The 72,089-nt window shown below is 38.0% G+C and overlaps 3 protein-coding genes across 3 annotated transcripts; all 3 read left to right on the plus strand.

Moving 5' to 3' along the window:
• Window positions 1-33,519: 33,519 nt before the first annotated feature.
• On the plus strand, window positions 33,520-35,800 carry LOC142166041 (uncharacterized). The gene is made up of 4 exons (XM_075224452.1): window positions 33,520-33,589; window positions 33,704-34,378; window positions 34,855-35,331; window positions 35,619-35,800. Exons 1-4 carry the CDS (start codon window positions 33,520-33,522, stop codon window positions 35,798-35,800), a joined length of 1,404 nt encoding a protein of 467 aa, XP_075080553.1.
• Window positions 35,801-36,445: 645 nt separating this feature from the next.
• Window positions 36,446-43,040, plus strand: LOC142166042 (uncharacterized). The gene is made up of 5 exons (XM_075224453.1): window positions 36,446-36,710; window positions 37,838-37,889; window positions 38,009-38,069; window positions 38,527-38,589; window positions 41,712-43,040. Exons 1-5 carry the CDS (start codon window positions 36,446-36,448, stop codon window positions 43,038-43,040), a joined length of 1,770 nt encoding a protein of 589 aa, XP_075080554.1.
• Window positions 43,041-43,312: 272 nt separating this feature from the next.
• On the plus strand, window positions 43,313-43,726 carry LOC107781543 (uncharacterized). Its single transcript, XM_016602264.2, has one exon. The coding sequence runs from the start codon at window positions 43,313-43,315 to the stop codon at window positions 43,724-43,726; it is 414 nt and encodes a 137-aa protein (XP_016457750.2).
• The last annotated feature ends 28,363 nt before the right edge of the window (window positions 43,727-72,089 follow it).

A 72,089-nucleotide genomic window follows, 5' to 3' on the forward strand; every position in this document is an offset into this window, starting at 1 on the left:
CGGGAAATCAATTATTTGGGGGCAAAATGGGAAATCTGAGAGGATTCACTCAACTTACATAAAGTAAAGCTCCATTATTGAGAAGAAAATCAGATTTGGAGGGGGAAAAGGCCATAGAAGAAGGAGGAGCTTCATCTTGGAGCTAAGAAAGGAGAAGAAGAACAACATCTTGGAGCAAAGATTCAAAGAGTTCTTCTAAAGTTTCTTCTATTTGCTTGTTAATATTATGTTTAAAACTTTTATTATTGATTTTTGTATGATTATGAGTAGTTAAAACTCTAGTATTCTTGGGTCATGGATGTTAGATAATTATGTTATTTAAGCTTAGATTGAAGATATTGAATTTATTGTTATGGGTTGTTTATTTGATTCTGCTTCTAATTATTTTACTGCGTAGCTAACAGTGAAATATTATTTACGAATCTTGAGTTAAACTTGAAAAAGGAAATTCTTGGTTGCATATAGAATCAAATAGAACAAGTTTTGAATCTCGGGCATCGGGTGAAGAATTCGCAATTAAGATAGACATATACTTAATTACCTTGTTTGGTTGAAAAATAGGAGTTGTAAATGCATTCTTGCTAATATTAATACCATAGACATATAGGTATTAGTTTAACTTGAATAGATGCATAAGAACTCGAAAGATTCTTATGAATATTATTAACCCTATAATCAATAACCCGGATAATTCAATAAATCAATCTTAAGCTAAAATAGTAGCATGATCTCTAGCAAGTCCATGACCCTGGAATATCTTTACCCAAATTGTTATCAAAATATTGTGTAATTGGTGTAGTAATTTTGTATTGAATTATTGTTTAATTACTAAGTAAATTGTAAATTGGTTCTTTATATATTTTGTGATAATTTAGCTCGAATTGATAATTGTTTGAGTCTACATCAGTCGATAAGTTGATCATAATTCCTCGTGGAACGATACTTTACTTACTACTATATTACTGGTCGATCGCGTACACTTGCGTGAGTATTTTGGTCGCAACAGTTGGCACCAAATTGTATTGTTGAGGGATGTGTTGATTCGATTGTTATTGAGCTTATTAGCAATCTGTGGAGGTCTATGAGTTACCTTTTTGTGTTGCGAGATGTATTATTTATTGGTTATGGGCACATATGGTGCGGTTCTATTGGGATTTCATAGTGGAAGTCGAGCAGGAAGAGTATTGGGTGTTGCTCGGTAAATAGCGTATCGGTTATGTCCTTTCAGGTTTGTGTGGTGTAGGTTATTTGCTTTACCGTGGGTATGTGATTTTCTTTAGCTCCAGACATCAAATTGTGCTTAGTTGTCGATTTCGAGCATAGTGACTTGAGATGGTTCATATGGAACAGTGATAGGATCGCGCATCACGGCGAAGTGATGTGAATGTATGACCTTGCGGGTTAGATTTGTGTGTTCTGTTCTTATGATGTGAGACCGGTTCTCACCCTTGTGTTGTGGTGGTACTGGTGAACTTTAGGTACAACTCTTTCATTTGAGTCAGTTTCATGATGTGAGTATGTTTGGATTGTTGCTTATTGGTGCGCAGACTACGCAAGTTGTGGCTTTAGTCTGTATTGATGTGTCATGTCACCAGAGTAATTGTGTTGGATTTGATGAGATCGTTGGGGTCTTTCATGAATACAAACGGATTCGATTTCAGTATGTTTGAAGGATAATATCAAGGTTCCGCTCAGAAATGTGCTATGGTCCTTGCCAAAGGAGAAGTGGCTTCATGAACGATTGATCTGAGAAACAGTTATGGTTATTGTGTGTTTCATTTATCATTGGCAGTATATGAAAGTGTTGGAATGAAAATTTAGTGATAAGAGTTTTTTTTATCGGTATTCGGGTGTTGTGTACAGCTGCTGTGAATAGAAGTTATTACTACGAGCATTTGAGTTATATAGTTTATCATGTAATTGCACCTGAGGTTGCAGGTATGAGTTACTACAGCAGGTTCGGGCTTATTCAGAATATAGATGTGAGATTTTGATCTTATGGATGATTTCGGTAGTGGAAATGCGGTTCTAAGGTTTATGGGCTAGGATGGGTTGTGAAATTTCAGTCATATTGTGTTATCGGACCTTGTGAGATAGGGTGATATGGGATCACCCCGGGTATATGCATGGTAAGGTTATTCAGCAATTGGTTGGCTTTTAGAACAACTCTGGGCACGTTCGAGGACAAACTTATGTTTAAGTGGGGGGGGATGTAATGACCCGACCGGTCATTTTGAGCTTTTGCACTTTGATCGTCAGCTTTCGGGCAGGACTAGCCCCGTGTGATGTATTATGACTTGTGTAAATTGTTGGTTTGTGTTTTCAGGAAAATCGAAACGAATTTGGAAGAACAATTCTTAGTTTGTAGCTTGAAATTTGAAAGGTTTGACCAAGATTTGACTTGTTTGTATATGATCTCAGATCGAAAATTTTATGATTTGGTTAGCTCTGTTGGGTGATTTGGGACTTAAGAGCATGATCGGAATGCATTTTGGAAGTTCGTGGAAGGTTTAGGCTTGAATTGGCAAAATTGAGATTTCGGCATTTTCCGGTTGATAGGCGAGATTTTGATATAGAGGTCGGAATGGAATTCCGAGAGCTGCAGTAGCTTCGCTGTGTTATTTGGGATGTGTGTGTAAAATTTCAGGTTATTCGGATGTGGTTTGGTTGAGTTTTTTTTATCAAAATCGTATTTCGAAAGATTTTAGAACTTAGGCCTGAATTCGAGGTATTTTTGTTGATTTGATGTTGTTTGAAGTGTTTTGATGATTGGAACTAGATCGAATAAGGTATTAGGATATATTTGTTCTTTTGGTTGAGGTCCTGGGTGCCTCAAAGTGGTTTTGGGTGCTTAACGGAGAAGTTAGATGTTGGTTGTAGCTTCAGATTTGCTGCTTCTGGTATTTTCGCATCTGCGGTTTGGGGACCGCAGATGCGCCGCTGCAGATGTGGGTGATTTATCGCAAAAGCGAAAAGGGGTTAGATGGGCAGAGACCGCAGAAGCGGTATGGTGACCGCATCTGCGATGTCGCAGATGCGAGAGATTAGTCGCAAAAGTGGCTTTGGTCCCTTAAGTGATTCCGTAGAAGCAGAGGTTTAGACCGCAAATGCGGTACCGCAGAAGCGGATCTTTGACCGCAGATGCGGATCTTTGACCGCAGATGCGGAAAAAGCTGGACAGAGCATATATGTTATTTCATTCGCAAGTTTGGGTTATTCCACCATTTTTGACTTCGACCTTGGAGCTTTTGGGGCGATTCTGAAGAGAGAATCAAGAGACTTCATTAAGATAAGGAATTTCGGACCTAAAACACATTTCTATGGTGGTATTTCATGAATTTAGACTGAAATTAAAGGAATATAAGGGCTAAAAATTGAGGATTAAGGCTTGAGTTTAAGAGGCCTTAGATTGAGGATCTAAGGGGTCATTTGAACTTCGATTTTGGTATTCTTGATAGGCATAGACTCGTGGGGAGATAAGGAATCTAATGATGTGAAATTTTCTGAGTTTCTAGAAGGGGCTCGGGTTTTGCTAATTTCGGATTTTTTGGTATTTTTCGATTGTTTTCGCTTGGGCTTTGTTCCCTTGGCATGTTGTGATGTATTCGTTCTGATTTTGGATAGATTCGACGCGCGTGGAGGCCAATTTGAGGGGCAAAGGCATCGCGAGCTAGAGATTTAACCGGTTCGAGGCGAGTAATGATTGTAAATGATGCTCTGAGGGTTTGAAACCCCGGATTGCACATCGTAGTGCTATATTGAGGTGAGACACATGCTTGATGGCGAGCGTGGGGTCGTGCACTATTGGGGATTATGACTTGGTCCATCCTGATTGATGATTTTACCGCATATTTGACTGAAACTTATTTGCTATCTTCATTATTTGGGCTGATTGTCATATTTGGGTTTCGTGCCAACTATTTGAACCCTTCGGGGATTTTAATTACTATTTCCTCATTGTTTTGACTTATTACTTGAACTCAGTCATTTTATTTTCCACTGTTTTACTACTCAGCCATATTTACTCAGTTTTAAGACTTAAATAATATTTTAAATGATGTTTTGGGCTGAGAAATACTATTTTACTAATGCCCAAGGGGCTTGTGAGTATGTTTGACTGAGTAAGGCCGATGGCCTAATTGTGAGGAAACACTGATACTGATTTGAGGCCGAGGGACTGAGATATGTACGCCACGAGGTGGCTTGTTCATATCGTTTATGAGGCCGAGGGCCTGAGATATATATGCCACGAGGTGGCTTGGCTGATATGAGGCCGAGGGCCTAGATTTGATGCCACGAGTTGGCTTGATATTGCGCTTGGACCGTAAGGGACGCCTCCCGGAGTCTGTACACCCCCAGTGAGCGCGAGTACCCATTGTGATGTTAGATATAGCCTGTAGGGCTGATATTGTTCTATGTGATAGCCCGAGGGGCTGGTATTGTTCTATGTGATTACCCGAGGGGCTGGTACCGTTCTATGTGATTGCCCGAGGGGCTATTATTGTTCTGAGATATTGCCCAAGGGGCGGAGTTGTTTATATTGTGCCCGAGGGGCGAACCTTTATGTGTTTACCTTTCATATTTACTTGTCATTTTACCTGTTAAACTATGGTATTTGTGCCCGAGGGGCGGATTTTCTGTGCTTATATGCACAAACAGTTTTGTATTCATTTGCGTAATTGTTGAAAAAGTCATTTTCAAAGAAGTTTAAACTAAGCTAAGATATTTTAAGAGATTTTTTACTGCCTCACTATTTTCCTTACTGATTTTGGACTGCTTCTATGCAACATCTTGATATGCTTTACGTGATTTTTTGCCTTCAGTCTTTATTAATATTTGTTACTCACTGAGTTAGAGTACTCACTTTACTCCCTGCACCTTGCGTGCAGATTCAGGTATTTATACACCTGGTAGCGGGTTTTGGTTTATCGGAGGCAGGGTCATCGGAGTTTAGCAAGGTAGCTGCCGGCGTTCGCAACATTGCTCTTCTCTCTCTTCATTTCATTAGTCCGTATTTGTACACTTTAGGTCTTCAGTTGTATTTATACCCTAGTAGATGCTCGTGACTTATGACACCCCGGTTAGCGCTGTGTCGGGTTGTATTTCCGCTACTTATTATCACTAAATCATGTTTAGATTGCTTTTATATTGTTTAACTGGTTTAAAAGGCGAATTGGGTTTGATTGGCTGGCCTTGTCTTCACGAGAGGCGTCATCACGACCGAGATCGGGGTTAGGGTCGTGACATCATTGTCTCTAGATTTCAACACTAATCACTCTTTAATTCTACGCTCGTGCCACTAGGTATATTTATTAAGATGGTGGGGGCCGTGATGGGGGGCTATTTGTCCGTCTTTGCTTGTATAATAGATGATTTAGTGAATAGAGCTTTAGCTTATACTCAAAAAATTAAATCATCACTTCTTATAAGTCATAAAGTATTTATGTTCACTGTCTAATGACGGAATTGGACAAGCCATCATAATGGCTGTAGCATAAGATCATAAAATATAATTTATCTTGATTATGAGAATGGTATAGTTTTGATTTCTTGTGCTAGTACATTTTATGGTTATGGAACGGACCAAGTAAAGATAAATATTTTATAATGACTAAATAAAATAATTCTCTAGTCCATTGAATGTACTTATACTCTTAATCTTGATATAATAATTCTTAGTTATGTATAGGCAGAATAGCCTAAATGGCACCTATACTTGTGCCACTTTGTCATGCCGGTCCCCAAACTTGACAATTTGCCAATTGAACACTTATAGCCCGTTTGGCCAAGCTGCAAAAATCAGCTTATTTTGAGAAGTGTTTTTTTCAAAAGTGCTTTTCTCAAAAGTACTTTTGGTGAGAAGCAGTTTGTGTTTGGCTAATTAGTTTGAAAAACACTTCTGAGCATCAATTATTGTTTGGCCAAGCTTTAAAAACTGCTTCTAAGCGTATTTTTCTCAAAAGTGCTTCTCAAAAAAGTGCTTTCGGAGAGAAACTACTTTTTTCTGCTTCTGGTTCTCCTGAAAAGCACTTTTTTCCTTCCAAAAGCTTGGCCAAACACCTCAATTTTTGGCCAAAAGTACTTTTGGCAAAAAAAAAGAAGCACTTTTGGCCAAAAAGAAGCTTGGCCAGACATGCTATTACACTCCTTCAAACCGTATATAATAAACGCTTATGATAGGAGGATGTCAGTGCGTGTAATACAATCTCTTCTACATTGGCTGTCACGTCAAAAAATAACAATGTGTAGATGCCATGTCATATAGTAGGTTAAAAATAATTAAAATCAAAAAATAAAAAATAAAAATAAAAACAAAAACAAAATTCAAACATTAATTCCCTAATCCCCTCCCTCATTGATTTCTCTCTCTCTCTCCCCTCACGTTCTTTCTCTTGCCCATCTCGCTTCTCTCTCTCTCTCTCTCTCTTCATGCTCTCTCTCTCTCTTCATGTTCTTACTCCTTTTCCCTTCCAATTCTTCCCTTTTTATATTGTAGAAATAAAATTAAAATGATTAAAGAAAGAAAGCGAGGTAAAATTAATTTTTTTTCCAGATCGAAAAGTGAGAGAAGAAGTTCAGTGGTCCATTTTCATGGCTGATGGCGTTAGGTGGCGTAGAAGAAGTTCGATGGTCCATTATTCGTCCAACTCGAAAATTAATACCCGTTGCCCCTTTAGTATATTTTTGACTTGTTCAGGATTCAAGAGTGGTAAAAAAATGATACCATAGGTATACAGAGATGTTTAAAGGAACTTCTGGGATTGAATTTTTTTTTGAAGGGTGGAGTGGGGAAGAAGAAGAAGAAGAAGAGACGACAATATCTCTTTTGTTTTTTTTCCTTTTTGACTTATTTTATCTTTATCTTTTTAATTTATTTCTCATTTTTATTTTAATAATTTTTTTTCTTCTTATTTTAATTATTTCTTGTTCAAAATCTTCATATGCACGCTCGTCCGCGTGAATTACATCCACTTTGTCTAGCTCAACTATTTTGTTACCACATGTGATTGGTCAACGGTCAGAGGGGTTTAAAATATAAGCTTTAATCAAGTTAAAGTATGTGGATGAAAACAAGTGAAGTAGGAGGACCGACATGACAAAGTGGGACAAGTATAGGTGCAATTTAGGCCATTCTACCTTATGTATATTATATATTATTATAATTTATTAAAAGACGAGCTTCTTTTGTAGGTCAATTTACCTAGTAAATAATATAATTTGGTGAAACAATAATTAGTTAATGAAATTCATGCATCAATTTAGAGATTGATGATACACTTTTAGGAAAGTTTATAAGTTTTCGTATGTAAATCCGGCTGATAATTTTGTTTTTCTTAGGGAGTACCTTGTCCTCCAATATCGGACTTTTCAGCGCAATTTTAAATCTAATCAGGTCTCAATACGAATATTGAATACCGAGAAATTGTAATACCTCATATTAAAGTTAGGGTATATTGGTATTTTAGTCCTAACTTAAACATTTTATTTATATAAAAAAAAGAATAAGAAAAGAAAGAAAAAAGAAAGGGAAAAACCTAATTGATTAAAAGAATGGGCAAAAGCCCTGGAAGAGATGAACGACAAGAAAAGAGGAATTTAGGGGAAGGAGAAAGAGGCGAAGAGCTTCTCGTAGAAATAGAAGCAATTACAAAGTCATACATAAAGTCTCAAATACACCAACTGAAATATTGACATTGAAGAGAAAGAGGAAGTAACGTTTGGGTCTGCAATTTCGGTGTGATATAGAGAAGCAGGGAAAAGCTTTAAAGTTTTAACAAGTTTCTTTCAGCTCGAGCAGTATCAGTTCTTCTCTACAGGTTTGCTTGCCCTCATTCTCTGGTTTATAGAAAAAATTATTGGGTAGTGAATGTTGTATAATAATAATAATAATAATAATAATAATAATAATAATAATAAAAACTATTATTGGCAGTGATTCTATTTAGTTTAGACTTGGATATCATGTAGTGTTAAAAATTGAATGAAAATATTTTATGAAAGGTTGAAATCGACAGAGTATGGATCAGTTTAAGTGAAAAACTCTTGACAAAAGCTACTTCTATAAGGGCACGATATAGTTATTAACTTAAACGAGCTTTAGAAGTTTTAAAAGCAGTCTGGTATTTCCTTCTACAGAAACTTTACTTTAGGCTAAGAAATTTATATATGACATAAGGAACGTGATTAAGGCATAGAAGTACTCTCGGGTAGAGTGGGAAAATCCAATTTGGCAAATCAAGAGTCAAACAAGAAATCGTAAGGGCTGGTTATTTTGATTTGGTATGTTGATGGTTCACGAATGATACATAGATTGATTTTAACACAATTTAGGTGATTGAAGAAGTCGAACGGATTGCTTGTGGTGACACATTCGGTAATTTGGCACAAGTCTTGTAAGTAGTAATCTTACCACAATTTGTGTTTTCATAACCTGCATGATTTATGTATAATTTTGAAAATAAATATATTACCGATGCTTGAAATTTCATGTGGGACAAGTTCTTTACTTGATATGATACCGAACAGTTTACTTGAGATGTTTACTGATTAATCTAATTGTTTTCACTGTTACTAGATATGTTTTACTGTTACTTGAGACATGATTACTGTTCCCGAAATAAAATTTTCAGATTTAATAACAAATGATATGCCCTTTATTATTTTGAAAATGCTTTTGTACAAATATTTACTATTTACAAGAAAGAGTATAAATGGGAGGAGACTTTGAAAGATCCCGTAGCTAAGGCGGGTTCGTTAGACCTGGTGCACCTTGTATTTACAGATTACTGATTACCGATTAGAGTTATAGCCCTCGCTAGTGGGAAGATAGAACTAACATACGGTTACAGTTTTCCCTCGAGTAGGGACCTACAGTTATATTTGACTCCTTTTACGAAAGGGTCCACACAGTGATACTGATTACATGATCATTTCTTGAAAACCTCTCAAAAATAAAGATTTGCTATGATAACGGGTTACCGAGTTTATTACCGATTTGTTAAATTGATTTATGTTATAGGGAACACATGAATAGACTGATTATATTTACCGTTTTAGAAAGGGCATTCTTATGATATTTTCTGGTTAATATACTAGCATGCTTTCTGACTTGTCCCCATTAAAAATGGCTGTGGTTAAGTGTTATTACTCACTGAGCTAGCAATTCACTCCCCGCTATATTTTTTTTTTACAAAGACTTCAGTTGACGCGAGTGAGGATTTCATTAATTAGAGTATACGATTTGACAAATTTTTGATGAGCCCCTCACTTGTTCGCGTGGGCAAAGTGTTTATCCATTTGTTATGTTCTTTTCTTTAAAACTCTTAGAGTCACTCCATTGTCATTTTGTTAGTGTCATGAGTATTCGTTCATAATTTTAGAACTATGACTAGTATTAGATTCTCTTATAGTATTTTGGAGATGAATTTAAGATTATTGTGTTACAAGTAATTGATTAATAGTGGTGAGTAACTGTTTGATTAGTTGATGAAGAATATGGGATATTTTGGTTAATATAGGTTGGTTTTGTTGTTGATTTTTGAGACAGGGTAATTTTTTGGATAGTACTAAAACAAGGGAAACTCTGCCCGATTTTCTGTAAATTTTCGTTAACGCTTGCTTTGGGATCTTACCCCTTTGCCCCGGTCAAGGCCCTAAATTGGATCGTAACAGAAATCCAAAGAAATACAAGGTAGTAGACTAATATGCTTTCCCCCCCTCGTTTGGACCCAAAAAAAAAGTATATTAGCATGTCGTTTTCGTGGAAGCCGCATCTTCTTGAAAAGGAATAATCAAAACCTGTTCCAACTTTATTGAGACTTGGACTTCCGTTGTTTATGCTCTATGTCCCTATTTTACTTGCACTGAGAAACACGCGGACGAAATGGTTAAAACACAAAAGTTACTCCCAAATGTGGACTCTAACAAATAAATTTTAAAATCAAGTTTTTTTTGTTATGAACAATAAAAGAAGAAGAAGAATATTGTAGAGAAAAGTAGGGAGAGAAAATTCTTATTGATTTGGAATGAATTATAATGGAATAAAATCTCTTTATTTATAGGAAAAGAGTAACCTAGTCACCAAGTAAAATCCCTAAAATCTCTCTAAAATATAGACATTCACCATAAATATAATAATATTTATAACACTCCCCCTTGAATGTCTATTCAACCGATAATGTACCTCGTTAAAACCTTAACTAAAATAAAACCCAATGGGAAAAAATTCTAGAAAAGGAAAAAGAGTATACATATCTAACAATTCGCCTTTTGGTTGCCTCATTAAAAACCTTGCAAGGAAAACCCAGTGAGACAAAACCTTGTAAGAAAAAAAAGAGTACAACACGTATTAACTCCCCCTAATAAGAGCATGAATTCACATCTTTAAGCCTTCGCATTCCAATCTTGTGCACTAGCTTCTTGAAGGTTGACGTCGGCAAATATTTGATGAATAAATCACCCATATTAACTCCAATGAATATGTTAACCTTGAAAATTCTCGCTATTATATTATCATGCTTATAATTATAGCAAGATACAAATTTGCGCAAATTGTACTTAGGATGTGACACTTCAGGACCAAGAATTGTATATACTTTAAGAGATTTAAATCCGTCAAGAATTGTCATATAAGTTAAGTCATATATAAGCCATTTAAATAGATTTCAGATGCATATCAACTTTTCATGTCATGCTAGACATATAAGATAAATAAAAGTGATTGCACACACTATTGACTTTATACTTTCAAGTATTTGAACTACATGTCCAAAACAACATGTCTTTCATATGAAACCAATTCTATTCGAATTGTTTCTTAGACTTAAGCTCCTCATATATATTTGAAATTATCATAGATGTCGTCTACGAACATTTTATATCAGTTCCAATCTCCTTATTTTTCATAAAGACATAACATAGAGATCTCTTCATTCATATTTTAGGTACCTGAATCTCTCATGAGATTTTATGAAGTGTCATGTCATGTGATCTTCTAGATCACTTGCCTCCTTTATTATGATCATTTGCTCATCTTCTTTATCAAGAATTTTATTTGAAACCGATTTGTCTATACGCTTTAAGAGTACCATAGACTTTGTCTTTCTAGGACTTAATAGGATCATTTGCAATGAGAATATAGTTACTTTCTTTGGGTTAGCAAATGCGTCTGGTATGCTTTGCAATATATTGCAAATGAGTTAACTTTTTATGAGCTTCAAGTTCATATTATCTTATTCGATGATCTACATGTACAGATGATAATTCATTCCAAGTAACTTTTTTTCAAATGTTTATCACGTCTCCCCCTCATGTTAGAAAAACTAACTTGTTTCCTCAACTTTGAGAACCCATCTTTGTGTTTTACGGTGTTAATCAAAATATACACCGCATATCAATAATAATAAGATAAAACTATTTGGTTCCTGACCCTGAACCACTTGTGAGGAAAGAATGTAATATACTTTCGAATATAACATACATCAAACTGATATAGGTAACTTTGTTCTCATAAGCAACAATTTAGCTATTAAGTGGAGGCACTCAATAAATTATTTTGCTAAATCACTTGTGATGTAAACCAACTTATCAAGATGAAGTGTCTTGAATAGAAATCTGAAATTATGCTTTAAATTAAATTATTGAGCAAATTACCTCACAAACATCTGCGGGTTAATAATAGTCGCACATGTAACCATTTCATAGATACATGTTATGTCGTATACATGGCAAGTAAATGAGCCCATATTCACCTTTGAAAATTTTCAGAATTTATGGGATTCAATCCCAATTTTAGTTGGTATATTAATTAATAAGAACAAGCAACATAAGAGAATTCGTAAAGAACTTTCTAGTTCTTTAATATTTACCCATGTGAATTCTCTTTTATTTTTTGCACATCATACTTAAATTAACATGGCTAAATCAATTATGCCAACTGAATAGATTATCAATATTGATAAAGTTCAGATTTATACCATGACCTTTGCAATTATCAATAAACTCCAAGTTTATTATGATATGGGTTTTTATTATGATATGAGTTTTTATATCAATAAACTTCTACTTTATTATGAAATTCTTTTATTTGTGTAGTACAAATTGGAGAATAAAGCGGGTAGCTTTTCACATACATGTTACCCCGCTATAAGTTGTAGTAATAGAAGATATTAAATTTTTTCTTTATTTATAGTCTCAATATAACCAATCGCTTTCGTGAATACTTTAGAAACTTAATAAGTTTCTTTGAGACTTGCTACAACAAAATACCTTATTGATAATCAATTTTATTTCTCCAAAATGGTATAATTGGCTCTTTTATTGCTTTCAATTAATTTTGTACTACCACATATTCATCAATATCCATATGGTGAATATCTCTTTCAAGGAGAAAGTTATACCATTATGGTCATGGTCAAATTTGTTGCTTCTATTACTTTTGCCATGTAATAATCGCATTGCATAATATTTTGGCTAGTCACAATAGGTATGTGATCAATGACCATTTATGCCATAATAATGAAATATTTTTTATTTCATCTCAAACTTCCTTTTAGAGGTGAGTGTGGTATATTCACTACCACTAGCACGTTCATATTCTTCCAAGAATAAATATGCATTCATAAATCAGATGTTGTCACATTCACATCATGAATGGACCATAATCATCTATATGTACTTTATAAAATCTCATGTCAAATCGATGACAAATATTACTTTCACAGAGTGAAGGACTATTTTAAGAATCCTTATTATTCTCATTACACAATGATGATGATTATAATTTCATCTATTACCACATCCACATCCATTGATACCTTTACGGTAATAATTTTGTCTTCTTTCAGACTTATCATATACTGCTATCATATTCTCTTAAAGGAATAAGAATGAAGCAAATTCAATTGGACGAGTTTCACTTTTTCTGCCTATAATCATATATGAGTTTGATTATGGCAAGACATAGAAATTTTACCACTTCGAGTGGTTATAATTTCTTGCAAACTCTATTAGAGTTATAATCAAAGTTTATTGTCTTTGCTTCTATTTAAAATCAAATACAGAATTTCAAGAATTTAAAAGAGAAAAATAAAGTAAAACACTTACCTTAAATCCATAATCTAATCATGAAGGAAGTTCATAGAACAATTAAAAATCATTATGCTCAATCCAAAGCTTCTACTCAATTGGTTGGAGTCTTGTGCTGATAACTTATTGTGAATAATAAAAGTAGTTTGTTGGTGCTTTATGGTGCACCTTGGTTGGTCTCATTGTGTAGTATTAACTATTGAAGTTTCATAATTATATAGATCTTCAGTGGTTATGATTTGAGGTATGAATGTTGTGGATGGTTTAAGCTAAACTATGAAATACTTGTTCTTATTTTGTTATTGGTACTTATATGTTGGGATCGGGTTGCACATCGCAATAGGAGGAATAAGGGTGAACGGTGATTGTCTGGTAGGAGTGGGTTGCACGCCGCAACAAGGAGTAATAAGGGTGTACAAGTGGGATCGTGTTGCGCGCCGCAACATGAGGAATAAGGGTGATATATTGAGGAGCAATAAGGGTGGACAGGTGGGATCGGGTTGCACGCCGCACAAGGAGTAATAAGGGTGAATGTTCATATTGTTATTGATTATATGGTGGGATCGGGATGCGCACTGCATCATTTGTGGTTATATATTCTTCTTTTGCTGAGATTCATTATTATGTTTTTGAAACTCTCTTAAGGATTAGTTATAGCTGAGTATTGGTAGGACGACTATCCGTATTGATTTTATGCAAGTTACTGATCTATTTCATTTAGTATTTTTTTTTTGCCTTATTATAAACTATTGCAGGATATATATTGTTTATGCCTTATTGTAGCCTCATTACTACTTCATCAAGGTTATTGTACTGATACTGCATACTGCATTTTCTGTGTAGATTTTGGAGCTAATTGTGGGTGATCGTGAGGTCGGTTGAAGATTCTATCTTCAGAAGACAAAAGGTAGACCTGTTGGCGTCCGCAGGCCCCGATGTCCCATTCTATATACCTTTTTATTCTATTTTATTTCGTTTCGAACAGATATAATTTCTTTCAAACCAGTATTTGTAGTTATTCGTATAATGTTCGTGAGCTGTGACACCAGTTCTAGGTAGTAACTGTTTCGGTTTTGTTTATAGTATAAAGGCAATCAGTTAATATTCTACTTCCGCTTTTATGTTTTCGTTGATTTAGTTTTGTTAAATTTTAACTATAAAATGTAAAGGGAAAAGGTGATTTTAACTCTAACATTGGCTTGCCTAGTGAGTACGATGTTAGGCACCATCACGGTCCTGACGGTGGGAATTTTGGGTCGTGACAATTTGGTATCAGAGCACTAGGTTGCTTAGGTAAATTCATGAACAGGCTTCGTAGAGGATGGGGGATCGGTACGGAGATATCTGTATTTATCTCCCAGAAGCTACAGAGTTTAGGAAGCATTTCATTTCTATTCTTCTCTATCGTGCGATGTTGTTCTCTTATTTCTAATTGAACTCTCTACTCTGTACTCTCACAGATTGCGAGAACACATACCTCTCCATCAGCTGATCAGCAGCCCGAGCCCCCAGTGATAGCTCCTATGGGGGTCAGAGGTCGAGGCTGTGCCAAAGACTGAGGCAAGGGCAAGGCTCAGCCCAGAGCTCGAGTAGCAGCACCAGCAACGGGACCTCAGGTGGAGTTTAACGATGAGGTTCCAACCTAGACCATTCCAACAGGACAAGCTCAAGTCCCCGAGGGGTTCATCGCCACCCCAGTGCTTCAGGATGCTTTGGTCCATCTTATGTGCCTTATGGAGAGTGTTGCTCAGACTGGCACATTTCTTGTAGCACCAGCCATCTCTCAGGCTGGGGGAGGAACTCAGACTCCCGCTACTCACACTCCGGAGCAGATGGCTCCCTAGTTTCAGATTCCAGTAGCTCAACCAGTTGGGGTAGTTCCGCCGGGTGTTGTAGTACATACCGGTGATGGATCAGCTATGTCTTCTAAGGCTCTGTGGAGATTAGATAGGTTTACCAAGCTTTTCACCACTACCTATAGCAGTACATCTTCAGAGGATCCCCAGGATTATTTAGACAATTGCCACAAGGTTCTACAGACACATGGGGATAGTGGAGACCAATAGGGTTGACTTTGTTGCTTTTCGTCTATCAGGTTCCACCAAGAAATGGTGGAGGGATTATTGTTTAGCCAAACCAGCTGGGTCACCAACTCTCACTTGGGATCAGTTCTCTTAGCTATTTTTGGAGAAGTATTTTCCTATCACTCAGAGGGAGCACTACCGGAGGTAGTTCGAGCATCTGCAACAGGGTTATATGACTATCACTCAGTATGAGACTCGATTTGTTGATTTGGATCGTCATGCTCTTCTTATACTTCCTACCGAGAGAAGGAGGGTCCGGAGGTTTATTGAGGGACTCACTCAGCCTATCAGATTGCAGATGGCTAAGGAGACAGGGAGCAAGATTTCTTTTCAGGATGCAACCAATGTAGCTAGGTAGGTTGAGATGGTTTTAGCTCAAGGGAGTGGTCAGGGGTCTGACAAGAGGCCTCGTCACTCCAATGGATTCAGTGGGGCCTCATCTTGAGGGTGGGGTACTTTTGGAAGAGGCCATCTTCCCAGGACGTTTCATTTAGCACATCAGGTATCTCATGGAGCTTCAGGGAATCGTGGTCCTTATGTACCTCCTTCAGGACAACCAGCTTATAGTGCAACGCCAGCTCTTATCAAAGCACCTCCTCTTCAGAGTTTTTATCGTGGTCATCCAGCCCGTCAAGGTCTGTCTCAGTTTTCTCAACCGCAATATTTGGATGGATGTTTCGAGTGTGGTGAGTATGGGCATATCCGGAGGACCTGTCCGAGATTACTAGGTTTTCAGCCACAGCATCAGGGTTCGCGTGCCATGGTTCTAGCACCAGTTGCTGCACCGCCTGCTCAGCCAACCAAAGGCAAATGTCAGGTAGCCAGAGGTAAGGGTTAGACTATTAGAGGTGGAGGTCGAGCCATTAGAGGTGGAGCCCCTCCAGCTAGAGGCCGTCCTAGAGATACAGTTCAGAGTGTTGGGGCCTAGCCCCAATGTTATGCTATTCCAGCCAGATCTGAGGCTTAGTCATCAAATGCAGTTATTACAAGTACAGTTTCAGTTTGCAGTAGAGATACCTCAGTTCTATTTAATTCAGGTTCTACTTATTCGTATGTGTCATCCTATTTTGCTCCCTATTTAGTTGTGTCTCATGATTCTCTGAGTGCTCCGGTGTATGTGTCTACACTTGTGGGAGATTCTACCATCGTAGATCGTGTCTATCATTCATGTGTGGTTGTCACTGGAGGTCTTGAAACTAGTGTAGACCTTTTGCTTCTCGATATGGTTGATTTTGATGTCATTTTGGGGATCGATTGGATGTCACCTTACCATGCTATATTGGACTGTCACACCAAGACAGTGACCTTAGCCTTACCGAGGTTGACTCTATTGGAGTGGAGAGGGACTCCTGGTCATTCTACAAGCAGGGTTGTTTCTTATATGAAGGTTCGACGTATGGTCGAAAAAGGGTATTTGGCTTATGTTCGTGATTCTAGTACCGAGGTTCCTTCCATGGATTCTGTACTAGTTGTTCGTGAGTTTCCAGAGGTATTTCCTGCACACCTGCCAAAAATGCCACCCGATAGGGACATTGACTTTTGCATTGATTTGGCTCCGGGCACTCAACCCATTTCTATTTCGCCATACCGTATGGAACCGCCAGAGTTGAAAGAATTCAAGGAGCAGTTAAAAGACTTGCTGGATAAGGGCTTTATTAGACCTAGTGTCTCGCCCTGGGGTGCGCCGGTGTTGTTTGTAAAGAAGAAGGATGGGTCGATGAGGATGTGCATAGATTATCGGTAGTTGAACAAGGTATCCATCAAGAACAAGTATCTGTTACCGAGGATTGATGATTTGTTTGATCAACTTTAGGGTGCCAAAGTATTTTTGAAGATTGATTTGAGATCTGGTTACCATCAGTTGAGTATTGGGGCATCCGATGTTCCTACAACAGCTTTTCGGACTCGGTATGGTCATTATGAATTCTTAGCGATGTCATTTGGGTTGACAAATGCCCCAGAACCGTTCATGGATTTGATGAACTGAGTGTTCAGGCCCTATTTGGTTTCCTTTGTGATTCTCTACATTAACGACATCTTGATATACTCTCGCAGCCGAGAGGAGCATGAGCAGCATCTTCGAACCGTTCTTCAGACTTTGAGAGATAACCAGTTATATGCTAAGTTTTCGAAGTGCGAGTTTTGGTTGAGTTTAGTTGCTTTCTTGGGTCACGTTATATCAGAGAGGGTATTCAGGTAGATCCGAAGAAGATTAAGGCAGTTAAGAACTGGGCCAGACCCATAATAGCTACAGAGATCCGCAGTTTCTTAGGATTGGCAGGCTATTACCGCTAGTTCGTGGAGGGGTTTTCATCTATAGTAGCCCCGATGACTGTCACACCTCCTTTTTGCGCGCCCGCCCCGAAGGGTAAGATGCGCGAGGGGAGTTTTTCCAATTTAAGTGACAATATTCGAAATGGGATTATTTATTTAATTCAGAGTCGCCACTCGGGAAAGGTTTGGCTTTTGGTGTCCCAAGTCACCGGTTTATCTTGAATCCCAAATCGAGGAAATTTTCGACTTTTCCAAATGAAGTCTGCGAACCAGAAATTCTAAGTAAGGAATTCTGTTGAGCCGAGGGAAGGTGTTAGGCACCCTCGAATCCCGTGGTTCTAGCACGGTCGCTTAAATTGTTATAATGGCTAAATATCTTATTTAAATACATGTTATGACTTACGTGCTTTTATTAAGTTTAAACCGCTTTTATTATTATCATTTATTTTTATAGAATTGCAACGTCGTGAAAATGCGTCTCGAACCGCGTCACAATCAATGTGCCCGTAGTTGTTAACACATTTTGACTCCGTTGAGACTTGGATTTGGGTCACATCAATGTGCACCCGATCTTAAGAATATAATTTACTTAAAGTCGCGCCTAAAGAATCTAAATGCGTTATTATCTTTGGGACGACAGTGGAATTCACTAAACAGTCCGTCCCAAATTCTAAGTATTTATCATGATCAATTATTGAGGGCCCCGCAATTTGCATTTTTATTCTGCGAGGCTCGTCTCATTATTTTAGAAAGGGTACCCTACAGTGGCTGCATTTCTACTACGTTTATCTTTAAAGAGAAGGATGATGCCGAACTTTGCTTGTTTGAACAAATACAGACTGAATCCTTATTATGTTTGCCGAACTTAAACTTGTTTGATTACTTGATTGATTGTTTATGAGGTGAGGGTTACCTCATGCTTTGTCTTCATCGAGGGAATACGCTTATTAATTGGCTAAGTGAGATTGCAAACAAACTGACAACATATATTGAGTTATGTTTAACGACCTCCCAGTTCTACTTTAACACTCTAAACTATTTGAAATTGATAAACGAAATCGGCTGTTTATTAGGAAAATTACTACTAATTGAACTCAAAATGACTATTAGTTTCTCTCAACAATCATCACATTGTTTTGAAACAAAGAATCTGTACCGAAACCTGATATCGAACCGGCATTGGAACAAATAAACTGACAAGCGAACTGGCATTCATAGCCAGACTTTTAATATGACTGCATGAGAGTTTGTTTGGGATACATCTATCCCAGACCTAATACCACAGATTTGTCAATTCAGTGGTCTAGGCAAAAATACATACAAGTGCTTGCCATGACTCTATGTTATACAGTCGTAACTAAACCAAACAGCATTATACTGAACTGAACGTATACCAAATCAAACATGCTGTCTATATCATATTGTTATTACTATTGAACAGTGCTATCTAACAGTCCATCTCAACAGAATGTATGCTAGTTTTATACAAAGTATTTGCGGTTTGCAGTAAAATACAATCCCAACTAACATTCGACCTATTTTTAACACCAATGTTATAACATGAACAGCTGTTCGTTTTCTTTATTTCTGCTTCAACTCCAAACTTTCAACAATACAAGGTTTCAGAGGTCGTGTACCTGGAAATATTGGACAGTTGAGGCAAAGAGGCAGTCAGCAGAGTACAATGACAACAAAATATGCAGCAGCAATCACAGCATTATCAGTAGCAGCAGGGCAGAATAGCAGCAGGCAAAACAATACAGCAAGGAACAGGCTTGAGTGCAGAGATGCAGCTATGGCCAATAGAAAGCAATAGCCAAATAACAGCAACACCCAATGGAGTAGAATCAAAACTCTAGACAGACCAAACCAGTGGTAAACCAATGGAAACACTCGACTAACAGACACAACTGGAATTTCAAAGAATCAGAATTGATTTGAAACACGTTCAGCAGCTGAAAACCAATACTAATAGGAGGAAAAAGTTTCTGATTGTTGGTTGTATAGCTTCTATCCCTTAACCTCTCTCTATCTGTGTTTTTGTTTTTCCTTTTCAGCTCTTAAGGTTCCCAATCCCCTCACTGTATGTGTATATTTTCTTTTTCAGGTCTGATCCTCTCTCTCTTCTGATTCTATCCCCCCCTCTATCTCCCAGGTCCTCCTCTTTTATAAGCCCTCCTTACCCCCTTTTAACAGCCTGTTTTCGAAATGTCACAGTACTCCTCCCATGTGTCTTTTACCTTTTTTCAATTCCAACTTTAGCTAATTAAGTATTAAACCCCATCAACATTCCCTGGCAGATTTCACTTTTAAAAGATTTAAATACTTCTTTAAACTAAAGCCAAGTATGGGCAGTGGAATGTATCTGACAGCATATGCTGTCAAATTGTTTAAAACTTAACAAAGGCCTTTATGCAGGCCACAGGCTGTGCACAAAGCACATGAGGTGCATTAATGCACATGCTGTGCACGAGTGCACATGCCTTCCAATTCAGAATTTAAACCAAACAAATCTTTTTACATTACTGATAAATTCAAACAACTATAAGTAAACAAAAACTGGTTCTTAAGTGACTCAACGAATGCTTAGCAGAAGTAAATCGATTTGTTATTGTTCGGACAGTTGAAATTAATTGACGACACATGTCGACTCGACTATATTAGCATTAACATACACAATCGTAACCAAAAATCCGACATTTAACAGTATCGACCCATAATTCGAATTATACTGACTGAACAAAGTGGTACTCGAGGAACCAATTGCTCAGTCAACATTTGAAGCTCAATTATTGTACAACAAATACATATGTCTTATCAGAATAGGAGGGGGGGATTTTAGACAAACAAACAGAAATTCAGGCAAAGCGGTTGAAGCACAGTTGATAGAAGTCAAGGACAGAAGACGAACATACCCTTACAACAATCAAACGAACCAAAACAAATAAAGAAAAGAATGAACTCACCTTAAACCTTGAAAATCAAGACCTTAAACTCGGACTTGGCCAGGCCTTTCTTAAGGCTGAACGGACTTTAAACGAAGTGTTTCTCAGATGAGAAACACTTTGATTAAAGTCCATTAGACCTTAATCTCTTTGGTTGAACCAATGACGGAGGAACACAAAATTTTCAAAACTTAGATCTGGGATTCAGGCTTCCCTGGTCAGATTCGGACCAAACCAAGTATGGTTTGGTCACGAGGGGGGTCTGGGGAGTATCTGGTGTGAAGCTGGGGTTAAACCGTGTAGATCGAGTTTCGACTCGAATCTTCAAACGAAGATTCGAGAAGGTGGGGAGGGATTCGAACTACAGGGTTAATGGATTCATGTTCAGGAAGGCAAGGGGGTTCTAGGGTGTTAAGGGGAAGGTCACCGGCGTCCATGCCGCCGGCTTTCATGGTGGAGGATACAGGGGCGGCTCTAGGGTTTGATGGGGATGAGGTTGAAGACGGGAGCTGGGGTATCTGATGGGGGGGCAGGGTAAGGTTATAGGCTTATATATGGAATAGGCGGGCTGATCTCAGCCATCGGATTAACTGGAATCAATGGCTTGGATCTAAAGGCCTCGGGGAAACGATGTCGTTTCAACTAAAGGGAGTTTGGGTTGGTCCGGATGGAAACGGGTCGGGTTCTGTTCGTGGGTATAGGAAAGTGATCTTGGCCGTTGATCAATCTGAGATCAACGGCCTAGATCAGGCACGACTCAAAACGACGTCGTTTGGACGTCTTGGGCATCAGGTGGCCTGGACCGGGTAGGCCTGGGTCTTGGGCTGTTTGTTTGGGCCAATTTTAATAAATTGGCCCAAGTCCGGAAAGGCAGGGTCCTTTTCTTTATTTTTATTTTATTTTATTTTATTTTATTTATTTCCTTTTCCTTATTTATTTTAAAAACAAAACTAAGCCAAAAAATTAAATTAAAATTAAATACACACTCAATACAATTATTTGCACACACACTAAAATATTTCAAAACAGGTAAAGTCAAACCAAATAAAATCACGGACGAAGATGCCTATTCATGATTTTCTATTTAACGACCGGATTACGGTTCGAATTATGCAGGACACATATATATTTTTTTTGAATTTTATTTTAAAAAGTAAATAAATAAAAAATGGGCCGAAGTCACAAATAAATCAACAAGGTGCCGCACAGAAATCCAAAATTGTACAGCAGGGCCAATTATTATTTTTTATTTCTTTTTGGAGCGATTGTCGTGCGAAACAAAAATCACGTGCTCACAATGACCAGGTTGACTCATAAAGGTGCCCCGTTCAAATGGTCGGACGAGTGTGGGGTGAGCTTTCAGAGGCTCAAGACTGTTTTGACTATGGCATCAATGTTAGTGTTACCCACCAGTTCAGGATGTTATACCGTATATTGTGATGCATATCATATTAGGCTTGGTGCGATATTGATGCAGAATGGCAAGGTTACTGCATATGCTTCGCTGCAGTTGAAGATTCACGAGAAGAATTATCCAGTTCATGACTTAGAGTTGGCGGCCATTGTTCACGCGCTGAAGATTTGAAGGCATTATCTGTATGGCGTGTCATGTGAGGTGTTCACGGATCATAAGAGTTTGCAATATTTGTTCAAGCATAAGGAGCTCAATTTGAGGTAGAGAAGGTGGTTGGAACTATTGAAAGACTATGATATCACCATCTTGTATCATCCGGGGAAGCCAATGTGGTGACGGATGCCTTGAGTAGGAAGTCATCCAGTATGGGCAACCTTGCGTATATTCCAGTGAGTGAGAGACCGCTTGCATTAGATGTTCAGGCTTTGGCCAATTAGTTCTTGAGGTTGGATGTTTCTGATCCCAATCATGTTTTAGCTTGCACAGTCACTCGGTCTTCTTTGTTTGAGCATATCAGGGAGCGGCAGTATAATGACCATCATTTGCTTGTCCTTAGGGACACAGTGCAGCACGGAGATACCAAGCAGGTTACAGTGGGAGATGATGAAGTTCCGAGGATGCAGGGTTGTGTTTGTGTGCCTAATGTAGTGGCCTTCGTGAGTTGATCTAGAGGAGGCCCACAGTTCCCGGTATTCTATTTACCCGGGCAACGCCAAGATGTATCCGAACTTGTGGAAGCATTATTGGTGGAGGAGGATGAAGAAGGATATAGTTGCATATATAGATCAGTGTTTGAATTGTCAACAAGTAAAGTACGAGCATCAGAGACTTGTTGGTCTATTTCAGAGGATAGAGATTCCCTAGTGGAAGTGGGAGCGTATCACTATGGATTTTGTTGTTGGACTCCCACAAACTCAGAGGAAGTTTGATGCAGTTTAAGTCATTGTGGATAGGCTGACTAAGTTAGCACATTTCATTCCTGTGGCAGTTTCCTATTCTTCGGAGCGGTTGGCAGAGATTTATATTTGGGAGATCGTTTGTCTTTATGGTGTGCCCTTGTCTATCATTTCCGATCGAGGTATGCAGTTTACCTCGCATTTCTGGATGCTAGTGCAGTGTGAGTTGGGTACACAGGTCGAACTGAGCACAACATTTCACCCTCAGACGGACAGGCAGTCCTAGCGTACTATTCAGATCTTAGAGGATATGCTCCGCGCTTGTGTTATTGACTTCGGAGGCTCTTAGGATCAGTTCTTGCCGTTATCGGAGTTTGCCTATAACAACAGTTATCAATCGAGCATCCAGATGGCCCCTTGTGAGGCATTATATGGTAGATGGTGTCGATGCCGATTGGATGGTTTGATCCGGGCGAGGTTCGGTTTTTGGGTACAGATCTAGTACAGGATGCCTTGGATAAGGTCTAGATCATTCAAGATAGGCTTCGTGCGGCTCAGTCAAGGCAGAAGAGTTATGCCGACCGTAAGGTTGGTGATGTTTCATTCATGGTCGAAGAGAGAGTGTTGCTTCCTGTGTCACCTATGAAGGGTGTGATGAGATTTGGAAAGAAGGGAAAATTGAGCCCTAGGTTCATTGGGCCTTTTGAGATTCTTCGGAGAGTGGGTGAGGTGGCTTATGAGCTCGGATTGCCACCCAGTTAATCAGCAGTTCATCCAGTATTCCATGTGTTCATGCTCCGGAAGTATCATAGTGATCCATCCTACGTGTTAAATTTCAGCTCTATCCAATTGGACAAGGATTAGACCTACGATGTGGAGCCGGTAGCTATTCTATACCAGCAGGTTCGCCAATTGAGATGAAAGAGTTATCCTTCAGTTCGTATGAAGTGGAAGGGTCAGCCTGTTGAGGTAGCTACCTGGGAGTTCGAGTCCGATATGCAGAGCAGATATCCCCATCATTTTCCCAGCTCTGGTATTTTTCTATGTCTGTTCGAGGACGAACGATTGTTTTAGAGGTAGACAATGTGATGACCCAAGTGGTCATCTTGTTATTTAAAAGTTAATTCTGTGTTCCGAGGTCCTAAAACCCCCTTTTATCTCTTTTCAGTTTGTGTGTGCAGTCGGGGCGCGATTTCGGAAAGCCTTTATGTGGAAAATTGATAAAATAATAATTTTTGGCTTAAAAAGTTGATTGTAGTTGACTTCGGTCAATGTTTTGGATAAACGGACCAAGACCCGTATTTTAACTGTCCCGATGGGTCTGCAGTAAAATATGGGACCTGGGCGTATGCTCGAAATTGAATTCCAAGGTCCCAAGCCCCAGAAATAAATTTTTGATGAAAAATTGTAAGACTAAAAATATAATAATTTAAAAAATTTGATCTTGTTGGTATGGGGCCCTTATTTTGGTTCTGGATGCCGGTACAGGTTTATTATAATAATTAAGTCATGTTTGTAAAATTTGGTGAAAAACAAAGTTTATTTGATGTGATTCGGATCATTAAGTTGAGAAAATAGAAGTTTTGAGGCTTACAAGATTTCGGATCACCCCTTTACTTCTTTTTACAAGATTTTATCCTAGAACCTAGGATTTTCATGGTGGAATTGAGAATTTTGGGTAGAACTTAGGAATATTGAAATTTGGGAATTCAGACCTCGAAGTGGGGTCGGATTCTAAAACCAATTGTGTATCCGGGCTCGGAGATGAATGGGTAAACGGGTTTTGGTTCGAATTTTGTGTTTGGACCAAGCTGACCCGGTGTTGATTTTTGACTTTTTGGGAAAAATGTTGGGAAACCTTTAATTATGCATTGGAATTGATTTCTTTAGTATTTATTGATGTTGTTAAGTTAATTATGACTAGATACGAGTGGATTGGAGGTGGAATCTAGAGGTAAAGTGGTATTTGAGCTTTGAAACACCCATTGGCTTGAAGTAAGTATTTGGTCTAACCTTGACTTGAGGGATTAGGGATCCCCGACTTGCTTGCTATGTTAAATTCCATGTGTGTGGCATATTGGTATGGTGACAAGTACCTATGCGCCACCAAATTATTGTTTTAGCCTGTTCCCTTCCCTATTTTTCTAAATATTATTTCCTGCCTTAATTTCTACTTGCTCATAAATGTTTCCATGTCTAATTGATTCATGTTAACTGTTGTTTTTTCCTATTAAAGTATTAACTGTTCGTAGTTCCATTTTATTACCTTGTTGGTTTAAGTTGGTTTGTTGGTGCTTCATGGTGCACCTTGGTTGGTCTCGTTGTATAGTATTAACTATTGAAGTTTCATAATTGTATAAATCTTCAGTGGTTATGATTTATGGTATAAATATTGTAGAGGGTTTGAGCTAAACTGTGAAATACTTATTCTTATTTTGCGATTGGTACTGATATGTTGGGATCGGGTTGCACACCACAACAGGAGGAATAAGGGTGAAATGTGATTCTTTGGTGGGAGTGGGTTGCACGCCGCAACAAGGAGTAATAAGGGTGGATAGGTGGCATCGGGTTGCGCGTCACAACAGGAAGAATAAGGGTGACATATTGAGGAGCAATAAGGGTGGACATGTGCGATCGGGTTGCACGGCGCAATAAAGAATAATAAGGGTGAATGTTCATATTGTTGTTGATTATATGGTGGGATCGGGATGCGCGCCGTATCAAGTGTTATTTATGTATTCTTTTATACTGAGATTCATTATTATGCTGTTGAAACTCTCTTAAGGATTGGTTATAGCTGAGTATGGGTGGAGAACGCCGGAATTCGTATTGATTTTATGCAAGTTACTGTTCTATTTCATTCAGTATTTTCTTTTTGCCTTATTATAAACTGTTGTAAGATATATATTGTTTATGCATCGCTGTAGCCTCGTCACTTCTTCGTCGAGGTTAGGCTCGACACTTACTAGTACATGGGGTCGATTGTACTGATACTGCACATTGAACTTTCTGCGCAGATTTTGGAGCTGATGTGTGGCTGATCGTGAGGTCAGTTGCAAATTCTATCTTCAGGAGATCCAAGGTAGACCTGTTAGCGTCCGCAGGCCCTGGCGTCCCCTTCTATATCCCTTTTTATTCTGTTTTATTTCGTTTCAAACAGATGTAATTTCTTTCAAACCAGTATTTGTAGTTATTCGTAGAATGTTCGTGAGTTGTCACACCATTTCTGGGTAGTAACTTTTTCAGTTTTGTTTCTAATATAAAGGCAATCAGTTAATGTTGTACTTCCGCTTTTATGTTTTCGCTGATTTAGTTTTGTTAAATTTTAACTACAAAATGTAAAGAAAAAGGTGATTTTAACTCTAACGTTGGTTTCCTAGCGACTAAGATGTTAGGCGCCATCACGGTCCCAACAGTGAAAATTTCGGGTCGTGACAGAAAAGTAGGAAGAGAGAATTCTTATTGATTTGAGATGAATTACAATGGAATAGAACCCCTCTATTTATAGTAAAAAGTGACTTAGCCATCAAGTAAAATTCCTAAAATCTCTCTAAAATATAGACATTCACCATAAATAAAATACTATTGATAACATTTTTAACTTTTTTTTTTTAATTTTTTTTTGATTCCCCTTCTCTTTGTTCCCTCTTTGTTTGAGTATTGATCCTTTGGTGACTCGAACCCAGGATCATAAGGTTGTAGGTGTGTTAGGACCAAAATAATTAGGTGTCATGCGAAGGCTAGTAAATCAAACCTTGAATAGCGATAAATCATCCAACAAAAGACAAATATACCAAAAGAGACACAAACATTTAACGTGGTTCGGTCAATTGACCTACGTCCACGGCGGAGATGAGCAATCCACTATATAAAAGAGAGTACAAAATATCGAGAGAACAACCTCACGAAGAGACAAACACAAGTGACACACTAACACTTGTCCCGTAAAGTTCTCCCCTTAAACACAACTCTCAAACCCCATATGGCTACCTTGTGGATGCTACTGAATGATAACGACAGATCTTCAATTTATAGAACTCCAAACCTTTTCCTACAAGAAAAGGGACTAGCCAAATATGGAAGAATTATATTTTTCCTTTTAGGAAAAGAAAAATTCAATTATGGTAAATATGTTGTACTTTCCTTTATGAGATAGAAAAACCAAATCTGATAAGAAAATCTGGACAAACCCTAAGAAGGTGGAGGGTGCTATCTGAGCAACCTCAATTGTCAACTTTTGTTAATTTTTACGTATCTTCAGAGATCCTACACAAATTCTAAAATGGTGCCAAAATGGTCACTTAAAAAATGAACAACTTCTTTAAGGGGTCGTTTGGTTGGTTGAATATAATAATTCATAATTATATGCGAGACTATTTTATTTTACGTTTGGTTGAACTTTCGAATTTGGAATTAGCAATCTGGATTAGTTTATACTTACAAATCTACAATTGTACCATCATTTAACTCAGGATGGTCAATAGCAGTTCTTCAATTTGCGAGTCAAATCTCCAACTTATTGTTGGTGGTAAAAATATTGTGTCAAGATCGAGCTTATTTGGGGACGGAGGAAGTATAATGAAACCAATTTTTAGTTTTAAAGCTCTAATTAACACCATATGTAATGCGTATTAACCCCCCCCCCCCCCACCACACCCAAACCGCAAAGAAAAATCATATTATTTTCTTTAATTTTTCCAAAGAAAAAGAAAAGAAATAGTCAAATTTGGAATCAACTGGTCTAAGTGACCACTAGCTATAACAAGAAAAATCCAGCACATAAGATTGACGAATATTATTCTCAAAGAGGATTCTGGAAACTTTTTGACCTCTGCGAATTCCCAATTCTTTCAAGTCCCGTGTTCCTTATTGCATTTGGAAATGTTTTGTTAGTAATTTATGAGAGGTCCAAAATGGCATCTATCTTACAACATTTATATAATTTCATAGTAACTGTTATTTATCAATCTAAATACACATATATGGTATAATTTACTAATTGTTAAAAGCATAGATGCATTTTTATTCAACTTCTAGAATATATATAATGCTAGATGTTTAATTATAATGGCCAAATAGGAGTTGGGGGACAGAGTGAAGACATAATTTATTCTTATATACATATTGATATGTTATAATTCTTGTAATGATATTAAAATGATTAATTTAACATGTTATCACATGCTCATACATACCTTCCACATGTAATCACAATCCAACGCAAATTTGGTGGGAGAAAAATTATTATCCCATAAATAACTTTCACATGAAAATATTGAATATTTCAAACCAAACTTGATAGAATAAAATTATGTTCGGTGCTTGTAATTATCATGTGAAATTTTCCAATACAAATTTGAGAAGACTGATATTTAGAGGTCTTCATTGGCCAAAGATCAAAGACTTGATAAATTCACTAAAACATAAGCCAAGCCAATTAAATGCTGCATATGATTCCTCACACTAATATTCCACAAGCTGGAATGATTCTAACAAATTTCAGTAAAGGAGACTCTTGACATAAGAAAATGTCTGTAATGGCAGTTTTGCAGTTGAAGTCTTTGCCAGATATATTAAATTTCCTAAACTAGGATTTTCTTTTCAAGATAAATTTCCTAAATATTTAAGTAACAAATAATTTTGAATATTTATTATAAAAGACTATAATTAAACTTTTTGTTTTTATTTAGTAAAATGTAATAAAATTAAGAAGTACTTTATTCTTTTAACGATTTAAATATATCAAATTCAACAAATATAAAAGTATTTGGTTAATGGAAACTAAAAGTACATGTCAAGTGCTAAAGTTTCAAATTTAAGGAATTCTTTTTCCTAACCCATTCTACGTTAAACCATATTTTCCAAACCTTCACACAAATTTGATCTTCCTTTTTTTTTTGTTAGGTGTCTCTAAATATTTTATTCACTTCAAATAAAGGATTCTATAAACTTTAAGCACTATATTATTCTCGTAATAAGAAAACTCCAGTGAAGTAAAAAGAGATAAACCATAGGAGTAAATAGGGGTAGATATCTGTTGGTTCGGTTCGGTCGTAAATGTTATCGGTTTGGCATATCGGTTATCAGAATATAAATATATTAAACCAATAATCGAATTAATAAGATATCGGATATCAGGTATCGATAAGTCGATTATCGATCCTTATAGGTTATCAGTTTAACTGATAAGGATCGAAAACATCCAAATCTCATATTTTTATTGTAGAAATCATGAACATACTGTTAAGAAAAAGTAACTGAATATTTATTCTTAAGAAAAGAGAAATTAAATTAAAAATAAAACTTTTTTGGTATGTAAAAATACCAATGAATGATCTCAATTCTCTAAGGCATAATTTAGTAGGAGTAATTAATAAGACATTCAACAATCTAATTTTACTATTTATGTCAGTACGAATGGACATAATTTATAGGAAAATAGTAAAATTTTAATCTTATAAATACTAAAGAATAAGTGCAACAAAATAAACAAATAGAAAAACTAAAAATCTGAATAATTAATTATTTAAAGTTTAAAATTAAAAAATGATAAAGGGTGAAAAATGCATGTTTTGAGTGGGGTTGTGTGTTAGTTCTCGTGTGAGTTGCGAGAGTGATCTTGTCCAATTCACACCTCAAATCAAGGATATGAAACGTTTGATTGCAATAATAGTACCCAGCAAGAGTCGGGGTCGATTTTCACAGGGAGATATATATGAGAGTTAGGAGTATATATTGTAGTACGCGAGTTAGAACTACTTCAATTTACACTTCCACAAATTGTGGTTGTTTCTATGTCTATTTTAAACTAAGATTGCAAAGTTAAGAAATGAAACTAAGAATTTTTTTTTTGTTGTTTTTCAAGTTTTATAAAAGGACTAGGGCTATGACCATCACCTAGGTGTTCGCCTAATGGGATATAAACCTTAATGCTTATTTTTGATCGGGTTGTATTATAGCTATCAACCCTCAATTACCCGCTCAATACCTCTCGGTCAGAGAGTGATTTTGCCCAATTTGACTTTCTGAAGTCCAAATGGGTATTGCTCAAAACGGTTGATAAAAGCTCAAGTCGAGTTATTACTATCTCTAGGTTGAACCCTTTAATTGGGATTATCAGTCTCTCAATTGACCTAATTTCTTGTTAGCTAAGTTTTTCTAGACTAAGTCTATCTTTCTCAAGTAGAGACTAAGTCTACTAGACATGAACTAATATTTGCAACTATTAATTTCACAAATTAAAGCATGAACAAGGCTAAATAATTGTAATAACCGATATTTTTTATAAATACTGATTTACTTAAGAGTTTTAAAATTTATTGAAATGATTAATGGTAATTTATAATTATATCTGATGGTTGGATAATAAAGCAATTGGGATAAAATATATGGTAAAAGTTAAAGCTAGGCCCATATATATGTATTTTTATGGTGGCCCACATGGAAAGACCTAATATACAAAACAATGAAATATGGTCTTATTTACTACTACAAAGAAAGGAAAAGGAAAACAAAAGAAAACCCCTGATAAAATAAAATACGGGAGACCAGACGGACGACGAAATAAGAGATTAGCGGCAGTGGACTATAATTTGGCGTGAAAGAAAACAAAAGCACCAGGTATTAATTCTTACAATGGTACATGGAATTCAATTTGCATGAAGAGTATTCTGGATATTGATTACAACTTTCACTATGGTTTATGAAGATATAATTATTGAATGGTGATTGGATAATAATGAGGGAACTAATGAGTGTTATCTTTTAAAGAATAAATATGAGATGAGAATTTTGGATGAACAAGGATTTTCATACACTTATACAGTGAATTGAACCTATTTAAGAGTTACGGTATTGGATTATTTATTATTAAGTACATAAAGTATAATTGTCAATCATGATGTAATGATTGCAAGTAATGATGAAGGCAATAATAAAGTGATATAAACTATATGGTATAAGTTATGGTATAGTTTGTGAAGCTACTACTGTTTCAGCACTTTTGAAGTACTACTGTTGGCCAATGTTTGTATACAATAATTTGTTAATTGGACTAGGGGTTGACCTTGATTTTGACTCGTCTTAAGATTGCAAAAATTATTCACATAAACTAATTAGGACGTGCTAATCAATATTTTGGATAGATTGAGGCCATTATAGGCCATTTGGTTGGTTTTCTAGATGTTGCAAGGTTGGAGAACTTCCCGTTAGCGAGGTAAGTGAGACTTTAAGCTTTGATACTTGCTTTTCCAAAACCCGTTTTGAAAGTGTGTTTTCTCTGCATGGTCTATGTATTGGGATAAGCGTGCCCTTGGCAGAGTCGGTGGTCTTAGACTAGCCGCAAATATATTATTTTATGAAGAAAAAAAAATATTATTTTATAAGTTTGATAGTGTGATACGTCCGTGCGCCATGAGGTTGAGTCTTATAGTTTGATTCGGCTGTGAGCCATGATATTGAGTTTGATACGACTGTGCGCCATGATATTGAGTTTGATACGGCTGTGCGCCATAATGTTGAGTTTGATACGGCTGTGCGCCATAATGTTGAGTTTGATATGGCTGTGCGCCATGATATTGGGGCATTGTGTATGCCTTTGTACATCATCCGAGCATTGTGTATGCTCTGTTACATATTTGAGGCATTGTGGTGCCGTGGTGGACTCGTAGGTGTGTTGGTAAATTTCTTTCACTGCAATTATGATAAGTCCTTAGTGGGTATCCTTGTTGGTTAATTCTTAATAACTTTGTTGATACACATATATTGAGTTATTGTATAATTATCATATTTACTATATCATTCATGTTGCAGTGTGTTTGTATTTTCTAACATTTGTTCCAGAGGTATTTAAAGTGGCGGGTCGAGGATATTACTGGATTATATTTACGTATAACTCACTCCTTACTTGCATCTCTATGCAGATACCGTTGCGGGAGATAGAGTTAGTGGCTGACGAGTTTGTTCAAGTGGATTCTATTGTTGAGGTGAGCCACCGCATTACTCGTGGAGGCTTCATTTCGGACTTGCTTAGTTCGTGTTAGTTATTTCTTTTTTTGAGGTTTGCATACCCGTCAATAAAACTCATATTACTCTATTAGATACTCCATGATCTTAGCGTGGGATTTGGGCTAGAGTTTTATTATTTGAGTGATTATGGGTTTTTCTATCAATTGACTAAGGTTTTGGGCGATAATCATTACCTCTTTAATTATTAATAATACTTTAGGCCTGTACTTTTTCTCTCAGTGTTTGTGTGTAAATGGTTAAACGTTAGAGAAAGGGGTTCGCCTGGCAGGTGGTGTTAGCTGGTTGCCAGTCACGTCTAGGAGGTAGTTTGGGACGTGACAAAGTTGGTATCAGAGCATAGGCTTTAAGTCCCGGGTTGTGGAGCAGTGTTTAGTAGAGTCTTGTTCATGGGTATGTAGGCGCCCATACTTATGATCTTGAGGCTACTAAGCATTTAGGATGTTTTCCCTTATTTCATTCCTTGATCATGCGTTGAGATTACTTGAGTTTGACTTTGGATTGTTTATTTCGCTGATGGCTAGGACACGCACACCTTCATCTGCTAGACGTGGTGTTGGACGGGGTACTACCTGAGGTGGTCATCAAGTTGGGGCTCATCAAATTAGAGCTCAAACTAGTAGACAGGCTGCTCCTCAGCTTGAAGTTGTGAACACGGGTCAATCCCAAGCTACTATGCCAAATCGAGTGCAAGAACAAATGGTTCATGATGCTCCACCATCAGTCCCAATTGATGTGCCTACTGTTACCTTACCTGCAGATGTAGTGGTGAGGTTGTTGAATGTGTTGGAGGTGTTAGTGCCTACTCAAGGTGGACTTCCAGCTCCCCAGACTACTTCACAGGCGCAAACACATGTTCAACTGAATGTTGTAGCTCCTCAAATAGCCCCTCAGCAGGTCGTTCAGCCAGTTGCAAATACAGGGCAGTCTAAGGATATTAAGAATTTTATGGATCTTAAGCCACGAGAGTTCGATGCTACACAAGCTTCTATTGAGCCCCAGAAGTTCATTCAGTGTTGTGAGAAGATATTATCTACTTTGAGGCTGAAGGAGACTCGAGGGGTGGAATTTGCCACTAGTCATGGTGGAATTCAATTCAGAGAGGTTGACGAGCAGGGTTGCCACCTATTACTTGGTCAGAGTTTTTAGCTATGTTATGGATAGGTTTGTCCCACTGAGCAAGCGAGACAACATGAGACGTCAGTTCGAGCAACTGTGCCAGGGCAGTATGACAATTACGGAGTATGAGGCTAAGTTCACTAACTTAGCTAGTTATGCACCTTTTCTAGTTGCAGATTAGCATGAGAAGGTGAAGAGGTTCGTAGATGGGCTTGAGCATCGTTATTGGGGTCCTGTGGTTAGGGATGTTCGAGGTGGTCGTACGAAGAGGTAGTGGATACTGCTCTCCGTTATGAGTCTTATCAAGAGAGGGACATGACCGAGCGAGAGAGCAAAAGGGCTCGTAGCGCAGACGGGTTCAGTGGAGCTCCATCTGGGGGCAAGAGTGGTTTTAATCGTGGTCAGTCTAGACCTACACAGTCAGAGTCAGTGGCGTAGTATTCTAGGAGTGCTTATCCGCTAAACAGGGGCAGCAACAGATATAGAAGAAGGATAATGGCTCATATCAGTTAGGCCAACATCCGAGGTGTTCGAATTGTGGTAGAAATCACAGTGGTCGTTGTTTTGGAATAGATGAGGCTTGTTTTACTTGTGGTAAAAAAGGACATAATGCTAAGTATTGTCCTAGAGGATATTTTGCTACTAGCCATGCTACTCCATAACCGCAGAGAACGTTTATGGGTACACAGACTCAGACTCAGCCAGCTAGAGCCGCTCCGCAAGTTGCTCGTGCACAGGGTCGACAGGGTACATAGACTGCTGAGGGAACGGGTGGACCTCTGAGATTCTTTACTATGGCCAGACAGGATGCCGAGGCATCTAATGTAGTAGTCACAGGTATTATCACTATCTGTTCTTAAGGGGCTTACGCTCTTATTGATCCTGGTTCTATGTATTCATATGTATCTCCATCTTTTTCCATATACTTAGAACGAGGAGTTGAGTCTCTTAATGTGCCTTATACTGTGGTGACCCCAGTGGGGGAGACTATATCTGTTGATAGAGTCTATAGAGCCTGTGTAATATTTATTCAGGGCAAGGACACCGTAGTTGATCTACTAGTATTGCCTATGTCTGACTTTGATGTAGTTATGGGTATGGATTGGTTAGAATCATGTTATGCTTTAGTTGATTGTCATTACAAGCTTATACGTTTTGATTTTCCTGAAGAACCATGTTTAGTGTGGAAAGGCATAACTCCTCTAACTCAGGGAAAGATAATATCCTATGTAAAAGCACGTCGAATGATTAATAATGGGTGTTTAGGTTTTATTGCTACCGTTCATGATACGCACTTGGAGGATGTTACTATTGATAGTGTTCCAGTGGTCCGAGAATTTGTTGCGGTGTTTCCAGAAGATTTACCCGGGCTGCCTCTGATAAGAGAAATTGAGTTCAATATTAATTTGGTGTCAGGAACTCAACCTATCTCTATTCCTCCATACCGTATGGCTCCAGCGGAATTGAGAGAATTAAAGGTTCAACTTCAAGAGCTACTTTATAAGGGATTAATCAGGCCTAGCGTGTCACCTTGGGGTGCACCTGTGTTATTTGTTAAAAAGAAAGATGGCACGATGAGAATGTGTATTGATTACAGGCAGCTGAATAAGGTGACGATCAAGAATAAATATCCATTGCCACGTATTGATGATCTATTCGACCAGCTACATGGTGTAACTCACTTTTCAAAGATTGACCTGAGATTGGATTACCATCAACTGAGAATTAAGACCGAGGATATATCCAAGACAGCGTTTCAGACCAGATACGGGCATTTTGAATTTTTGGTGCTGTCCTTCGGGCTTACTAATGCCCCGTAGCATTTATGGACCTCATGAATAGGGTATTCAAGCCATTCTTAGATCATTTCGTGATTGTATTTATTGATGACATTTTGGTCTACTCTCGAAGTAAGGTAGAACATGAACAACACCTGAGAGTTGTGCTACAGACACTTAGAGAGCGAAAGCTTTATGCCAAGTTCTTAAAGTGTGAATTTTGGTTGGATACAGTTTCCTTTTTGGGACATGTGGTGTCACGAGATGGGATTCAAGTTGATCCAAAGAAGATAAGGGCAGTTCGAGATTGGCCTCGACCCACTACTCCTATAGAGATACGTAGCTTCTTAGGCCTACCCGGATATTATAGAAGGTTTGTTGAGGGTTTCTCAAAGATAGCCACTCCATTGACTCGATTAACTCAGAAGGGTGTTGCATTTCAGTGGTCAAATGAGTATGAAGAAAGTTTTCAAAAATTGAAGACCGCATTGACTACAACTCCGATTTTGACACTACCTACAGGTGCAGGGGGTTTTACCATTTATTGTGATGTGTCTCGAGTCGGTTTGGGTTGTGTGCTAATGCAAAATGGCAAGGTAGTAGCTTATGCTTCTCGACAGTTGAAGAATCATGAAAAGAATTATCCAACTCATGACTTGGAAGTAGCTGCAATCGTATTTGCACTTAAGATTTGGTGTCACTATCTTTATGGTGAGCCGTGTGAAATCTATACTGATCACAAGAGTCTGCAATATATATTCAAGCAAAGAGATCTGAATCTGAGGCAGAGACGGTGGGTAAATTACTTAAAGATTATGATCTTACTATTTTATATCATCTCGGGAAGGCGAATGTGGTGGCAGACGCCTTGAGTAGAAAGTCTATGGGTAGCTTGGCCCGATTTACTACTCAAGAACGACCTATGGTTATGGATATTCAGGCATTGGCCAATCGAGGAGTGCGTATTGATCATACATTGTGGGGCAGATTACTTGCAGGTTTGGTAGCACAATCATCCTTGGTTGGACAGGTTAAGGCTCGTCAATTTGAAGATCCCCGTCTAGTTAGACTTCGAGATAGAGTGCAGAATGACGGTGTTAAATCATTTGCTATTGATAATGAAGGTGTGTTACGGCGGCATGGTAGATTGTGTATCCCCATGGTGGGTGATGTAAAGTAGTTGATTCTTGAAGAGGCTCACAACTCCCGTTACTCTATCCATCCAGGTGCTACTAAAATGTATCAAGACTTGCGTGAATTGTACTGGTGGAAAGGTATGAAGTATGATATTCTGTAACATGTAACTAGTTGCTTAAATTATTAGTAGGTAAAATATGAGCATAAAAAACCAGGAGGTGTGATGCAGAATTTGATTATCCCTGAGTGGGAGTGGGAAAGGATTACTATGGATTTTGTAGTTGGGTTGCCAAGTACTTTTAATAAACATGATTCAGTATGGGTGATCGTGTACAGACTCACAAAGTCCGCACATTTCGCACCAGTTCGAGTTACTCATACTGTAGAACAACTAGTAGATATATACCTCTATGAGATAGTTCGGCTTCATGGTGTGCCTATTTCCATAATATCGGATCGGGGTGCACAATTTACTACTGAATTTTGGAAGTCATTTCAAAAGTCTTTGGGTTCTCAGGTTGAGTTGAGCACAACTTTCCATCCACAGACGGACAGACAGTCCAAACGGGTTATTCAGATCTTGGAGGACATGCTTAGAGCTTGTGTAATTGATTTTGGTAGTCATTGGGATAATCAGTTGCCGTTAGCAGAGTTTGCTTATAATAACCGTTATCAGTCGAGTATATAGATGGCTCCGTTTGAAGCTCTATATGGTCGTAAGTGTCGTTCACCAGTTGGATGGTTTGAACCCGGTGAAACACAACTATTGGGCCCAGATTTGGTTCAACAAGATTTGGAGAAAGTTGCATTGATACGAGAACGACTTCGGACAGCTCAAAGTAGACAAAAATCCTACGCAGATAAGAGAGTTCGTGATTTGGAGTTCATGAAAGGAGAAAAAGTCTTTTTGAAGGTGTCCCCTATGAAAGGAGTCATGAGATTTGGGCGCAAAGGTAAGCTAAGTTCGAGGTATATTGGTCCATATGAGATTTTAGATCGAATCAGATTGGTGGCGTATAAACTTGCCTTGCCTCCGAGGTTGTCTGCGGTTCATCCCGTATTTCATGTGTTTATGCTTAGACGATATGTTCATGATGATAAGCATAAGATTTAGCCGGAGAATGTGGAGCTTGATGAGAACTTAACTTAGGAAGAAGGTCCGCTAGCTATTCTTGATAGGCAAGTGCGGCAATTGAGGTCAAAAAAGGTTGCTTCAATGAAAGTATTATGGCGTAATCATCCAACAGAGGAAGCTACGTGGGAGTTCGAAGTAGACATGCGAAGCAAGTACCCCCAGTTGTTTGAGATATCAGGTACACTTTCTAACTCGTTCGAGGACGAACGCTTGTTTAAGTGGGGGAGAATGTACTAACCAATAATTTATATATATATATTGATTTACTTAAGAGTTTTAAAATGTATTGAAATGATTAATGGCCTAATTTATAATTATATCTGATGGTTGGATAATAAAGCAATTGGGATAAAATATATGGTAAAAGTTAGAGCTAGGCCTATATATATGTATTTTTATGGTGGCCCACATGGAAAGACATAATATACAGAACAATGAAAATTATGGTCTTATTTACTACTACAAAGAAAGGAAAAGGAAAAAAAGAAGAAAACCCCTGATAAAATAGAATACAGGAGACCAGACGGACGGCGAAATAAGAGATTAGAGGCAGTGGACTATAATTTGGCGTGAAAGAAAACAAAAGCACCAGGTATTAATTCTTACAATGGTACATGGAATTCAATTTGCATGAAGAATATTCTGGATATTGATTACTACTTTCACTATGGTTTATGAAGATATAATGGTTGAATGGTGATTGGATAATAATGAGGGAACTAATGAGTGTTAGCTTTTAAAGAATAAATATGAGATGAGAATTTTGGATGAACAAGGATTTTTGTACACTTATACAGAGAATTGAACCTATTTAAGAGCTACGGTATTGGATTATTTATTATTAAGTACATAAAGTATAATTGTCAATCATGATGTAATGATTGCAAGTAATGATGAAGGCAATAATAAAGTGATATAAACTATATGGTATAAGTTATGGTATAGTTTGTGAAGCTACTAATGTTTCGGCACTTTTGAAGTACTACTGTTGGCCAATGTTTGTATACAATAATTTGTTAATTGGACTAGGGGTTGACCTTGATTTTGACTCGTCTTAAGATTACAAAAATTATTCACGTAAACTAATTAGGACGTGTTATTCAATATTTTGGATAGATTGAGGCCATTTGGTTGGTTTTCTAGACGTTGCAAGGTTGGAGAACTTTCTGTTAGCGAGGTAAGTGAGACTTTAAGCTTTGATACTTGCTTTTCTAAAACCCATTTTGAAAGTGTGTTTTCTCTGCCTGGTCTATGTGTTGGGACAAGCGTGCGCTTGGCAGAGTCGGTGGTTTTAGACTAGCCGCAAATATATTATTTTATTAAGAAAAAAATATTATTTTATAAGTTTGATAGTGTGATATGGCTGTGCGCCATGAGGTTGAGTCTTATAGTTTGATTCGGCTGTGAGACATGATATTGGGTTTGATACGGCTATGCGTCATGATATTGAGTTTGATACGGTTGTGTGCCATGATATTGAGTTATTGTATAATTATAATATTTACTATATCATTCATGTTGCAGTGTGTTTGTATTTTCTAGCATTTTTTCCAGAGGTATTTAGAGTGGCGGGTCGAGGATATTAATGGGTTATATTTACGTATAACTCACTCCTTACCTGCATCGCTATGCAGATACCGTTGCGAGAGATAGAGTTAGTGGCTGACGAGTTTGTTCGAGTGGATTCTATTGTTGAGGTGAGCCACCGCATTGTTCGCGGAGGCTTCGTTTCGGACTTTCTTAGTTCGTGTTAGTTATTTCTTTTTTTGAGGTTTGCATACCCGTCAATAAGACTCATAATACTCTGTTAGATGCTCCATGGTCTTATCGTGGGATTTGGGCTAGAGTTTTATTATTTGAGTGATTGTGGGTTTTTCTATCAATTGACTAAGGTATTGGGCGATAATCATTACCTCTTTAATTATTAATAATACTTTAGGACTGCACTTTTTCTCTCTGTGTTCGTGTGTAAATGGTTAAACGTTAGAGAAAAGGGTTCGCCTGGCAGATGGTGTTATCTGGGTGCCAGTAACGTCTAGGAGGTAGTTTGAGACGTGACAATAATAAACCCCAAACCATAAACAAGCACTAAATTAAACACCCATAAGGTTTACATACTAGGGTTGGGTTACAACTCTAGTAAAAATCTTGCTACTCATGCTTGAAATTGAAGAAATAGAAGAAGAGATGCTAATTAAACTCATATTGTAAAATCAAAATGATAAAATCTATGTTAAAATATTCCAAAATATGAAAGACTACTAAAAGAAGCAAAGAAAAACGGCTATTGTAGTTCCTGGTGTCAAAAGTTGACCTAATTTTGTGAAACTTGTCTATTTATACAGGGCTGAAAATTTCGGACAAAAAAGTCATTCGGGATGTTCTGCAGCCGCACAATTCCATGTGCAGTCTGCAGAAGTGTACATCTTGCAGGAGCTGGGATTCTGCAGCTGCACAATTCCCCCACTACGGCCATGAGCCAATGTTTCTACTGTCCGCAGAGTTATCACTGTGGCCACAATCTGTTTTTCTGCGGACCGCATCTGTCTTTCCGCGGCCGCAAGGCATATCTTCTCTTGAGGGACTTCGACTTTGGAAAATTGCACACCCTCTGAAGTTGATTTCCAATTCTTCAATTGCGGCCGCACAATTCCTTTACCGACCACATTTTGCTAGGAAGCTTGTTAGGTTTTCCTTTATTGTTTGCGGCCGCAGATGGAATTCTGCGGTCCACACTTTGCAAGTTCTTGTGCCTTTTGTTGCCATGTGTTTTGATTACTCCTTTTTGAGTCTAATTTCATATTAGGAGTCCAACTTCCAACATTCAAGCAATTTTGCACATTTTATCAGTTTCGAGAACAAAACTAAATGCTTTAAACTAAAATAAAAGCTAAAAGGCGCTAATAAATAGTCAAAATCCTCACTTATCAGGGAGTTCACACCACTTTTGAAGTGAAAATATATTCATTACATGTTTCTTATGTGTAGGAACAAACTTATGCGAAAAATGAGCAAATAGAAGAAAAATTGGTGAAAAAAAAGAACTGAAGAGAAAAGTCCCGGATTGTAAAGCAAGATTCACTTCGCCAGACTAGGACCAGAGAAGAAGAAACAAGAAAAGTCTTGGGAAATGAAACGACATTCACTTCACCAGACTGGGACGAAAAGAGAGAAAGAAAATAGAATGGGCGGCAAAGTGGCCATGGCTTCGCGAGACCGAGACCAAAAGAGAGAAAAAAATAGAGTGGGCAGCGAAGTGCCCATGGCTTCACGTGACTGGGACTGGATACAACTGAAAACACATGCACATCATCTCTCTTGAACCCTTTCTCTTTCTTTTACTCACTCAAATATAAACACGCACAGACACCTCCCTCCACCATCACGCCACCACTGTCCACCCTAACGCCGCCCATTAGACTAATGTAGAGGGGCTCCAGACAGGTGCGGATTTACTTGGGAGGGGGTGGGTCACGTGAACCCATCCTCCTCTCCCTAAACTGTATATAGCAATAGTAAATTTCAACATAAAATACTTAAATTTGTATGGGTGAACCCACCCTCAAGTGAGCATTGTAGTGTACTGGTAGAGGAGTGCACCTTCCATTTACCAGGTCAGTAGTTCGATTCCCCACGTTTCCTCTTTTAAAATTATCCATTATTTCACTTTTTAATAATTAATAAATTGGGTACATCCCATGCTCCTGGCCCACCATGTAAAGTTTTCTGCTCCTTTAGAAGAGACGATTCTTTTTTTCTTTTCATCTTAATATTACCTAATAGTAGTGCACAACTCCTTCTTTAGTCACTTTTCAAAATCCCTAAATCAAAAGCACCTCTCTAGAAAACACTCTCTAGCCCCAAGTGTTTTACAACAACAAAATACCAATTTTTTTTGCAAACTAAGGTCACATATTTTTCCAATTTCTTTATCAATCTTACTGCTTCTTTTGTTTCTTTATCTTTTTTCTTTGATTTGTGAAGTACTGAAGTTGGGTTGAAATATTGTTGATTATTTGAATGTTTAAAATTTATTTTGACAGACAAGAACGGGAAGAAGTGTTATAATCGGCATCGACAAGCTTTAAATCTCGTCTTCAGCTCTTCAAAATTGGTATTTCTCTTTGCCTCTTCACTTCTTTATCTTCTCAGAGTAATGTCATTCTTGTTAATATTACCCTATCCATATTTGCTTGAATTTTTTGTTTTAAAAGTACTGAAACTATTTATGGCTTGTTGCTGCACTTCTTAAAAAATGACATTAACTTTCTTATTCCCAAATAGTTGCCCACTACTTGTAACTTGTAATTCTTCTAATTGTGAACTTGTGATTTTTGTGATTGTGATTGATTTGTACTTTTATAATTGTTTTGGATTCAGTTTGAGTAGAATTGTGAAAATTTTATTTTGTAGGAAAGGTAATCTTGACATTGAAATGGATAAATTTCTCATCAAGCTAAATGTTGGCCAACCAAGTTCTAGTTTTAGTCGGCCATCTGCGAGTTCACAAATAAATCCAGAAATTCAAAAGGAAACACATCCTTCCCCACATTTAGAGCTTAATTTGGAATCTCTTGAAGTGGATCCCAAAGAAAGATTACCTATTTCGAGTTATGGTCCTAATATTCGAGATGAAGTGAGGAGATATTATATTCAAATGGGGCCTCGTAAACCGATAGGCCATGTCTTTCCTAAAACTAAGTTTGGGAACAAAATGCGTCAATTTTGTCCCACTTGGTTCAAAGGACCATATTCTCAATAGTTGGAGTATAGCATTAAAGTGGATGCTGCATTTTGTTTATGTTGCTATTTATTCAAGAATGAACTTGAAAGTCGTGGTAATGGGGGAGATGCATTTACAAAAGACGGTTTTAGAGGTTGGAACAAAGCCGTGGAAAGACTTAAAGCACATGTTGGTGATGTGAACAATATCCATCATAAGTGTTTTAATAGGATGCAAGATTTGAAAAATCAACATCAATCGATTCTTTCTTCTTTTGACAAGCAAAGCGAAAAAGTAAAAAGTGATTATCGTATGCGCTTAAAAGCCTCAATAGATGTGGCAAGGTTTCTCTTAAGATCGGGATTTCCATTTCGTGGACATGATGAAAGTGAAGATTCTGAATATAAAGGCCCTTTTCTTGAACTTTTGGAATGGCATGGCGATATGCATTCAGATGTGAAAAAAGTAATATTACGCCATGCTCCACAAAATGATATGATGATTTGTCCGACAATTCAAAAAGAGATTGTGGAAGCTTGTGCTAAAGAAACAACTAAAGCTATTATCGAAGACTTGGGTGGTGATTTTTTTAGAATATTAGTTGATGAATCAAAAGACATCTCACATAAGGAGCAAATGGCTCTAATTTTGAGATATGTCAACAAAAGTGGAATGATTATAGAGCGATTCTTGGGTATTGTCCATGTGAGTGACACATCTTCCCAACCATTACAAAAAGAGATTTATTCTTTGCTTTTGAAACATTCATTAAGTCCATCCAAGATACGTGGACAGGGTTATGATGGTGCTAGTAATATGCAAGGGGAAAAAAATAGCCTCAAATCTTTGATTTTGAAAGATACTTCGTCTGCATATTCTATTCATTGTTTTGCTCATCAATTGCAACTAGCACTTGTAGCTCTTTCTAAAAAGCATTCGGATGTGGATAATTTATTTTATGTTGTCACTAATGTTTTGAATATTATTGGAGCTTCTTTTAAGTGCAGGGATTCACTTCAGCAACATCAATTGGATAAATTGGAAGAGTTGATTAAAGTTGGAGAAGTTCTTACAGGACAAGGTTTGAATCAAGAACGAGGCCTCCAACGACCGGGTGATACTCGTTGGGGGTCTCATTATAAGACCTTGGAAAATTTCATAGTTTTATTTTCTTCAATTGTTAATGTGCTTAAAGATATGAAACATGAGTGTCTATATCATCTTGATAGATTTGCCGCACAAAATCTTTTGAGCATGATTCAAGAATTTGCTTTTGTATTTATGTTGAACTTGATGTTTAAGGTTTTGTTATTGACTAATATATTGAACAAAGTTCTACAAAAGAAAGATCAAGATATCGTTAGTGCTATGGGAATGCTTGACCTTGCAAAGAAAAGACTACAAAAGATGAGAGAAGAGGAATGAGACTCTTTGATGAAGGAGGTTTGCTCATTTTGTAGTAAACATGACATTGCAATTCCCAACATGGATGAATACTATGTTATTGGAAAGTCGAAACGTAAGAGATCCGAAGGTTCCTATTTACATCACTTTCGTGTGGAAGTATTTTATGCCGTTATTGATTTGGAGCTTCAAGAGCTTAATAGCCGTTTTGATGTAGTGACTAGCGACTTACTCCCTGGTATGGCTAGTTTGAGTCGGTTGATTCATTTGCAAATTTTGACAAGAACAAGATAATGAAACTGGCCAAGTATTATCCAAGTGAATTTGATGAAAACAAGCTTCGGGAACTTGGTTTTCAACTCGATAGCTTCATTGTCTATGCTCAAAAGTGTGATAGAAAGTTTCTTAACTTGAAAGGAATTAAAGATCTTGCTAGAGTTATGGTTGAGACAAAAGTTGATCAGACTTGGACACATGTATATTTACTTGTGAAGTTTACTTTGATTATACCTGTTGCTACCGCAAGTGTGGAAAGAGCATTCTCATCGATGAAGTACATCAAAAATGATCTACGCAATAGGATGGATGAAGATTTTTTAAACAATTGTTTAGTTTGCTATATAAAGCGTGGAATATTTGAGACTGTAAGTAATGATGCTATTATTAACCGTTTTCAAAGTATGAAAACTCGTCGAGAACAATTGTAAAGTGAATGATGTTTTTTTTGTGTGACTATAATATTAATTATAGTTTTCTCATGAACTTATTGTCATTGTAAAATTATACTTGTTGTTCCTATATCATACCAATGTCTATAAAAATTTAATGGTGCACCCATTCTCTTGAAATCCTGGATACGCCTCTGGCTCCAGACAGTTGATTTAAGTGTTTTATTAAAGGCACTATTGCAGAGGATCTAGGACTAGCCGCTGTGATCGAGGTTCTATTGGTCCTCACCACGACCCGAGTAATTTTGAGGGAGTTTCTGACATCCACTCTACTTTTGATCTTGCTTATTTGTATTTTTGTGATATTGTACAACTAAGGATAGTGCACACTCTTCACTGTGGGGTGGGGGTGTCAGACTTTAATTCTTGTGGCATGTGCTTAATTTTTAGTGATACATTTTGAATTGCATGATCACACTTATGGCCATTGTAATTGTATAATTACAGTAATTTTTTAGTAGTGGCTTAATCCCGGATTTTTTTATTAAAACTACGGTTCTTTACCGAGAATGCCATTTTCTTGAATCGAGTATTTTTAGGTAGATTTTAAAACTTTGTAAAAAATTTGTGGACTTTTCCCGACGATGGACTACCTAGACATTTTTCGTAAGGGACTAAAAGTCTAAAGAAAAATAGAAAACGATTATTTCTCTCTTTTATTTTGTTTTTTGGTTAAACTGACAATGGAATTGGAAGAAGCATGAGTAATTTGTGCTTTTGACATGTTTTATATCGATGCTTAGGTGCGGAGCATTTGAACTAAGTACTTTCTTCATGATCTCTATAATTACATGCCTTGACAATATGTGTGACTTTCTTTTGACATCGAGGCTCATTTTTTTGACTCGTGTGATTAATTCCGTGTCCTGAAATTTTATGATGACTGTACTAGTTACTTTAATTAGAGAGTCAAGTCCAAGTCTTTCTGAGTGGGTCATGTGCATTGTGTGAGGTGGGATCTTGGTGTACTATGTGTCGTCCTTGCTAGTTTAGAACTTGCCCCATGTGTGAGTTGAAGCAAAATGATTAAGTCTTACAAGTTTGGGAAGTGATATAGGCTTTCTTTGATTGACCATTTAGCATATTTGCCTACTAGTGCTAATATTATTCGTAGTCAACCCTTTTGAGCCTGTAGACATTTTCTTTGGCAACCACATTATAAGCTGAATCCCATTTTCTCTTAATCAAATCTTGTTGAACCTTTACCTCTGAAAGCACTTAAGTAGCTAGAACAGTAAAGAAAGAGACTACGTAGCTTTTGAGTGGAACCATAGAAAAGCCAAAAAGGTGCACTTGTGTATAAACAAAAAAAGGTACTAGCCGAAAATACCAAATTAATAAGAGTGAAAAAATAAATAATAAATGAAAAAAAGGAATAACACCTCCTATATCTTTGTCTAGGCTAGTATGTAACTGTAACGATCCGATCGATCATTTTGAGAATTAGCTTTCCGTTTGGTGGCTTAAGGTCTCGAGTAGCTCCGTATGGTTGCATGTATGGTTGAGTTCAGTTTTCGGATAATTTAGAAGGGTGATCTTGTTTTTGAAGTTTAACCAATGAGAGTTGACTGGAGTTTGACTTTTGTATAGACGACTCCAGAATATTGTTTTGATGATTCCAATTGCTTGTATGGTGATTTTGGACTTAGGTGTTCGCTCGGATTTGGATTTGGAGGTTCGTAGGTTAATTTGATGTATTTTGGTGAAAATTGGAAGGTTGAGAGGTTTGACCTGGAGCTGACTTTATTGATATCGGGTTTGAATTTTGATTTTGAGAGTTGGTATAGCTTCATTGTGTCATTTAGAACTTGCATACAAAATTTGACGTCATTCCGGGTTGATTTGATATGATTCGACGTAAAGTTGTTAAAGTTGAAAGTTCATAAGTTCATTAAGTTTGATTGAGGTGCGATTCATGCTTTTGATGTTGTTTGATGTTATTTGAGGCTCGAGCATGTCTGAATTGTGTTATGAAACTTATTGGCATTATCGGACGGGGTTCCGGAGGCCCAGGTGTGTTTCGGATGGGCTACGGGCCTTTTCCTCATATTTTTGATTGCTGATCCGATATCTAGTGTTCCCTTATACACGATCACGAGGTTGGAAAATTTTCTTCTTCACATTCGCAGTGAAGAGGTCGCGATCGTGTTCCTTTGGGAAGCTACCTCATCGCGTTCGCATATTCTGGTCGCGATTGCGTTGTGAGTGAGAAGGCTGGGGAGGCTATAAATGTAGCCTTCGCGTTCGCGGAGTGTTATCATGCCCGCGTAGCTTTAGGGATTTGGTTTATCGCATTCGCATCTCCCTTTTCGCATTTGTGTAGCACATCCTTTGCAGCTGATGATTTTCTTCTTCGCGATCGTATACGAATTTTCGCGATTGCAATGCATATTACCTGGGAAGAAATATAAAGAACTCTATTACAATGGTTTGCCCATTTCTATCATATCTTGAGTTGTAGACCTCAGATTTGGGCGATTTGTTTAGCATATTTTCACACATTAGTGTTCTTTATACGGATTTGATTATATTTCGTAATTTCATCTTTGTTTTTAACATTAAGTAAGTGATTTGAATGAGAGAAAATGAGAATTTTTGTATAAACTTTCAAAAAATGTAAAATGATGATTTAAAGGATAATTTGATGTCGGAATTTGATAATTTTGGTATGATTGGACTCGTATCGGGATGGGTGTTTGGATTTTGTAAATTTTGTCGGGTTCCAAGGTATGAGCCCGGGGTTGACTTTTAGTTTTCATTAAAGATCGAAGCTTTATTATCCAGAATTGTTTCCTATGGTTTTCATTTATGATATTAAGTTATTTTGGCTAGATTTGAGCCGTTCGGAGATTGTTTCACTCGAGAATGTCATTTTAGAGTATCAATCTAGCTTCTTTGAGGTAAGTATCTTTCCTACTTTATGTGGGGGAACTACCCCTTAGTATTTAAGTCTTTTATGCTATTTGTGTCATGTGAAAGCCGTGTACGCGAGGTGATGAGTACGTACTCAGGCTTATATATGGAAATTGACCAGTCTAGACTCTTAAGCTTCTTTCATGTACTTATTTGAAATTTGTTAGCACATGTTATATCTTCTATCCGTCATGTCTTCTATTACATGAGTTATTTGGGATTGTCGTTACATGTCACATTCTTTACTTGTCTAGTTTACTCTTATATGCTTTATTTGGAGTTGTTACCACTTTTACCATTACGTGATCTGTTTTATTGTTGAGTTTCTTTTTATTGAGATTATTGTTACTTGATATCCCTTGTTGCCAGTTTATTCTTATGCCTTTAGACGTAGTGCTAGCTCGTGTCATCCCTTTCAGTGTTAGCTTAATTCATACACTAGAATCCGAAGTTTTCCATTCCATGGATATAATTTCACTATTGAGATTATCCTTAAATAATTAATTGGAACTGAGGTTATCGAGAATTATTAACCTATTTTAATTGAAGTGATGTTTAAAGGGGGTGTTGTTCCTTGTTGAGTTACATTTTCGTTCTTTTTGTTGTTATTGAGATTCCATATGCGTTGTGTTAAGACGTGGGTTATTTGTTGTGAATATATTGATATCGTTGAATCTTTGGAAAGATTGTGGCCTATGGGCACTTGTGATATGAGTTGATATGTTGTGTTGTTGTGATGATAGCACATGTGCTTTGTTGTATGGTTTGGTTGTTGTTATGCAGAGTATAAGGGTGGCATTTCACCGTTGTTGTTATGCGGAGCATAAGGGTGGCATTTCACCGTTGTTATTATGTGGGGCATAAGGGTGACATCTCACTGTTGTTGAATGTATGGAGTGATACGGGTGACTATTGTGTTATTGCCTGAACGGAGTGATAATGATGGCTATTATACAATGTGATACATGTGGCTATAGGAGATATAAGGGTGGCTAATGATAATATCAGGGCGGAGTGATACGGGTCAGAGAGATAAAGATGTCTATAGGGGAGATAATGATGGCTAATGATAATGTCAAGGCAGAGTGATACAGGTGGCTATCGGAGAGATAAGGGTGGCAATGTCAGGGATAATGTGCGATGGTTTGGAGACATTGTGTTGGTGATTTTCATGTGATGGTGTGCTTTTCCTTGTGTTTGTCATACACCTTGCGCGACTTGCTTTGTTGTTTCAATGAGCTATTCGTTTTCTTTAATATTACTTGTTGACTTGGGCTGCAGTAGTACACTCACACAAACATACACCATAGCATGCCACTTATACTAGCTCAGGAGCATGAAATTTGACATTTATTGATCATGCCCATATGTTCTTGTATTATCCATTTTCATGTTGCTATTGAGCCTGTTATCATACCGTGCGGATTGTAATTGTGAGCCTGTGACTATGCCAAGTGGATTGTGATTATGAGCATGTGACTATACCGGGCGGATTGTAAGTGTGAGCCTATGACTATGCCAGGCAAATTGTGATTTTGGCACGTGACTTGTCCTTACGGTTGTGATTCGAGATGTGTGCACAAGGTGCCGTGATTATGTGATGGTGGGTTGAGACCCGTGACTTGTGACTATGAGATAAAGTATCACAGAGTGATTTTGTAGTGAAACTTGTAGAGAACAACTTGATTAATTGATTTGCCTTTGTGTTCCTTAGTTGGTTTGAATAATACTATACGGTGTTCTTATTGCTTTACTGTTTATATCACTTGTTGATTCTTGATGCCATTTACTGATTCCTACTTTCCATTATTAGCTTTATACTTCTCTACTGCACAGGTTATTTTGTCTAGTGAGTGTCTTGACTGTACCTCGTCACTACTCTACCGAGGTTAGTCTTAATACTTACTGGGTACTGACCATGTTATACTCATACTATACGTCTGCATATTTTGTGCAGAGCCAGGTATTGGATATATCGGACCCGGCAAAGTTAGCTTGTTGATCGCGAAGATTCTAGGTAGAGCTTCTTGGTCGTCACAGTCCCTTGGAGTCTCTTCCTTACATTGTACTGTCAGTTTGCCATTTGAACAGTATTGTATTTCGATCCTTGAGATCATTCCATGTATTCAACTAGAGTTCGCTACTCTATACTACCAGTCTTTGGAAGTTATTATGATTATTGCCGCATAGGATTATTCCGCTTTTATCTCGACACTTATATTAAACTATGTTTCAAGTTATCATTGTTAAGAGCTGGCTTAATCATTGTTTGTACTCAGCTTACCTAGTTTTAGAGACTAGGTACCATCACGATATCCTATGAAGGAAAATTGGGGTCGTGATAGTATCTATATGTTGATGTACTTAATTAAGAATGGCTTAAATGTGTATGATTTCATGGCAAGACATTGAATTGTTCATGACAAGAAGGTGTTTAGAAGTGAACTGTAGTGTATTAAAGTACTTAGGAGGGTTAGTCACCACTTTCTCAAATATATCCTACTCGTACCTTAACCTACATTACAACCTATAAAGTCCTACTTGATCCTAGACTTTGCGAGCTTAAAGTAGCAGAGACTTACACTATGGGAAAGCCTATGGTACGAACTTGGGTGGCATAAGAGTTTCTTTGTGAGACTGAGAAAATTCTTCTAATTTGAGAGTTCTTAAAATATACGTGAACTTATATGAGTGTGTGGAAAAGAAACTCAATAATAAAAGAGATCACGTAATGGTAAAAGTGGTAACAACTCCAAATAAATCATATAAGAGCATACTCGACAAGTAAAGAATGTGATATGTAACGACAATCCAAATAACGCATGTAATAGCAAACATGACGAATAAAAGATATAACATGTGCTAACAAATTCCAAATAAGTACATGAAAGATGCTTAAGAGTCTAAACCGGTCGATTTCCACATATAAGCCTGAGTACGTACTCGTCACCTCGCATACACATCTTTCACATGACACAAATAGCACAAACGACTAAAATCCTAAGGGGTAGTTCCCCCCACCCCCCACAAAGTTAGCAAGATACTTATCTCAAAGAAACTAGACCAATACTCTAAAATGACATTCTCGAGTGAATCAATCTCCAGACGACTCAAATCTAGCCAAAATAACATAATATCATAAATAAAAACCATAGGAAACAAAGATAGAATAACAAAATATAATCAAGTCACTAATTTAATGTAAAAAACAAAGATGAAATCACGAAATATAATCAAATCTGGATAAAGAACACTTACTCCAATCTAAAGTGTGAAAATCCCCTAAAATATTGCCCAAATTTGAGGTCTACAACTCAAGATATGATAAAAATGGCCAAACCCTTGAAAGAAAGTTCTTTATATTTCTGCCCAAGTAACATGCATCGCGATCGCGAAAATTTGTATGCGATCACGAAGAAGAAAATAATCAGTTGCCAAGGATGTGATATGCAAACGCAAAAAGAGAGATGTGAACACGATAAACCAAATCCCTAATCGGACATGATGACACTCCGCGAACGCAAAGGCTAACACTCATGGCCTCCCCTAGCCTGGTCACTCACAATGCAATCGCGACCACAATACGTGAACGCGATGAGGTAGCTTCCCAAAGGCATGCGATTGCGACCTCTTCAATGCGAACGCGAAGAAGAAAATCTACCAGCCACAAGAACATGCTATGCGAACGCGTCTTGAACCTCGCGATCACATATAAGGGAACTCCAGATATTAACAATCCAAAACATGGGAAAATGGCCCGTAGCCCATCCGAAACACATTTTGGGCCCCCTGGACCCCGTATGATCATACCAACAAGTTCCATAACATAATGCAAACTTGCTCTAGGCCTCAAATCACATCAAACAACATTAAAACAATGAATCATGCCTCAATCAAACTTAATGAACTTACAAACTTTCAACTTTTATAACTCGTGCCGAATCATATCAAATCAACGAAGAATGATGTCAAATTTTGCATACAAGTTACAAATGACACAACGGAGCTATACCAAATCCTGGAATCAAAATCCAAATCCGATATCAACAAAGTCAACTCCCGGTCAAAACTCTCAACCTTCCAAATTTTTCCTAAATGCATTGAATTAACCTACGGACTTCCAAATCAAAATCCGAGTGCACGCCTAAGTCCAAAATCACCATACAAATCTATTGGAGTCATCCAAACAATATTCCGGAGTCATCTACATAACAGTTAAACTCTGGTCAACTCTTACTGCTTAAACTTCTAAAACAAGAATCACCCTTCTAAATCTATCCCAAATTATCTGAAAACCGAACTAGACCACACAAGCAAGTCATAATACACCATACAGAGCTACTTGGTACCTTAAGCCATTGAACGGAATGCTAATTCTCAAAAAGACCGAACGGGTTGTTACATTCTCTCCCTCTTAAACAAACGTTCATCCTCGAACGTGCCAAGAACAATTCTAAAGTCATCAAATCCCTGAATGTACTCACCATATATATACTCTTGGGTGATCCCATGTTATCCCAATCCACATAGGCGCGACAACACTATCTCAACTAAAAATTATTCCTTCCACCCACACTAGTAAACCTTAGAACCAAATTTCTCACCATCTGATCATTTTCAAAGATGTGATTCCCATATTAATACACAGTATCAGCCTCAACCAGCTACAACAACTCATGCCTACACCCACCAGGTACAACCACACGACGTAATACATCATACATATGCCCATAACAACACCTCTGATCATAATAGCTGCCTATAATCACATCCAGCACCACCAATTAACCTCATATATGCTAGAACCATGTTCCAAACCTTCGCAACACTGACAATGATATAAGAAACATGAAGAACTCATAAGCATTCATCCAAATTAAATATCCACATCTAACGCCACCTGGGTACACATCTCGTAAGCTAAAACCCAATAAGCACAATGCGGATATAACTAAATATGCAAAGAGAAACACATGAGAGAACTACTTAACAAGCCCAATAGGAACAACTCCCTATCAGTACGATACTACGAATCAGTTCCACAAGGGAGAATAAAAATATATGAACTAATCACTAGGATCTCATCCTAATATAATTCCACCGTGGCACGCAGCCCGGTTCAAACATATCAAACCGCATGAAAACATGAGGATCCCATCCTGAGCTATGAATCACAAGTAGAATTCGCATCATATCAACCAAAACCTTCCACTAATTCAATTCTAGCCAGACAAAAATCACAGCACGTAATAAACTCCCCATATCGGTAGAGCATCTAAATCACAAATTATAACCAAACCATCCAGAAATCACATCAAAACCTACCAAAATGAGTAATAAAAAGTCACTTCTAGCCTCATGGCTCTCAATAGTGAATAAAATAAAACAATAGACACTGGCTACCACCATAGAATCTCTCAATAGGGGTAAACACATAAGTAGAGTACTAAATCACGGAACTCACCCATATGTGAAGCATGATAGGAAGACTCACCTCGATAAACAGTACTGAGTCAAAATAAGGATGATGTGCCTCTATAACAAATCAAAACCATACCTGTAACGACACTATCTGGTGTAGCAGCCTCAGCCCTGCCATGGAAGCATATCAACGGGCCAGGCTGGGCCTCCCCTCTAGGGCGCCCTCTACCCTCCTGTCCTCCACCCCTAACTAGTTGTGTAGTTGGAGTAGCAACTAGAATGGAGCCCGTAGCCTGGGTGCTCTGATGGAATCCACCCATGCCTAGTATCACCAAACTCATAAGAACCCCTCTGTGAGTGTGCCTGCTAGTACTGAGTCCATGCCGGATAACTAAAATAACCGCTGTAGGAATCCCGTATCGGTGGTGCACTAAAAGATGACCGCCCACATAAGTACCCTGACTAACGTGAGAACCACAATTAGTCTAAGATGTAGATTGGACTGGCTGACTGCCCGAGCTTCTGCCATGATAGGTCATAGCTGAAGAGTAGAATCCACTGAACCCTCCAGAACCTCGAGACATCTTGGTCTCTTTATCCTCCCTCTCCTCACCCCGAATACGCTCTAACATCCTGGAAATCTCTACCACCTGCTGAAATGGAGTATCAGTATGCAATTCCTGAGACATGTATAATCCAAGATCATAACTGAGCCTCTTAATGAATCTGCGGACTCGTTCTCTGACTGTAGGAACCAAAGTAGGTGCATGACGGGATGTCAGGTAAACACTCCTCAATGAGGGGCTATACGTGATAGTAGCGCGCAGTCATCATATCCTTACTACCCAATTCCCCCCCCCCCCCACCTTTTAGTCATAGCCTAAAGCATTCTAATAGTCTTGATAATTCCTATGCGTGCACTACCCGTCCCTCCCTTGTGGTCCTGGAGGTATTTTAGGACCTCTATTTTTGGACAGTTCTAGACCCTCCTAAGTTGTTTGAAGGATAAAAGTCTAGGCGCCAATCCAAACAGTTAGGACTGCACATAAAGAAGGAACAAGTAATGGCTCATATTTTTACCTCCACAAGCAGAAAAGATAAATGCACGTCTCAAACAACAGTCGGGTATTTAAGAGAAAATCCTAGAATATGATATCTAGGTGAGCAAGGATTATACAGTATTGAATTAGGACAAAGTGTCAAAGACCTACAACTTGTCTACTGATTTTCGACCAGTTAAGTCTGAATAGTTTTAAATAACAAAGCACAGTTTTATAGTTGCAGGTTTTTAATAGCCCCATAGGATTACCTAAGCGTGTAATAGTGGTGTCCTAGGAGCATGATATATACATTGATTAGAAGTTTAGTAAAACAATGAACAATTTTTTAAAACGGACAATTTGGAATCCTATAGGCATGCTTTCTAACACCATTGATTTAAGGTAGTGTTTGGAAACTTGTTAAGGAACGGATAGATTAATTAAACCAATTCAATCATGAATTAAACTGATCTATTTAACTACAATGATTTTAATCCCTATAGACATGATTTCTATTAGAGCTGATTTTAGTATATATAGGCATGGTATCTAGTTATTAAGGCTATTTAGATCATATAGGCATGATATCTATGAAAACCACTTAGATCTTATAGGCATGGTTTCTAATATTGCGGAAGTAAAGCAAACATAGCAAATATATTTGAATTAACACAACCCTATAGGCATGGTATCTACCCGATTTACCCAACGTGTATATATATATATATATAACTAACCATCCTTTTTCACTAATCACCCCAATGTTGTTTACAAATAATTATTACAGACCAGCTGAATAAATTATGTAAACAAATAAAGAAAAGAGAAAAAGTTAACTATAGGGAGCCTGAAGCAGGCCCAAATGACTTCCCAAGCCTCTAATAGCCTTAAGTGCCAAAGCTCCATAGACAGTATCATGTCTAGGTGTGCCAGAGTTCCCTAAGGACCTCAAGGATCCCGGGAAATGCTCACACCTAGACCTTTTCTCAACAATAACAGATTTAAGTGCAGTGTGGAAAGGTCAGCTCTGACATGCCAGAGTTCAGAGAGACCTCAAGGGTCTCAAGGCAGTACACATATCAAAGGGTCAGAACCTAATATACTAAGAGTAAAGTGCGAGTGCTTGACATAGCTTTGTTTTGAAAATTGTACAGAGATGACTTTAGAAGTAGAGAAGTTTATTAGAAAACAGGAAATAACTTAGTGGTAAAAGACAGTTTGAGAAGAGTACCAAGTAGCAGACAATCTATTGGTCATAGGAGACACCCATATTAAGAAAAGAACATTTAAGAATCACATTAGGGCACAGGGATATGGATAGAGGAAACATATACAAACTGCATACAATACTTAGGATCTTAGAGACTCAGTAAGTCATGCCAGGCAAAGATAAACAGAAAAGAGTGCATATATTAGATATGATAGAATTATAGACATGCTAGGCAAAGAAGTAAGCAAGAAAGAGTGCAGAATATAAAGAATACATTGAACAGGTAGATTTTAGACATGCTGAGCAAAGAAGTAGGTAGGAATTTAAGTTGAAACTCATAAATGATGAACTAGTGCAAGAATGAAACACATAGGGTTTGAATCAAACTTAATTTGAGACATACCAGTTGAAGAAAGGATGCAGAATATAAAGCAAAAAAAAATTCCAATATCTAGCCTTCGCTTTCAGCTGGCTAGATCAGTGAGTAACACAAGTAACAATAGAGAAAGATAACTTTAGAGTGTAAGAAGGAGTGATTTTTGAACTAATGTTCGTTGTCTAGAACTTAAAAGAAGAGGAGGTTTATATAGTAGTCAAGATCTTGACACATAAGGTAAGAGATCAATTAAGTAGTAAATCAAGGAAGTCACATGTAAATCAGCAAGATCTTCCCTTTTATCAAGCGACAATGAGATCAACGGAAAAATCATGATAAGTATTTAAGGAAAAGAATCAAATAAGGCTTAGTATAGAGTAGGTAATTATGGGTAAATGAACAACAGTTTAATTAAGGAAACAAATTTGTTATAATCAGCGGAATACAAACAAGGGAGGGAAAAACAATTAAGGCAACAAAATTCAATCAAATTGAGTAAAAGGTAAGAATCAAACGTTTTAAGGAAAATGTTCAAATTAAACTAGGAAATAAGGGATTCAGAATAATCAAGGGTTCAGAAAGTCATGAAAGGGCTAGCATGCTTAGCATATAAATAAGGTAAAACATGAATACTCAAGAATCAACATATAACTTTAACAAAATAAAAAGTAAACAATGATGATTCAATGAGAAAGATACAAGTCTTGATATGAACAGTCAAGATGAACACAAGCACATAGATTCAGTGAAAGGTTAAACTAAGAAGCTAAGTAGAAGCATATTAGGACAAGAAGGTCACAAGAAATCACAAGAACCCAAAGCAAGAACACAGTGAGATGCACCGGTACTCAGAAACCAAACGAAGAACCCTAGAAAATTAGGGCTTTCAGTACAAACGGGTTAAGGTTGAGGAAGACTTACAAAATCAGTCAAAATATACGAGAAGCAGAAGATTAAACACAAAAAATTATCAAACAATTCATAAAAGAAAATCCGGAAACCCTAACTTTAGGAAAAGATAAAAATCACTTGAAAATCATACGATTTTGGTAAAGAATCTTATGGTTATTGTAAAACTCATATGAAACAAAGCCAAATCATCTTTGATCTGTACATATCTAAGAGGCTTAGAAAAAAGAAATTGGGGTTTCGAACATAGCGACACATAGATGAAGAAACATACTGAGAAACCCATAGATCATAACTAATATAGGACGATCTTACTCGGAATCTCACTGAAGTGGTCTGAAACAGGCAAGAGAGGACCAATAGATGCAAGCCACTAGCCTTGGTCCCTAGAGGGCCTTGGAGATGGTAAGAATAACATGAGAGAGGCCATTGGAGGCCTGAGAGGTGGTGATAAACCACCGGAGATATCCATAGATGAGGGTCAGTAAGATGGGATTAGGGTTTAGGTTGAGAGAATTTGAGAGCAGCGAGGATTTCAGGGAGGCGGTGTAAGGAGTAAAATGAATTAGATTAGAGGAGTATAGGTTAGTTTAATTAAGGAAAGGGGAAACATGGATCGTTAATCAAAATGATCAACGACCAGGATTTTGCCGGGTATTTGGGTTGGGGTAGATGGGTATTGGGCCTAGGTAGGTTTAGGTTTAAAAATTGGGCTGGTAATTGGGTTAGTTTGGGGTTGGATTGGGGCTAACATTGAAATAAAATTAGGCCATATTTTAAATAGCCATTTTAATACTATATAATTTATAAGAAATAATAAATGATTTCTAAAAAATAATTACATATAATAAAATGGTTTAAAATAGTTATTTAATATTTTAAAAATATAAAATATCATTTTATGCATCAACAATGTAATTATGCATTAATAGGGCTAGTATTGCAAATACATGCAAATTTGCTTAAAAATGTAAAAGCAATTATAAAAATTCACTAAAAATATTTAAACAATATTTTGGCATAAATAAAGAATTTAGATAGCTAAATCACCACAAAAATAATTTGAAAGATAATTATTGAAAATTTTATAAATCGAAAGGGAAGAAATAAATCAATTTGGAGCTTTTAAAAATTATAAAAATTGCATAATATTTTTCTAAAAAATGCTGATGCATGCTTATAACCGCATATATGCTATTTTGAAAGTATAAATATGTATTAAAAAAAAGAAAAAATTGGGTATCAACAATTACCCCTCTTTGCCCGGGAAGGATGAAAGAGTTTTTGGGTAATGAAATGATGGGCAATTTTGACCGTATGGGATGTTTTGAAAGACAGAGGTCGTACTTCAATCTTCGAGTTGCCTATATATCCCTGGTCTTACAGGAATTATGCCATGTGTAGTTCTGGATTCATCGACAAAATATACCGATGAAGTCATCGCAAGAATGGACACGTGATGCAAAAGCAGCAATGGTGAGCGACTAAGGTTCGAGACAGTTGAAGGAACTGGAGCAAGGTTGCTCCTTCTAGGATAGAGGTTTCTTACTGGTCACCTGCATATGAAAAAATGATGCCAACATGTATTTGCGCGAAAATTTAAACATGATACAGATTCCCTTTGGACCATGAAGGATGTCTTTGGACGGTTAGAGATGACGTCCTTGTACCATGACGTCCTGGGCTATGAATTGTTTAGTGAGGGATTCGCAGGCCATGAAATGATGTTCTCGGGCCATGTAGATGGTGCCTCCGAACCATGATTCCTTTGAATAATGATATGCAAATTTGAGGGATCCTCAAGCCATGGCATGGTGTCGTCCGGCTATGAGGATGATGCCTTTGGACAGATTGGCGATATTTCAGCCCATGAGATGCAATAATATGATATTAACAAGACAAGGCTTAGTCTTGTGAAATGAAGGGCAAAGCTTAGCCCAATTAAAAACAAATAGATAGTGCTAGATATAGAGCAACATTCGTGCAAAAAGGAACAGTACTTAGTCTCATGCAAATAGGGAGGCAAGGATTAGCCTCATGCAAATATGGAGGTAGGGATTAGCCTCATGCAGAGAAGGAGGCAGGGATTAGCCTCATGCAAATATAAAGGCAACGATTAGCCTTATGCAACATGGAGGAAAGGATTAGTCTCATGTAAGATGGAGGCATGGATTAGCCTCAGGAAAATATGGAGGAAGGGATTAGCCTCATGCAAAAATGGAGGCAGGGATTAGCCTCATGGAAGGAGGAGGCAAGGATTAGCCTCATGCAGATATGGAGGCAAGGATTAGTCTCATACAGATATGGAGGCAAGGATTAGCCTCATGCAGGTAAAGGCAAAGATTAGCCTCATGCAAATATGGAGGTAAGGATTAGCCTCATGCAAATATGAAGGCAAGGATTAGCCTCATGCAGGTATGGAGGCAAGGATTAGCCCCATGCAAATATAGAGGGAGGGATTAGCCTCATGCAAATATGGAAAGGCAACGATTAGCCTCATGCAGGTATGGAGGCAAGGATTAGCCTCATGCATGTATGGAGGCAAGGATTAACCTCATGCAAATATGGAGGCAAGGATTAGCCTCATGCAAATATGGAGGCAAGGATTAGCCTCATGTAGGTATGCAGGACAAGGATTGGTCCCATGCATAGAGCGAGTAGAAAAAAGTAGTATATGTCTTAGCTGGAGATATATTCAGTGTCGGATGGTCGGGTCGATAGTGAATTTGCTTGGTGTATACATGTTTGTGAATGCTATTGCTACGTCAAATTTGCCTACATTCAAAGAAAAATTGTAAGTTTTGTGGGGGGAGGTTGGTTCGTGCTTTTATTTGCTGGCCTTACTTTCCTCCGTTTTGGAGGCCTTTTCGAGTTTCCCTAGCTAACACCTGTCTGTTACGAAAAATAGAGTTTTCAAAAATATGCAATTACTGATAAAAATAGAGTCATTTAGAAACATATTGATATATTAAGTAATTTTAGATGAACTAGTGACTGTGACACACTTCAAAGACATTGCAGCTTTCTCCTGTTAGAATTTTGAGGGGCCCCCTTAAAATTCTGCCCCAGTTTGGTAGATGATCTTTCGGCTGTTTGCGGGTGATGAGCCTTGTTGAACCTTTTTAGGAATTTTGAGAATCCTTCTCAAAATTCTGCCCCAGTTTATTAACCGATTTCTGACCTTCTAACATATGTTGGCTTGGCTGGACTTGCTCTGGAATTTTGAGGGTCCTCATCAAAATTCTGCCCCAGTTTTTGATCTTGGGGAAAATGGAATTTTTATTATAATATGACCGAACCCACAAGGCTGCCTACGATCCCCTCTTAAACGGGGATCAGGTCGAGCGTAGTTCAACTACATCAGGTGAGGAAATGTAAATAATCTAAGCATAGTATCTCTTGACTGCGTCTGAATTGATTGGTTTTGGCCAGATTTCTCCATCCATCTCTACAAGTATGAGTGCTCCTCCTGTCAGCACCCTGTGAACCATGTACAGACCTTGCCTGTTGGGAGAGAATTTCCCTTTGGCTTCATCTTGATGTGGGAATATCTTCTTCAGTACCAGCTGACCTAGTGCAAATTGCCTTGGTTTGACCCTTTTTGTTGAAAGCTCTAGTCATTTTGTTCTGATAAAGTTGACCGTGACACACTGTGTTCATCCTCTTTCCATCGATAAGGGATAATTTTTTATAGCAACTGCTTATCCACTCGGCATCACTGAGTTCAGCTTCTTGTATGATTCTTAAAGAAGGAATCTTAACCTCGATTGGGATGACAGCCTCGGTACCATAAACTAGCTTGTAGGGAGTTTCCCTGGTTGACATGCGAACTGTAGTGTGGTACCCCAACAAAGCAAAAGGTATCTTCTCGTGCCATTATTTATAGTTTTCTACCATCTTCCTTAGTATCTTCTTGATGTTTTTGTTGGGGACTTCTACGACTCCATTCATCTGAGGTCTGTAGGCTGTGGAATTGTTATGCTTGATTTTGAATGTTTCACACATATATTTCATCAAATCACTATTGATATTGGCGGCATTATCAGTAACAATGGACTCAAGAACTCCAAATCAGCAAACAGTGCGATCTTTGACAAAATCTGCGACGACTTTCTTGGTCACAACTTTGTAAGATGCATCGTATACCTATTTTGTGAAGTAATCAATGGCTACCAGAACATACATGTGCCCATTTGAAGCGGTGGGCTCAATCAGATCGATGACATCCATTCCCCAGGCGGCGAATGGCCAAGGTGAGCTTGTTGCATTGAGCTCATTTGGCTGCACTTTTATCATATCGGCATGCACCTGGCATTGGAAGCATTTGCGGACATACTAGATGTAATCTGTCTCCACGGTCATCCAAAAGTAACAGACCCTGAGTATCTTCTTAGCCAAGTCAAAACCTTTCATGTGCAGGCCACAGGTTCCGGTATGTACATCCTCAGAAGCTTCTTTTGCGTTGATATATCTTAGCAATCCCAAATCGAAAGTTCTTCTATACAGATTTCCTCCACTGTGGAAGAAGTGATTGGACAATCTCCGGAGTGTGCATTTCTGAGTGTGATATGCATGCTCTGGATATTCTCCCTTTGACAGATACTCCTTGATGTCATGGAACCAAGGCTTTCCATTTGTTTCTTCTTCAATATGAGCACAATATGCCGACTGATTGTGGATTCTCACTGGAATGGGATCAATATAATTCTTATCTGGATGTTGTTTCATAGATGACAAGGTGGCCAATCCATCGGCGAACTCATTCTGAATTCTGGACACATGTCGGAATCCTATCTTCGCGAACCTCTTTCTCAATTCCTGCACATGGTGCAGATATGGTAATATCTTGGAATTTTTGGTGGCCCACTCTCCTTGTACTTGGTGCACAGGCAAATCTGAATCACCGATTACCAGCAGCTCCTGAATGTTCATGTCGATTGCCATGTTGAGCCCTAGTATGTAGGCTTCATATTTTACCATGTTGTTGGTGCAAGGAAATTTGAGTTTAGCAGATACCAGATAATGTTGACTCATTTCTGATACCAAAACTGCTCTGATGCCCACTCCTTTGAAATTTGCAGCTCCGTCAAAGAACATCCTCCAACCGTCGTATGGTTCGGTGATGTCTTCTCCGATAAATAACACTTCTTCATCAGGAAAATACGTTTTCAAGGGTTCGTATTCTCCTCCCACCGGATTTTCAGCAAGATGATCTGCCAATGCTTGTCATTTGACCGCCTTTTGAGTTACATAGACGATGTCGAACTCACTCAACAGTATCTGCCACTTAGCTAACTTCCCAGTCGGCATGGGTTTCTGGAATATGTACTTCAAAGGATCCATAGTGGATATGAGGTACGTAGTGTAGGCATGGAAGTAATGCATTAATTTCTGAGCCGTCCAGGTCAAAGCACAACAAGTGCATTCTAGCAGAGAGTACCGTGCTTTGTAATGTGTGAATTTCTTACTCAAGTAGTATATGGCTTGCTCCTTTCTTCATGTCTCGTCATGTTGTCCCAGAACACATCTGAAGGCTCCACCCAACATAGATAGGTAGTGTAGCAAAGGCCGTCCTGGTTCCGACGGGACCAGAACTGGTGGCGTGGACAGGTACTCCTTGATTTTGTCGAAAGCTTTCTGACAATCCTCTGTCCAGCTTGTTTCGACATCTTTCCTCAGCATCTTCAAGATAGTTTCACATATGACTATAGACTGCGCTATGAAGCGACTGATATAGTTGAGGCATCCTAGGAAGCTCATCACATCCCTTTTGCTCCTAGGTGGTAGCAATTCCTGAATAACTTTGACTTTAGACGGATCTAACTCGATCCCTCAGCGACAAACAATGAATCCCAATAACTTTCCTGTGGGAACCCTGAATGCATATTTTGTGGGGTTCAACTTTAAATTGTACCTCCTTAGCCTATCAAAGAACTTTCTCAAGTCCGCTATGTGGTCTGCGGCTCTCTTGGATTTGATCATTACATCGTCCACATACACTTCTATTTCCTTGTGTATCATATCATGGAAGATGGTTGTCATGGCTCTCATATAGGTAGCCCAGCATTGTTTTAGACCAAATGGCATAATCTTATAGCAGTATACTCCCCAAGGTGTGATAAAAGTTGTTTTCTCTAAGTTTTCTTCATCCATCCAGATCTGGTGATAACCCACGAAGCAAATCTACAAAAGATTGGAGTTCATTCTTGGTGCAATTATCGATCAGGATGTGTATGTTTGGCAGTGGAAAGTAATCTTTGGGACTTGATCTATTTAAATCCTGATAGTTAACACATACTCTGACTTTCCTATCCTTCTTCGGAACTGGCACAATGTTAGCTAACCAGGTTGGGTACTCGACCATCCTGAGAACTTTGGTTTTGATCTGCTTGGTAACTTCCTCCTTGATTTTTAGGCTCATGTCGGGTTTGAATTTTATGAGTTTTTGCTTTATTGGCGGACACATGGGATTAGTAGGTAACTTGTGAGCTACTATGGACGTGCTTAAACCAGTCATGTCATCATATGATCATGCGAAAAAGTCCTCATAATCTTTTAGGAAACGGATGTACTCTTCCTTCTCTGTTGGTGACATGTGAATGCTGATGCGAGTCTCCTTGATGGTCTCGGCATTCCCCAAATTTACTGCTTTAGTTTCGTCTAGATTGGACTTAGGCCTATTCTCAAAGTTTTCAACCTCCCTGACAACTTCCTCAGGTATCTCATCTTCTTCATCTAAATCTAATCTCATGTTGCGTTGCCTAATTACATGTCACAGTCACTAGTTTATCATCGAAAGTAATAATAATGTTGTAGAAAGAAAAAGTGTAAAACATAGTAATGAATAATAAGGAGCAAATGCATTTGATTAAAACTGAAAAATCATCCAGACAAGTACGGCTCGATGAATCGAGCATTTATTTTGAAACAAGTAAATTTTAAAACAAAATTACTGGAAATCTTAAATGCCTAGAATGGCTATAGAAGTAAAATTTTTCAATCTACCTAGGGACTCGGCGGGCTTGGAATGGTGTGGCGGTCCGATTCCTGAGAACATCTCCTTCTTTACGGTCTAAAAGGTGAGGCCTTCCCCCCCCCCCTCAATTATGGCACTGCATTCCATGTCTTCATCCTCTAAAAATAGATTCTTCAACCCGACTAATACTTCCTCTTTTGCAATACCCCATATCGTATCATCTTGGTGAAAAGTCTGATCCAGATGTGGCACCGGTTACTCGATAGGGTAATAAGGTCCACGCCATGAAGGCGACCACTCATTATACTTTTGCCATGTGTAGTGATATCCGAGCCCAAAGGTAGTACCATGACCTTTCAGCCGTATCGGTTTAGCGATACCCTATAGATTCTTTCCAAGCCCTTTGTCGGGTTCATACCCAGACCATGCCAGTATGCTCTCTGTTTTGCTGCTCCAATATTTGTCTTTCTCGACGGCATTGACACGTTCAATGTGATGATAGGTTTCCCCTCCTGGCCTTCTTCTATGTCCAATAGCCGGGATGGTTTGACTAATGTAAATGGGGTTACTCCCATCTCCTTGGATGATCACCTCCTAACGATTCCATTCGAACTTCACAACTTGGTGTAGTATGGAAGGCACCGCCCCAACGGCATGAATTCACGGTCGGCCTAACAGAAGATTATATGAGGCCGGTATGTCGAGCACCTGAAACTCGACGTCAAACGAGGTTGGCCCCATCTGTAAGCACACTTTAATTTCCCCAATTGTTGATCTTTGGGACCCATTGAAAGCTTTCACGTTCATGCTTCCTACTAGTATTTCATGGAAACCTTTGTCCAACCTTTTCAGAGTATCCAACGGACAAATATTGAGGCTTGAACCTCCATCAACCAAGACCATGGCAATGAATTTGTCTTCAAATTGCACTATAATATGCAATGCTCGATTGTGATTCAACCCCTTAGGTGGCAGCTCATCTTCATGGAACATGATCTTATGACTTTCCCGTACTTGTCCCACCATATTGGCCTTTTTTTCGTCGGTGATGCTATTGGGTACATAAGCTTCGCTCAACACTTCATTAAAGCATTATTATGTGCCTCTGAATTTTGCAACAGTGATAGGATAGATATCTAAGCAGGGGTTTTGTTCAAATGGTCAACGATGGAATACTCCTTTGCTTGTACTTTTCTCCACAAGTCATCTGGACCTGTCTCAATGACAGGCTACCTGGTAGTGGCATACTTACTCGATCCTCCCAAATGTTCAGGTGTGTAGACTCTTCCAGTCCTAATCATTCCTTGTGCAACATCAGATTCCTCCATTTTTTCCTTCCCTTTCACCGATCTTCGGCAACGTAATCCCAGGGTATTGCTTTTTAGTTGAAAGGAGGTGGTTGACACTGTCACTATGATAGGTATGACCACTTCTACCTCAAATGGAGTGGGGGTGGCTGCAGGTGGAGCTGCCTCTACCTCAAATAGAACTGATGCAGCTACCTCGACCTCGATTGGTGACTGAGTGTGTGACACGATAGGAGTAAGTGTGACTGCAACTTTAAAGCCATTGCCTTCTCAAATAATCCCAATCGACCCCTCAGGGTCCCATTCTTCGTTCGTCTCTATCACATGTACTCAACCACCTCTATGATCATGGAGGGGGTTGTTGCGAACATTAGGTGCGGCTTCCTTGGCCTGTATGACCTTGTTGTCGATTAGCGTCTGGATCTTATCCTTCAATGTTCGGCACTCATTAGTGGTGTGCCCCTTCATACCGGAATGGTACGCACAATTTTGTTTGGATTGATCCATTGGGATGGATTTTCTAATGCCACAGTAGGAATGGGGGTGACATAACCAGCAGCTTTCAACCTTTCATACAGTTGGTCGATGGGTTCAGCAATGGTGGTGTATTGTTTGGGTGGCTTGCGGTCGAAATTGGGTCTTGATCTTGGAAAGTTTTCGCGAGTTGGAGGTGATGGGAAATGGGATGGTTGAGAATTATAGGTGTGATAAACAATGGTTGGTTGGGAATATCTAGGAGATGAATGTTGATATGTGAGTGGTGGTGCTTGGTATGTGGGTGGAGGTATTTGATAAGTAGGTGGAGGTGTCTGATATGTGGGTGCAGGTGTTTGATAGGTAAGTGGAGATTTCGGGCCCTGGGCCACCATTACTGCCCCAACGTCTCTTTTCTTCGATATGTCGCCCGATTGTAATGCCTTATTTGTGACCTGTAATGCCTCGAAATTTGTTACCATCCCGCTTTTGATGCCTTCCTCAATTCTTTCCCCAAGTTTGATGATATCAGAGAACTTATGTTTTTCAATTACCATCTACCTTTCATAATACTGCGGATCATCTACTCTGAGGAAGAACTTGTTCATCTGCTCCTCGTCCAAAGATGGCCTGACTCTGGCCGCCTCCGACCTCCAATGAGTAGTATACTCGTGGAAAGTTTTGATGGGTTTTTTCTTAAGATTCTGGATGTAGAAATATCTGGTGCATTCTCTGTATTAAACCTGAACTGGTCCATGAAATCCGATGCCATACCCATCCAATTGGACCATTTCTTGGGATCTTGGCTGAGGCACCGGGACAGAGCATCCCCGGTAAGACTCCTCGTAAAGAGTTTCATTCAGATCTTTTTGTCTTTCCCGACCCCGAAAAGCTTGCCGCAATAGGCCCTCAAATGAACCCTGGGATCATCTGTACCATCGAACATCTCAAACTTGGGAGGTTTGTACCCCTCTGTCAGTTCCATGTCTGGCTGTATACATAGGTCTTCATAGTTCAAACCTTCTATTCCTTTGTCGCCTTCACCACCCTGAACTCGGCTCATCAACTTCTTGAGTTCTTTGGCCATATTATAAATGAGCAGGTCCTTCTCGGAGGATTTCGGTGTATAGGAGATTGGTTGGATAGAGTGGGGTATGGTCTCTATGTATATAGGGTTGCTTTGATGGGTGCCAGGGACTTGGGTGTAATAATGGTCATTAGTTGAGTTTTGGGGATCGGGAATGAGTTGTGGTATATTTTAGGGAGTATGGTAAGTGGTGGTTGGTGGGTACTGAATTGGCTGATGGTGATGTTGTGGCAGAGTTGGTACTGGTAAGGGATTGAAATTTTGGAGTGGGGTTGCGTATTAATTCGGTGTAGGAGGATTTTGCGGGTGTTAGGTTTGTGCGTTTTGGGGAGGTGCTGAGTTCTTTGTGTTTTGTTGGTGGATGTCGAGGACGTTTAGGGTGAGTGACAAGTTTGCCAAGTTGCAGACCTACTCAAGTTCTCCATGCAATTCCAATATCCTTTGTTCCAGTCTCAAGACTAGATCATTTGGGGCCGGAGTACTATGGTCATATGAAGTTTCTGCGTTGTCAAAATTTTCCTTTTGGATACCACACAAGTCGTCCATTTTGGCTTTTCCTATGCCTTTTGTATTGCTTGGAGGAGGAGGTGGAGGGCCTCTAGATCTTGTATGATATACTGATGAGGCCAGTATGAGCGAACCAACCTAAGGGGATGGGAATAATAAAAAATAAGCAAAAACAAAAAGGTAACAAGTCAGTGAGGATTCTGAAAATGTTTGTAGTATTTAAACACATATTGCGGGAATGTAAATTTGTGTCTAATTTGGGGAGCCTCGTCGTGCCCGAGGTAGGCCTAGCAACAAATAAATTTGGAGAACTTTAGATGCCAATAAATTCTTCACTTCATAATATGAAAAATAGACGAATCCTAAACGACATTAAGATAATAGAAAAGTAAGTCACTACTGGAACTTGGCCTTATTACATTTGGAAAGCGAGTAAACCTACTCTATTTGGTCTCAGAAGGACCTTTCTCAGGCTGAATGCTCTCGTTGATCAAATCCTCCAGTTCACGTAGGTTCATCAGTAAGAATGCCTTTGCCAAATGTCTTCCTTTGTTTCCCTCAGCGTTCTGGCAGTCGGTGACTCTCTTCCTCACTTTTCCTTTCAATTCCAACAGACTGTATTCCAGATATTCTAGCTTTTCGCTAGAGTAGACGGCCCTCTCTTTCCATTCATTGATTTGGTCACTTGATGGATGATTCCTCTACCAGTCTAGCAAGAGTGAGGGTGTGCTAACCATACCAAAACTGTGGACCTCGTGCCTCATTTTCTGCAAAATAAAAGGGTTAGGCCCTTCTTTCCTACCAGACTCGACTATTTATACATTCATGATTAGCATATTAGCATTTAGTTCTCCAAATTAATGCACAAAATGTGGTTGAGTCCATTGGGATTATGGAAACCTCGGTGGACCTTTGGATAAGGCTCATCTTAAAGGATTATTATGTGGAGAACATATTAATCCGACTAGGTTTGAGCATGATGCATGTACAATTTCAATCAGAGTAAGGTTACTATGGGGCGTCTAGACTGGTACCCTCAAGAGGACAACTTGAGGGGGAAAGACACGGAACCGTCGACTGTATCGCTGATCGACCAGTTTTACCACAAATAAGTCTTTTCGAATTTAAGAATAATAAATAGGAAGAGCGCAACCACTCATAAAGCGTTGCTATAAGATTTAATACGCACGAGTGGAATATGATGTAGAGCATAATTTATGCAGCAATAAATAGCATGTAGTCAAGTATTTGTACGTAAGAAAATAATAAATGTAGTATTTAAATAATTGAAAGACAGTTACGGAAAAGAAAACAAGGAGACAAGTCAGTTTCAGGAATAAAGAAATCATAAATGCTTGAAAATAGATAGTTAAATTCAAATAAGGGGAAATGGATACGTGGGATGGAGCATGCTTGGACTAATTCACAAAATATAAGTTTGTTATGGTAAGAGCCTAAAAAATATCCCCAGCAGAGTTGACATGCTATCGCGCTCCTTTTTTCCCTCCACAGGGAGAGAGAAGTCCGGGTTTCGACATTTATGGGGGGTAATAACTCATTTCCTTATGAGAATTTGGGTTTTTGAAGAGTCGCCACCTAACGGATTATGGTGTGTTAGGGCACCTAGAGTGATTAACTCTTAGACTAGTTTGCATTACAAGAGATTTAGGATAAGGGCTCGAAATAACCTTGATGGAAAGTTGTTAGGCACCCCTCGCGGTCCACAATGGTAGGTCCCGGTCAAACTAGTACTTATGAATTAGTCCTTTTGAATGAATAAATAGTTTAAACACATACTCGCAGATAAAGGCATGTTTTAGATATTGTAAGGACATGTAAGGTTCAAGTAATAAAAACAAGGGAAAGGTTTGAACATATATAAACAGAAGTTTGTTTAAAAACATACAAGAGTTGGAAAAGAGAGGTCCTAGGTTGGTTAGCCTATAGGATCACCCAACACAATGTTCGGTAAACAGTTCTTAATGAGAGGCTACACGTGACATTAGCGCACAGTCATCATATCCTTACTACCCAATCCCCTCCCCCTTAGTCATAGCCTAAAGCGTTCTAATAGCCTTGATAAATGTCCTATGGTGCACTACTCGTCCCTCCCTTGTGGTCCTGTAGGTATTTTAGGACCTCTAATTTTGGACAGTTCTAGACCCTCCTAAGTTGTTTAAATGATAAAAGTCTAGGTGCCAATCAAAACAGTTAGGACTACACATAAAGAAGGAACAAGTAATGGCTCATATTTTTACCTCCACAAGCATAACAGATAAATGCATGTCTCAAACAACAGTCAGGTATTTAAGAGAAAATCATAGAATATGATATCTAGGTGAGTAGGGATTATACAGTATTGAATTAGGACAAAGTGTCAAAGACCTATAGCTTGCCTACTATAGGCAATTTATAGTTGCAGGTTTTTAATAGCCCCATAGGATTACCTAAGCGTGTAACAGTGGTGTTCTAGGAGCATGATATCTACATTGATTAGAAGTGCAGTAAAACAGTGAATAATTTTTTAAAATGGACAATTTGGGATCCTATAGGCATGCTTTCTAACAGCATTGATTTAACGCAGTGTTTGGAAACTTGTTAAGAAACGTACAGATTAATTAAACCAATTCAAACATGAATTAAAATGATCTATTTAACTAGACTGATTTTAATCCCTATAGGCATTATTTCTATTAGAGCTGATTTTAGTCCCTATAGGCATGGTATCTAGTTATTAAGGCCATTTAGATCCTATAGGCATGATATCTATTAAAACCATTTACATCTTATAGGCATGGGTTCTAATATTGCGGAAGTAAAGCAAACGTAGCAAATCCATTTGAATTAACACAACCATATAGGCATGGTATCTACCCGATTTATATATATATATAACACTACCCACCCATTTTTCACTAATCACCCCAATGTTGTTTACAAATAATTATTACAGACCAACAGAATAAATTACATAAATAAATAAAGAAAAGAGAAGAAGTTAACTATAGGGAGCCTAAAGCAGGCCCAAATGGCTTTCCAAGCCTCCAACAGCCTCAAGTGCCAAAGTTCCATAGACAGTATCATCTCTAGGTGTGTCAGAGTTCCCTAAGGACCTCAACAATCCCGGGCAGTGCTCACACCTAGACCTTTTCTCAACCATAACTGATTTAAGCGCAGTGTGGAAAGACCAGCTCTGACATGCCAAAGTTCAAAGAGACCTCAAGAGTCTCAAGGCAGTACACATATTAGAGGGGTAGAAACTAATATACCAAGAGTAAAGTGAGAGTGCTTGACATAGCTTTATTTTGAAAATAGTACAGAGATGACTTCAGAAGTAGAAAAGTTGTTCAGAAAACATGAAATAACTTAGTGGTAAAAGACAGTTTGAGAAGAGTACCAAGTAGCAGACAATCAATTGGTCATAGGAGACACCCAATGTCAGAAAAGAACACTTAACAAACAGATCTTCACATGGAGATAAAGGGATTGTGGCACATAAGAACATCACATTAGGGCGCAGGGATAGGGATAGAGGAAACATATACAAACTGCATACATCACTTAGGATCTTAGAGACTCAGTAAGTCATGCTAGGCAAAGAAATAAATAGGAAAGAGTGCATACATTAGACAGGACAAAATTCTAGACATGCTAGGCAAAGAAGTAAGCAAGAAAGAGTGCAGAATATAAAGAATACATTGAACAGGAAGATTTTAGTCATTTTGAGCAAAGACGTAGGCAGGAATTTAAGTTGAAACTCATAACTGATGAACTAGTGCAAGAATTAAACACATAGGGTTTGAATCTCAAACTTAAGTAAAGATATACTAGTTGAAGAAAGGATGCAGAATATAAAGAAAATAAAATTCAATATCTAGCCTTGGTTTTCAGTCGGCTAGATTAGCAAGTATCACAAAAGCAGAAGTGAAAGAGAACTTTTAAAGTGTAAGTGTGCCTTTTGTGAACTAATGTTTTGTTGTCCAGAACTTAAAAGAAGAGGAGGTTTATATAGTAATCAAGAGCTTGACACATAAGGCAAGAGATTAATTAAGTAGTAAATCAAGGAAGTTACAGATAAATCAGCATGATCTTCCCTTAATCAAGGGATAATTAGATCAGCGGTAAAATCATGCTAAATATTTAAGGAAAAGAATTAAATAAGGCTTAGTATAGAGTAGGTAATTAGGGGTAAATGAACAGCAGTTTAATTAAGGAAACAAATCAGTAATAATCAGCGGAATACAAACAAGGGAAGGAAAAATAATTAAGGCAACAATATTCAATCAAATTGAGTAAAAGGTAAGAATCAAACGTTTAAAGGAAAATATTCAAATTAAACCAGGAAATAAGGGATTCAAAGTAATCAAATTAAGGTAAAATATGAATACTCAAGAATCGACTTATAACTTTAACAAAACAAAAATTAAACAATGCTTATTCAATGAGAAAGATACAGGTCTTGATATGAATAGTCAAGACGAACACAAGCACATAGAATCAGTGAAAGGTTAAACTAAGAAATTCAGTAGAAGCATATTAGGGCAAGAAGGTCACGAGAAATCACAAGAACCCAAAGCAAGAACACAGTCAGATGCACCGGTACTCAGAAACCAAACGAAGAACCGTAGAAAATTAGGGCTTTGAATACAAACGGGTTAACGTTGTAGCAAACTTACAAAATCAGTCAAAATATACAAGAAGCACAAGATTAAACCTAAACAATCATCAAACAATTCTTAAAAGAAAATTCGGAAATCCTAGCTTTAGGAAAAGATAAAAATCACTTGAAAATCATACGATTTTTGTAAAGAATCTTAAGGTTATTTTAAAACTCATATGAAACAAAGCCAATTCATCTTAGATATGTACAGATCTAAGAGGTTTAGAAAAAGAAATTGGGGGTTTCGAAGAGAACGGCACAGAGATAAAGAAACATACTGAGAAACCCATAGATCGTAACTAATATAGGACGATCTTACTCGGAATCTCACTGAAGTGGCCTGAAACAGGCGAGAGAGGACCAATAGATGCAATCCACTAGCCTTGGTCCCTTGAGGTCCTTGGAGATGGCAATAATAACATGAGAGAGGCCATTGGAGGCCTGAGAAGTGGTGATAAACCACTGGAGATAACCATAGATAAGGGTTAGTGAGAAGGGATTAGGGTTTAGGTTTAGAGCATTTGAGAGCAGAGAGGATATTAGGGCGGCGGTGTAAGATGTAAAATGAATTAGGTTAGAGGGGTATAGGTTAGTTTAATTAAGGAAAGGAGAAACTTGGACCGTTGATCAAAATGATCAACGACCAGGATTTGGCCGGTTATTTGGGTTGGGGCAGATGGGTATTGGGCCTGGGTAGGTTTAGGTTTAAAAATTAGGCTGGTAATTGGGTAAGGTTGGGGTAGGATTGGGGCTAAATTGAAATAAAATTAGGCCATATTTTAAATAGCCATTTTAATACTATATAATTTATAAGAAATAATAAATGATTTCTGAAAAATAATTTCATGTACTAAAATGGGTTAAAATAGTTATTTAACATTTTTAAAATATAAAATATTATTTTATGCATTAATAGGGCTAGTATTGCAAATATATGCAAATTTGCTTAAAATATAAACGCAATTATAAAAATGCATTAAAAATATTTAAGCAATATTTTGGCATAAATAAAGAATTTAGATGGTTAAATCACTACAAAAATAATTTGAAGGACAATTATTGGAAATTTTATAAATAAAAAAGGAAGAAATAAATGAATTTGGAGCTTTTAAAAATTATAAAAATTGCATAAAAAAATTATAAAATTGCTCATGCATGCTTATAACTGCATATATGCTATTTTGAAAGTATATATATGTATTAAAAAATATAAGAAAAAATTGGGTATCAACAACGCACTTAAGGGTTCGGACTTTTATACATGCAGCATATACAATCGTAGAAGATTCTGGTATACGTTAAAAGAAAGAATTGAGCCCAGGTCATAAAGGAAGGAATAAATTGTTAAAGGATTATATCACACATATTCCTCTGCGCCCATGAACGGCTAAACAAAATAACTAATACCATGAACCCCAGAGCGAGAGAAAATTTAAGCCGACATAAAGGCCGATCAAAAGAA

This window comes from Nicotiana tabacum, chromosome 11 (genome assembly GCF_000715075.1).
Source record: "Nicotiana tabacum cultivar K326 chromosome 11, ASM71507v2, whole genome shotgun sequence".
Lineage (NCBI taxonomy): Eukaryota > Viridiplantae > Streptophyta > Magnoliopsida > Solanales > Solanaceae > Nicotiana > Nicotiana tabacum.

Coding starts and splice junctions, on each gene's coding strand:
- LOC142166041 (XM_075224452.1), top strand. CDS start 33,520: ATGGGTACACAGACTCAGACTCAGCCAGCTAGAGCCGCTCCGCAAGTT. Junction 33,590..33,703: donor TCGTGCACAGGGTCGACAGG/GTACATAGACTG, acceptor TCTGTTCTTAAG/GGGCTTACGCTCTTATTGAT. Junction 35,332..35,618: donor TTGGTGTCACTATCTTTATG/GTGAGCCGTGTG, acceptor GATTACTTGCAG/GTTTGGTAGCACAATCATCC.
- LOC142166042 (XM_075224453.1), top strand. CDS start 36,446: ATGGCTCCGTTTGAAGCTCTATATGGTCGTAAGTGTCGTTCACCAGTT. Junction 36,711..37,837: donor CATGAGATTTGGGCGCAAAG/GTAAGCTAAGTT, acceptor GTTATGGTATAG/TTTGTGAAGCTACTAATGTT. Junction 38,590..41,711: donor GAGTGGATTCTATTGTTGAG/GTGAGCCACCGC, acceptor TATTTATTCAAG/AATGAACTTGAAAGTCGTGG.
- LOC107781543 (XM_016602264.2), top strand. CDS start 43,313: ATGAAACTGGCCAAGTATTATCCAAGTGAATTTGATGAAAACAAGCTT.